Here is a 71,087-nt window from a genome sequence, read left to right on the forward strand (position 1 = left end):
GGCGGGTCCGGGCGGTGCCGCCGGGCACGCGCCTTTCTCTGTTGGGGGTGCTCGCGGCCGCCTCCCCTGGCGTGTAGCGCCGGAACCGAGCCGCGCTGCGCACCCAAGCCGGGCCCCACGACAGCCTCCGCGCGGGGCCGGCGGTCTGGGCTTGCGGGTCTAGTTCTACCCTCGGGAGCCGGGAGCTCTGCCTTGCGCGTCCGAGTGCGCCCCCTAACCCGGAGGTCCCAGCTCCTGCCTTGGGGCCTGGAATCTGACCCGAGGGTTACCCTGAACCGTGTTTCGGGCTCCGCACCCGCTCCACGGCTCTGAAGTGTACGCTGGTGGCTCGACTGTGTTCCTGGGGGGTCCACATAGGTCGCCCCCGGACCCTGAACTCTGCCCTGGGGATGTGTGGGGCTCAGTTCAATTCAGTTCAGTCGTGTCCGACTCTGCGACCCCACGAACCGCAGCACGCCAGGCCTCCCTGTCCATCACCAACTCCCGGAGTCCACCCAAACCCATGTCCATTGAGTCGGTGATGCCATCCAACCATCTCATCCTCTGTCGTCCCCCTTCTCCTCCTGCCTTCAATCCTTCCCAGCATCAGGGTCTTTTCAAATGAGTCAGCTCTTCGCATCAGGTGGCCAAAATATTGGAGTTTCAGCTTCAGCATCAGTCCTTCCAATGAATAGTAAGGACTGATTTCCTTTAGGATGGACTGGTTGGATCTCCCTGCAGTCCAAGGGACTCTCAAGAGTCTTCTCCAACACCACAATCCAAAAGCATCAATTCTTCGGCGCTCAGCTTTCTTTATAGTCTAACTCACATCCATACATGACCACTGGGAAAACCATAGCCTTGACTAGACGGACCTTTGTTGACAAAGTAATGTCTCTGCTTTTTAATATGCTGTCTAGGTTGGTCATAACTTTCCTTCCAAGGAGTAAGCGTCTTTTAATTTCATGGCTGCAATCACTATCTGCAGTGATTTTGGAGCTCGGAAAAATAAAGTCAGCCACTGTTTTCCCATCTATTTGCCATGAAGCGATGGGACCGGATGCCATGATCTTAGTTTTCTGAATGTTGAGCTTTAAGCCAACTTTTTCACTCTACTCTTTCACCTTCATCAAGAGGCTCTTTAGTTCTTCACTTTCTGCCATAAGGGTGGTGTCATCTGCATATCTGAGGTCATTGGTATTTCTCCTGGCAATCTTGATTCCAGCCTGTGCTTCCTCCAGCCCAGCGTTTCTCATGATGTACTCTGCATATAAGTTAAATAAGCAGGGTGACAATATACAGCCTTGACGTACTCCTTTTCCTATTTGGAACCAGTCTGTTGTTCCATGTCCAGTTCTAACTGTTGCTTCCTGACCTGCATACAGGCTTCTCAAGAGGCAGGTCATGTGTCCTGGTATTCCCATCTCTTTCAGAGTTTTCCACAGTTTATGGTGATCCACACAGTCAAAGGCTTTGGCATAGTCAATAAAGCAAAATGAGATGTTTTTTCTGGAACTCTCTTACTTTTTCAATGATCCAGCGGATGTTGGCAGTTTGATCTCTGGTTCCTCTGCCTTTTCTAAAACCAGCTTGAACATCTGGAAGTTCACAGTTCACATATTGCTGAAACCTGGCTTGGAGAATTTTGAGCGTTACTTTACCAGCATGTGAGATGAGTGCAATTGTGCGGTAGTTTGAGCATTCTTTGGCACTGCCTTTGGGATTGGAATGAAAACTGACATTTTCCAGTCCTGTGGCCACTGCTGAGTTTTCCAAACTTGCTAGCATATTGAGTGTAGCACTTTCACAGTATCATCTTTCAGGACTTGAAATAGCTCAACTGGAATTCTATCACCTCTACTAGCTTTGTTCGTAGTGATGCTTCCTAAGGCCCACTTGACTTCACACTCCAGGATATCTGGCTCTAGGTGAGTGATCACACCAAATCGTGATTATCTGGGTTGTGAAGATCTTTTTTTTTACAGTTCTGTGTATTCTTGCCACCTCTTCTTAATATCTTCTGCTTCTGTTAGGTCCATACCATTTCTGTCCTTTATTGAGCCCATCTTTGCATGAAATGTTCCCTTGGAATCTCTAATTTTTTTGAAGAGATCTCTAGTCTTTCCCATTCTATTGTTTTCCTCTATTTCTTTGCATTGTTCGCTGAAGAAGGCTTTCTTATCTCTCCTTGCTCTTCTTTGGAACTCTGCATTCAAATGAGTATATCTTTCCTTTTCTCCTTTGCTTTTCGCTTCCCTTCTTTTCACAGCTATTTGTAAGGCCTCCTCAGACAGCCATTTTTCATTTCTTTTTCTTGGGAATGGTCTTGATTCCTGTCTCCTGTACAATGTCACGAACCTCCGTCCACAGTTCATCAGGCACTCTATCAGATCTAGTCCCTTAAATCTATTTCTCACTTCCACTGTATAGTCATAAGGGATTTGATTTAGGTCATACTTAAATGGTTTAGTGGTTTTCTCCACTTACTTCAATTTCAGTCTGAATTTGGCAATAAGGAGTTCATGATTTGAGCCACAGTCAGCTCCTGGTCTTGTTTTTGCTGACTATATAGAGCTTCTCCATCTTAGGCTGCAAAGAATATAATCAATCTGATTTCGGTGTTGACCATCTGGTGATGTCCAAGTGTGGCTCACAGGCCCCAAATTTGGCCTTGAAGTGTCCTGACTCGGGGGAGTATGATGTCTGCCTGGGTAGCCCGAGTCTAGGACTGCACCCCCAGAGCCCAAGACTGCCTTGTGTGGGAAGTGTTACTGGGGTTCCCAGACGTCCTGAACCCTGCTTTGGGGTCCCATTCTACCCCTGGAGTGCCTCAAACCCTGCAGCCAGGGCTCCATTCTCTTCTTGGGGACCCAAGAGCCTGCCTTGGTGGGGGGGCCCTGAGTGCAGCCCTGGGGTTCCCAAATCCGGCCTGGCCCTGAACTTTGCCATGGGTGTCCGAAGCTGAACCCCCCACCCACCCTCGGAGGTCCCAGATGCCGCGTGGGCCTTCCCAATAGGGTCCCAGGGTTTCTGTTGGATGCAGGGGATGGAGAAACGGATAAACTGCAGGCTGGGTGGGATGGACAGCTACATGGAGGCGTGGGCCACTGTACAGGTAAATGGACAGAAAGGTACGCACAGGAATGGGTGCACAGGTGGGCAGACAGAAGAAAGGATGGATGGATGGACACAGGTAGAAGGGGAGGCATGGACGGGCAGATGGATAGATACGGATGGCTGACCGCACAGATGTACGGATGGACGCATGGACCAATGGGTGGCCAGTGGGGGCAGGCGTCTGGATGAGCAGACGGGAGGGTGGAAGGAGGGAAGGAGGGGAGGAGGAAGGCTGGATGTGCAGGTAGAAGGCGGGCGGGGGACTCTGCTGGTCACTGTCACCCGCCCCCACCCCCCCACAAAAGGAAGAAGCCTGGTCAGGAGACCGCTGTGCGCACCTCCTGACACGATGGAAACTTTGCTGTCCTTGGTCACAGGCGTTTTCCCCGATGGCCTTTTCAGTCTTACTTTTGCAATGGGTGGATGGGTTCTCATCTCTTCAATCTCTAACCCCCGGGGTCCACACGTTCTCACCAGGTTTCCTTTCTCCACGTTCTCTGAGCCTCCTCTCCTCTCCGCTGACCTCCCACGTCCGCCTCTCGGCGGGATGAGTCCGGAGACAAGTGGGTTCCTCTGGGAACTCGGCGGCCAAGGGGAACGCCCGGCCTGTCTGAGCTCTGAGGAGATGGTGGCCACGCCCGTCTCCCAGGGACGCCCAGAGCCTTTCCCAGGAAGACATGGCTGTGGAGTCCGCCCTCTGGACGGCGGGACGGCCAGGACAACAGGCCCGCGTGGCCCCGTGGGGTCCGGTGTGAGGGACCCCTGCTCCAGCTCTCACCGCCCCACCCACTCTTGGAGCGCCTGTGTCCGTCAGGGGGGGCTCAGCTGCGGGAGGGAGGGACCCTCCGCGAGGTCTGCTCGGTGCCAGGACCTGAGACGACCTGCGCAAGGCCTAGTGGGGGGATGCTCCTCGGCCACCTCCACTGGACACATGGGAGCCCACCCTCCCCTGGAATCTCGGGCTGATGCCGAAGCACGGAGCGGTGCTGGACCCGAGATGGGCGGAGTGGAGCCCGGGCGTCTGGTCTCACGGTGTGGTGTCTGCAGGGCAGGCTCGCACCCTGTCGTGCACAGAAGTGACCGCGGGAGAGGTGGCCGCCCGGGGCCGTGCAGGGACCGCCGTGGCCAGAGTGCAGGCTGCACGGGCCTGGGGCCCCAGCCTGTGACCTGCACCCAGCGGCTCCGCGTCCGGGGGGCCTGCATGCCCTGCCGTCTCCCTGCGGGGACCCCCACGTCCGTGTGGAGTCCATCTGTGACCCACGTTCAGGATCCCCAGCTACTGTGCCTCGTTTTGTCTCAAGGTTAGCCTCGGGCTGAAAATCCTTAAATTCTTTATTTCAAAATACAAACGTGATCTCATAAAACTCTTTAAACCGCTCTGCACAGCAAATAGAAGGTAACTTTACACATTTTGTACACATACACAGAAACGCGGGGCCGCACTGACCTGGGTGCTCCTTGGCCCTGGCCAGGGCGGCCTCCCCACAGGGGCCCCGCGGGACAGCGGGCGCTAGGGCTCCTGGAATGTTCCTGCCGACACAGCCGGCCCAGGGTCAGCGCAGGGACGGCCCAGGCAGACTCGCCACAGCGCCGCCGGGTTCCCACCGGGGTGAACCGTCCGCGGACAGGGGCCTCCACGCGCCTGGACGGGGCAGCAGGCCTAGGCCGCCTGCCCGCTGGGGAGGCACTGCGGGGCCGTCTGCAGCCGCTTCTGTGCTGAACAAAGACGCACGCACCACAGACAAACGCACTGCACTTGGTGAGGCCGAAGGCAGCTCGGCCGTGTTTCCCACCCACAGGCCGCGGGGACCCGAGGGGCCGCGGGTCACGAGGGCGGCAGGTCGTCGTCCCCACACTCGTACTCGTACAGCTCGACGGCGCCCAGGCTGCCCGGCGCCTCCAGGAAGGGCCTCTGGGCCAGCGGTGACCTCAGGGCGCTCAGCTTCTGCTCCATCGGGCTGAGCTCGGCCTCGTACCTGCGGGGAGGGGCCCATGAGGACAGCGCCCGCCCTCCGCGCCCATGGAACAGCTGTGTGCACCCCAACACCCTGACAAGTCAGGGCAGGACAGCGGGCCCACTGAGCAGCTTTCCCCCCCAAACCCCCAATACCCCAACACGTGGGGGAGGACAGGCGGGCCCACTGAGCAGCTGTGCCCCCTGAGCAGCTGTGGCCCCCCCACCGACACCCCGACAGGTGGGGGCAGGACAGGCAGGCCCACTGAGCAGCTGTGCACTCAGCAGCTTAGCTGCCCAGCTGGCTCCCCACCCCGTCCCCCTACGTGGGGTCTGCGGCCCTTGGTGGCCTGTGGGTGCCACCCCCGGAGGATAGATGGAACCCTGGTAGGTGCCCCACAGGGGCCCTGGCAGGACCCTCCGCAGGCTGGGGGAGGGCCTGACTCAGCAGGAAGAGCTCCCAGAGTCAGAGCGCTGAGGCTGGGCACCTGGGGCAGGACCAGGAGCGGTTCAGAGTCAGAGCGTGCCTGCCCTCGGCGGTAGGGCCGCAGTCCCTTGGAAACCCTCCCCAAGAAGTGGCAGCCAGAGGTGGCGTCCTCACTGCTCCCGCTGGCAGCCTGTTTCCCTGCCCCCGTCCCTGGCCTTCCCTCGACTGGGACCCGGTTCTCCCCCCTCCCATTCTTCCCGCACTCACCCGTCCTCCCAGGGGTCCCCTGCGGCCTCCTCAGCCACCAGGATGTCGTACTCCTCGGCGGCGAAGCGCTCCCAGTCGGACAGCTCGGGGCCCTCACTGTCACTCTCCTGTGGACGACAGGCAGAGCACGGTGCGGTGTCGCCCAGGAGCCGCTCGGTGCCCCCACCCCCGCACATCCCCCACCGGCCTCCCCCGTCACCTCCCCTCACCCTGAGCAGGGATGCCTGCTCTTTCTGCTCGTGGTCCAGGTACTTCTCGATGTTGAAGAAGGTGTCGAAAAACACATTGGCCAGCTTGCAGCGCTTCAGGTCTTGCAGCGTGATCCTCCCTGTGGGAGGGGCGCAGCCGTGAGCACACGGGTGGGGGTGCACGGAGGGGACTTCAGGGGACAGCTGGGAGCGCGGGTGGGCAGCGTGGGGCGTGAGCGCTCAGGACAGCTGCGGGGTAAGCGCGGAGGAGTCTCATGGGCCTGTGAGGTGGCTCATTGGCACGCGGTGGGGAGCTCCTGGGTGCAGGGCGGCTCATGGATGCACGGGCACGTCGTGAGCACACGTGGGTGGCTCTGAGCACACGCGGCTCCCAGGCACCCCGAGGAACCCAGGCCCCTCGCGTGTGCAAAGCCACACGCCTTACAGCACAGCACCGTGCGCTCTGCCGCCAGCCCGGCCATGGGAGTGCTCCCGGTGTGGAGGAAGCCTGGCGGGTGGCTGGAGGACCAGAGCCCTGTGTGTCCCTAAGGGTTTGTCGGGGTATACAGGGGGTCCGCACCGGGGCTCCCTACCCACTGGGGTGTCCCCCTCCCCAGGAGCACCCCAGTTCCCAAGGGCATCCCCCCGGGCTGTCCCCCTCCCCTGGGGTGTCTCCCACTGCCGGGTGCCCCACTTCCCTGGGGCACCACACCCCCCCAGGCTGAGCCCCTTCTCCCCCGAAACTCCCCACCCCGGGGGCAACCCTATTCCCCAGAGCATCTCCACCCCCTGGGTGTCCCCCTACCCTCTGGGGCCCCACTTCCCTGGGCGCCCCCCCAGGCCATCCCCCTTCCAGGGCCTCGCCCCCACACAGCACCTTCAGTCTGGGGCTTCACCAGGTCCAGCATTTGGCACAGGCAGTCCTCGAAGGGCAGGGCCTCGATGGCCATGCTGTCCAGCCGCCGGCACTGCTCCTCGTAGAAGTACTCCAGCTCGAACATGGACAGCGCCCCGTCCCCGTCCAAGTCCATGCAGCGGAACCAGTACTCGATGCTGCGGCCGGGAGGGTTAGACATATGCTGGGACAGCCGTCCACCCAGACCCGCTCTGACCAGGGTGACCCCACCCCCCAGGTCCAGTACTTGATGCTGCTGCCAGGAGGGTCACACGTCCGCCAGGACAGCCGTCCACCCAGACCCGCTCTGACCAGGGTGATCTGCACATGGACAGACCCCACTCCCAGGACCACACCCTTGTGTGACCCCCTCCGAGACGACCTCACGGGGATGGGCCGCGGGGAGTGCCCTCACCGATGGGTGACCACTGGGCTCCTCTTGAGAGGGCCCTAACAGCCTGAACAGAGCGCGGGCCCCAACACCCACCTGGTGGGGGTCTTCTTGTCCTCCTCGGAGATCAGAAACCAGACAAAGTCCGCGTAGCTGATTTTTCCTTCCTTCTGGACCTTTTTCCCTCTGGATTCAAGAGATAAGGGCGGTGTCAGGGAGAAGCAGCCTGAGGCGGGGGTCCCTGCCCACGCCCAGGGATGACGGGAGCCCTGCAAGGACCCAGTCCCAGATTTGTTCCCACCCGGAGGTGCCTGACAGGCTGTGTGGCTGCAGGGGAGGGTCTCGCAGGGCTGGAGGGGGCGGGGGGACGAGGATTGGGGCAGAAGAACCTGCCCAGCTCAGAGCCCCCTCAAAGCCTTGCATGCCCAGGGCCTGTGTCCCCCTCATGCATGGCATCATACGCCAAGAGCGTGCTTTGTGTGCCCGTAACTTATGATGTCACAAGTATGATCATGCGTGTCCTTTACATATGCCTGCACATGGCAAAGGCGTGTATGTCCTTTACATATGACCTTTTGAATAGCACATGTGTCTCTCTTACTCATGACTTCCTGTGACAATGGCGTGTATCCCCGTTGCCTGTGGCCTCATATGCCAAAACCCTATACACATGCTCCCAAGGCACCACTTCAGGTGCCTCAGAATACGCCCCCACCCCGGTCAGGAGTGACAGGCAGGGCCGGATGCTTCCGGGAAAGCCAGCCCAGCCCTGCTGGGAGCCTGCTGGCACGCACCGCGTCACAGCGCCGGAGAAGATCCGGTCAATCATCTTGGTGGAAATAGCTGCAAAAGAGGAGTCAGGCTGTGAGTCCCGCTCGGGGGTCCTGGTGCCCTACGCGGCGGCTGTGGACGTGGCCAGGCGGGCTCCAGGCCGAACCTGGAGACCCAGGTCTGGCTGGGCGGGACCCTGGGGGCCTGAATTTCCTGCACACGCCTCCTCGGACACTGCCCACTGCTTCCCAGTCCTGGGTGTGTGTGTGTCGGTGTGTGTGTATATGTGTGCTGTAAGGGCTGCAAGGAGATCCAACCAGCCCATCCTCAAGGAAATCAACCCGGAATATTCACTGGAGGGACTGATGCTGAAGCTGAAACTCCAATACTTTGGCCACCTGAGGCGAAGAGCTGACTCACTTTCCCTGATGCTGGGAAAGATTGAAGGCAGGAGGAGAAGGGGGCGACAGAGGATGAGATGGCTGGTGCCATCACCGAGTCAATGGACATGAGTTTGGATAAACTCCAGGAAATGGTGATGGACAGGAAGGCCTGGCGTGCTGCAGTCCATGGGGTCGCAAAGAGTCAGACACGACCGAGCAGCTGAACAAAGGTGTGTCCCAAGTTGTGTCAGTCGTGTCCGACTCTCTGCGACCCCGTGGACTGTAGCCCACCAGGCTCCTCTGTCCATGAGATTCTCCAGGCAAGAATACTGCAGTGAGTCGCCATTCCCTTCTCCAGGCGATGTTCCTAACCCAGGAATTGAACCTGAGTCTCTTGCATCTCCTGCACTGGCAGACAGGTTCTTAAACCAGCTGAGCCTCTGGGGAAACCCACCCAGTCCAGGGACCTGAGCCAGAGTCCAAGTTTCAGAGGGAGGCGCTGGCCCCAGAGCTCCAGGAACAAGTGGAATGTGGACAGCAGGACGCACATTCACTCCTGCACAGGCTCTGCCTCCAAAAACACAACGCGCTTGTGGTCAGAACCCAGATGCATGTCAACCACGTTCACGGAAGAAAGAGTGGAAGGCCGGGGCTGTCAGATGGATCACCACACACGGGGTGGCTTAAACAGCACATGGTGACCCTCCCCTCGTCCTGGAGGCTGGAGTCGGAGCCCCAGGTGTGGGCAGGGTTGGTCCCTCCTGTGTGTGTGGACGGCGTCTCCTCCCCGAGTCCTCACATGCTCGCCCCTGTGTGCATCTGTGTCCCGACCTCCCCTTCTCATCACGACCCCAGTCCTGTGGGATCAGAACCAGCCTAGTGACCTCATTTCACCTTCAGCCCCTGTTTAAAGACCATGTCCAAACACAGCACCTCCTGAAATCTCAGGGATCACAACTCAAGTATATTAATCTTGGGGACACTTTTCAGCCCCTACTTAGGCAAGTAACCACAAAAAAATGGGGAAATACAGACAAAACGTCCTTTCCTCCCCATTCATCCTGGCTCAATGAAAGTCTACTCTGAGAGGAACAACTGGATGGTGTCAGCTGCTGAACGGGGTTTTCCAAAGAGATACATCCACATCCTGCCTCCTGGCGTGGGAACTGGATCTTATGTGAAAACAGGGTCTCTGCAGAGGTGATAGTGAAGGTCTGAGATGGGGCCCTCCTGGATGGGGATGGCCCTAAACCCAGGGACAGGGTCCTTATAAGACACAGAAGGGAGACACGGACACAGGAGAAGGCACGTGGAGACGGAGGCAGAGACGGGAGGGAGGCGGCCACCAGCCCAGGGACGGACGCCCGGAGCCCCCAGAAGCCGGAAGAGACGGGAAGGACCCTCCTCTGGAGCCTCTGCAGGGAGCCCAGCCCTGGGAACCCCTGACCTCAGATGTGTGGTCCCCAGGGCTGGGGGAGGACGGGTGTTGAGCCCCCATCTGTGGTCATCTGTTACAGTTGCCTCAGGTAACCCTCAAGGCCCTCGTGGGTCTCGGGCCTTCATAAACAAGTTCATTTAGAATCTCCGGTGTCACAACTGGGAGGATAACTTCCTGTTTGAGGGCCCCCCCACGCACATGAGAACAGCCCCAGGGAACCAGGACAGCTGACTCAGATGCACTCCCACACCTGGCAAGATGACGGCAGAAAAACCACTCGGGACGGTCAGCTCCACCCCGGCCCGCTCCTCTCCACACAGGAGGGCGAGCCCATGCAAAACCCACACTGATACAGCCTATGGGCACGCCGGGGACTGTACTTGAAACCACCCCATGTCCTGTCCCAGCCAGCAAGACCCCCGTGTCCCAGGGTCACTAGTGTCCCCAGGACAAACGAGGCCATGAAGACCCCAGCAAGCGGCCCTGTTTGGTGACAGACCCCCAAAAGCGGCTGACGAGAGCCACCGGACGTGAGAACCACACAGGTGGACAGAAGGCCTTGGGGACGTGGCAACCAGCCCTGGACCACAAGGTGGGTGCCTCAGGGCCTGATGAGTGCATCCTGGCCACCAAGGCCTGTGCTGATCTCACAGCGGGGGTCAGAGTCGAGACCAACAGTGGAACTGAGAGGAACCCACGCACACTCAGGCGTCCATACACCAGGATCGCGGGGCCCTTGGGGGACCAGCCTGAGGGATTCAGGGAGTAGACGGCTGGCCTGGGGGACTGACCTCGGAGGCCCATCCAGGCCACACTGACCACAAACAAATGAATGCCCAGAGAATTCAGAAACACGCTCACGGCTGCAATTACCTGACAACCCATCACATCAAAACCTACAGTTTTAAAGAAATAGTTGACAAAACTAAAAATCCACCACACAGGTAAATTTTAGCCCATTTTGCGTACCCTGAAGGTTTGGTTTCTTGTAAAGGGAGGTGCAGGGAACTCAAACCAGGGTTCTGTGAGAACCTAGAGGGGTGGGAGGGGACATGTGTGTACCTATGGCTGACTCACCTTGAGGTTTGGGAGAAACCAACACAATTTTGTAAAGCAATTATCCTTCAATTAAAAAAGTAATAAATTTTTAAAAAGCATTTATACAGGCTTCCTCACTGCTGCTCCTAAAATTCAGGGAGGCTGGGTTTTAGCTTTTCCAGCCTCTATGTCGTGAGGACAGACAAAGGCTCTGGGGTCAAACCCAGAGGATGGAATCTAAACCTCCCTAGGAAACGTGTCTCTGCTGTTCTCAACAGGCCGAATCCAGGCCTGACGCCGCCAGCCCACCCGTCACGGCCACAGGGCCCTGGGCTGGGACTTGGTGTCCAGATGGCACCGTGCCCCCACAGGCAGGCGCTAGAGGGCCTGGCAGCAGGCAGCACCAGCAACACGGCAGGAAGGGCGACACAGAGCCCTGTGGGAACAGGCGTCTCCCCTGCGGGGACAGGTGCTGTGAGCCCAGTGCTGACCCGTGGACTGGCCCCCACCGAGCCCATCAGGGGACCCAGCCTGAGATGGTGGCAGGCGTGACCCCCCCTTCTGAGGGACACAGAGGAGACCGGGGGTGGGAAGAGTTGGGGAATGAAAAGGGCTCCGAGGGGGAGCCACCAAGTGCTGGACATCTCCCCGTCCACGCCAGCCTGAGGGCGCCCCCAACGCCATGCCGTGAGTGTATACCTGTCTCCTGTGTCCCGCAGCAGGTCCGGCGGGAGTCCAGGTCAGGCCCCGAGGGTGAGGGGTCGGGTGGCATGGGGGCAGCCGCGGCCTCTCTCCGGAGACCAGGAGCCCCCATGTAGCACCCGCTCCGGCGGAGTCCCGGCCCTGCCCCACCCCCGGCAGGGGGAGCGCTCACCATGATCGTTGTGTCGGGCCAGGTCCTGCGCATCAATGAGCAGGTCGTGGTCCGTGTCCAGCTCCCAGAACTTGCAGTAGATGACGTAGAAGTGCTCGTAGGAGAAGAACTCCGTCAGCTGGTTGATGTCTGCCTCCTCCTCCAGGAGAGCCACGTTCTGCAGGACACAACACAGAACTGCCAGTGGGGACTCCAGGGCACGGAGTGCAAACAGGCCGTCCAGTGAGGATGGGCCCAGATCCCGTGTCGGGGAGGCAGGGTCAGAGCAGGGCAAGGCCGTGTGAGGGCCGGGAGGGGCAACCGGGTCAGGGGTGCACCGGGGTCAGGCCAGGGTCACAGACACGGAGGGGAGAAGGTGGGGGATGGGGGAGGAGAGGAGGATGGAGGGTCGGTTCCGTGCGGATAGACTACAGGGTGGGAGGTAACTGATGAACAGAGGGATGGACGGGTGGGCGGGTGGGGGGACGTGTGGGAGGGGGGACGGATGGACGGGGAGGGGCGGGGGCGTGCCTGGGTGGGGGGGGGGGGGGGACGACGGGCGGGTGGAGGAGGGGTCACTGTCCCCATCCTGAGACCATAGCGCGCACCTGCAGGAACGTGCTCCTCCGCAGCTCGGCGCACGTGATCCTGCCCGACCAGGACCGGTTGACGGTGTAGAAGATCCTCTGGATAACCTGCGGGGCACAGACGGGGCACGTCAGCCCTGCACAGTGATGTGGGCGCTGCAGGGCTCCACGGGAGGCCCACGTGTGAGCGTGCCAGGCTGCCCGGTGACCCCCTGGGTGGCCTCCCCAGGGACTTGGGACGGTGTGCTGCAGGACCACGAGCCGCCAGCAGAGGGCGGCCGCCCCGCACACGGCAGAGGGTCGGGAAGGAGGCCCGCTGGATCCCAGGGTGACCCAGTACAGCGGGAGCTGCCCTCGGCCGCCTTCGAGCTGGATGGGGCGGGGACAGCAGCACAGGGGCCGGCAGCCCACACAGCGCGGCCTAAAGCTCGGCTCCGGCCCTTCCGCGAGCACCTGACCAACCGCCGGGAGAAGAGCATGAGCTCGAAGCCGAGAGAGTGCCCCCCGCCCCTGCAAACGGAGGCCCGGCAGGGCACAGGGCCCCCTGGTCCGGACGGCAGTGCCTTGGGACAGGACGCCCCCTCCCCTGTCCCCCTCCCCCTCCCGTCCCCACCCAGGGCGCCCTCTCTCTGTCCCCATCCACGATGTCCCCTCCCCTGCTCCTGTGAGACGGCCCCTACCCACCCCGCTGTAGGCTGTCCCGTCCCCTAGGACAGCCGCCACCCCGTCCCCTGTGTGTTTAGGAGCCCTCGGCATGCAGCAGTGTCTCCGGCCCGCGGTCAGTGTGGCTGGAAGCAGCCTCAGCTTGGACGGTCACTGCTAGTCAGGGAGCAGAGTGGCACGGTGTATGCGTGAGGCGGGCCTGGGAACCACGGGCACAGGAGCTGCACAGGTGCCCACACCCCCACCCCGCCCCGCCCGCGTCCCCTCCCACTGCGTGTCCGCCCCACCCACACGTGTGCACTCTGTGCTGCAGGACAAGAGTGCTCCCAGCCCGTGTTTCCAGGGGCTGCCCACCACCCACCTGCACCGAGAGCCAGGCCATGTGTGTGGGCAAGAGCCCTTCCCCCCAGGTGACCCCGGCCCAGGGCAGGGGCGGGGCCTGGGCTGCAGGTCCGTGTCCCCAGGCGGGGCCCACGCCCCACGCAGAGCACCCGGGCCTGATGCTCAGAACCTGAAACCCTGCTGCCCGGGAGGTAGAGGGTAGGGTCTCTGGACATGCCCTCACCTGCCAGGACCTGCGCCCCATCCGACCCTGGGGCTCGGCGACATGCCCTGCGTGGGGCCCATGTGGGCCACACTGCTCACCTCTCCCGAGCCCCAGAGAAAAGGACCACAGACACCTGAGCCTGGTGACAGAGTGGGGAGTGAGGGCCACGGACACTGCACTCACCGTGGTGATGTAGCGGGAATGGAACTCGGCCGCCTCCTTCAGGAACGCCAGGCCGGGATGCGTGTTCACCACGTCCTGCAGGGGGACAGCACCCAGCCCTGGGACACGCCACGGGACCGCCCACAGTCCCCAGGGCCGAGAACCCATGTGTCCACCAGAACCCCAGGGTCGCACAGGCAGGCCCGGAGCCGCCCCCGTGGAGTCCCCTCGAACACACAGGTATATGAAATCACGTCAGAGCAAGACTGTACTGTCGGGCCGTGTCTGAGGAAGGACGGAGCTCTGAGCGGAGGTGGCTGTCACGGCCTCTCACGACCAAGGGTGACCTGACACATATGAACACGCACACACCAGCGTGTAAGGGCACCCCACACTCTGAGAAGGAGCATGTGACACGTCCTTGTGTGATGAAGGACTAGAGTCCCGGGAGCCCTTTAAACGGCTCTCACTCACGCCCTCTGCCTAACTTTGCCTGTTCCATGTTTTAAGTGGAACGTACAGGTAGCCAACCATCACTTTAAATTCTCCTCCAGAAAATGGAGCATGAAGTCCTGAACAAACTGTGCTAAAGGAAGCAGAAAGGCATTTGGAATGAGCATCCTGCAAACCCTGACCCGGTCTGTGACAGCCTGGCACTGAACGGCCCGGTGCCCGTCTGAGTCCAGGCGCCCAGGCTCAGGGGTGGAGCTGTCCACTCCATCCCACTGCTCATACGGCCCCTGAGGGGCTGCACGGGGCCAGCCCGTGGAGGCGGCCCCCCGAGGGCACAGAGCCAGGCTCCCAGACAGCAGAGGCGGCCCCCAGGGGCAGAGAGCCAGGCTCCCACACGCAGGTGTAGAATAGGGATGCGCCTGTGAAGCGGGGGGGGGGGTGTGCAGCAGAGACAGGACATGCGTGTGGTGGGCAGGTGCAGATGGGGGTGTGCACTGCGCAAGGCAGTGACACATGGACGGCGGCATGTGCAGTGCACAGCAGGACACACGGGAGAGGGGCACGGAGTGGGCGGCGGGCACGCACCTGCAGGAAGGGCACGAAGTCCTCCTGCACCAGGTAGCTGCAGCCGGGGCTCACGAGCAGGTGCACGAATTTGGCGGCGTCATCATGACAGTTCTGCAGGACCCTGAGCGACAGAGCACACCCCCACTGACCCCCTGCGCGTCCACAGGCCCCTGCCCAGACTCGGGCCCCAGGAGGTACATGGCAGCTGTGCCGGGAGCCCCAGGCACAGTCTCCCCTAGACGTGACCGTCCCGGCCGCCGGGAACCCCCAGATGTGACTGTCCTAGCTGCCGGGACCCGCAGGCAGGTCTCCCCCAGAGTGACGGTCCCGGCCACAGGAGTACCAGCCAGGGTGGGGGACAGCTGGGGACACCCCCCTCTCGGGACTCACTTTCTCCACATGGCGACGAACTTGTGGACAGACACAGAGCCGGTGCGCTCACCGCCAGCACTGCAGAAGAGCGGTCCTTTCCAGTAGAGCGGGCAGCCACAGGCCTGCGGGAGGGGCAGGGACATGGGTGAGCTCGTCCTGGCCCCCACGGCGGCCCGACCCCAACGAGGCAGGGAGAGCCGCTGTGTGCAGACGGCGCGCCCCACACAGCCCAGCGTGTCTCTAAGGACACGGCAGCCCCTCGCCCTCAGTCACACGGGTGATGGGGACACAGACACTGCTCCTGAGGATGCGCTGTGCACCTCGTCCCCCGACCAGAGCCTGACAGTCAGCAACCGGGACAGGGGAGGTGAACACACCCCTAACGCCAGAGTCTCAGCATCTCATGACCCATGAGGAGAGCATAAATGACAGAGGAGACCGTGAAATACTCGGGACACAAGGACGCTTCTGCAACACCGCACATCTCAGGGGTCACAGTGACCACATCGCTCAGAGTCACAGCTTTCAAGACCCTGATGCTGGCAAAGACTGAAGGCGGGAGGAGAAGGGGACGACAGAGGATGAGATGGTTGGATGGCATCACCGACTCGATGGACGTGGGTTTGAGCAAACTCTGGGGTTGGGGATGGACAGGGAAGACATACTGCAGTCCATGGGGTCACAAACAGTCGGACGTGACTGAACGACTGAACAACAACAGAAGGCATTGAAGAGGAATGGAAACAACGGAGACGCTCTGACTGCTTTATTTCCTGGTGGCAAGACTGCAGATGGGCTTAAGTTTCGCCCTCAACACTTTGGTCAAATCCTGGGACAGACACCAGCAGACGTGAACACCTTTACCAACAGTCCTGCAGACACCCAACTCATGCGGGCAAAACCAGCAGAGTCCAAAATAGATGGGAACACTCCCCCCAGACCCAGGTTCGACTCCTGGAGTAAGATCCCATGGAGAGAGAAACGGGAATCCACTCTACCATCCCTGCCTGGAGAATCCCACGGACAGAGGAACCTGGCGGGCTATATTCCATGGGGTTGCAAAGTCAGACAGCCCTGACCGACTGAACAAGAACAACAGAAAAAAGGCAAACAGCTCAGTGAACGGCTCAGGGTGACCCCACTCAGGCCCACGAGCTGTGCACTGATGGGCCCCGCAAGCAAAGAGCATGAACGGGGTCAGGACTGCAGAGGGAGACGTGGAGGAAACACGTAAGCAGATCCCAGCAGACACGACCGCGTGACGATCTTGAGAGCAGACCCAGACACTGGCCACAAGAGGACTTGTGGCTCCCACCGGCGACCAGGGAGGGGGTGCCCTGCACCAAGGCTGTTCCCGCAGCACCAGTGCGCATCCCAGCCAGCATCTCACAAACCCAATCAGCACACGAGGCAGGGCAGCCTGACGCTGTTCCCGCAGCCCCAGTCTGCATCCACAGAGACCCGGCCACAGCCATGGGGAGAGTGTGAGAGCAGGGAAGACATGCAGTGAGGACAGGAAGGGTCAGCACTGAGGAGGGAGCACCACAGTGAGGACGGGGAGGGTCAGCACTGAGGAGGGAGCACCACAGTGAGCATGGGGAGGGGTCAGCGCTGAAGAGGGAGCACCACAGTGAGGACGAGGAGGGGTCAGTGCTGAGGAGGGAGCACCACAGTAAGCATGGAGAGGGGTCAGCACTGAGGAGGGAGCACCACAGTGAAGATGGGAAGGGTAAGCACTGAGGACGGAGCACCACAGTGAGGACGGAGAGGGGTCAGCACTGAGCAGGGAGCTCCACAGTGAGCACGGGGAGGGGTCAGCACAGATGAGGGGAGAGCACCACAGTGAGCACGGGGAGGGGTCAGCACAGATGAGGGGAGAGCACCACAGTGAGCACGGGGAGGGGTCAGCGCTGAGTAGGGAGCACCACAGTGAGCATGGGGAGGGGTCAGCACTGAGGAGGGAGCACCACAGTGAGCACAAGGAGGGGTCAGCACTGAGGAGTGAGCACCATAGTGAGCACGGGGAGGGGTCAGCACTGAGGAGAGAACAGAGCACCACAGTGAGGATGGTGGTGGGGTAGGCAGGGGCCAGGAGTGTCCGGATCCTGGGGTAGGATCGCCCTGCCCGGCTCTAGAGATGACCCGTTGCCCACATGCAAGAGCGTCCAGGGCGCGACTCCTACATGGCTGCAGAAGGTGCCAAGGCAAGTGGGTGTTGGAGGAGGGGGCTGCTGAACGGGTGAGAAGCCGCTCGGCACCATGTGCAGAAGTGCCCCTTCTTCCTGCCCCATGCAGGCAATCACCCCGCTACGAGCACAGTTCGTACCTGAACAGAAGAGTTTACCACCCCAACTTACAGAGGAAAACACAAGAGAAAATGCTCATGGCCTACACTTTCTATCAAGGACAGAAATACGTAAACCACAAAATAAAGAATCTGAGGACCAGGCAGGATGTAAACTAAAACCATCTGTAATTCCAGAGGCTGACAGAAGAGTGGAAAGGCAAGGGAAGACTGGAAAAACCGCTGGGACAAGGACCTCTGACCAGTGCTCGCATCTGGAGAACACACAAGACACGTGGACCTCAACACTAAGGAACACTGGGTGCTTGACGGGCAAACGATCTGAACACACATGGCGTCAAACAAGGTATAAATGACACAAATGGTACGCACACAGATGCTCAGTGCTGTGCGTCATTAGAACTGTGCAGCCAGAACAAGTGCCCGCTGTGATTCTACACAGGTGAGGTGCTACTGAACTAACCAATCCAGTGACAGAAAGTGCCCAGGGGGGCCTGGCTGGACTGGGCTGGACCAATAGTGAGTTGGGGGTTTGCCAGCAACGCTTCTGATCTGACGGGTGGACAGTTTCACGGAGACACGCACACCCCCAAAGGGGATGAAGCTGTCCACAGTAAATACCTACTGCTCAGCTCACGTCATTGTCCCCAAGACAGCGCCCAAAAAAGGGAAAGATGCCGACAAGAAACACATACACCATCAGAGACTGAACCTAGCCGTTACAGAAACGAGACGAGAAGCTAGAGTAAGCGACTTCAGCACCCAGACACACACACACAGACACACACACACATCCCAGTGTGACCTCAGCGTGCACACACACATCCCCCCAGTGTGACCTCAGCGTGCACACACACCCCCCCAATGTGACCTCAGCATGCGCACACACACACCCCAGTGTGATCTCAGCGTGCACACACACACACCCCAGTCTGACCTCAGCACACAGACACGCCAGTGTGACCTCAGCACGCACACACACACACACAGCACTCACACATCCCAGTGTGACCTCAGCATACAAAGACACACACACACACCCCAGTGTGACCTCAGCACACAAAGACACACACCCCAGTGTGACCTCAGCACACAAAGACACACACACACACACACCAGTGTGACCTCAGCACACAGACACACACACACAGACACGCCAGTATGACCTCAGCACACACACAAACAGACACCCACACATCCCAGTGTGACCTCATCATGCACACACGCACACACACACACCCCAGTGAGGCTGAAAACCGCAGACACCAAGAGCCGGCGTCTCATTGCTCGCTATACGTGCCCAAGACAGGCACACCGGAAGATGGCCTTGTACTTCATGTTAAATTAAACATACTGCCAGCAGATGACCCACCAATTCAACAGGCATTCCTTACCTCAGGTAGATGCAGAGCCTTCGCTGGAATCCTGGGAACACAAACGTAAACAGCGGTTCTATGCACGAGACGGCACTGGGAAGGCCCAAACATTCACGCACCGGTAAACACACACCGAGGGACACGCGCGCACAGGAGGCCACTCGGCAGTAAACGCTGGGGACAAATACCACAGGTGTGCCCAGAAACCAGAGACAGCCCCCACGGGTCCCCCGTGACATTCTTGACCAAGCGAAACAACGGCAGCAGAAGGCCCGGGAGTAGGGTGCGTGGGGCCCGGGACAAAGGCCGTCTGGAGGAGCAGACACAGAGAGACCATACGGGGCTACAAAGAACTGCACGCAGCAGAGGGGCGGAGCACTGCTGCCAAGACACAAAGGCCAGCCCAGCGGCCCTTCTGGGGAGCTGGGAGCAGAGGCCCATCCTGCCCCACTGACCCCTGCACACAGCCCTGCCAAGGTGGGGGCACACGCCCCAGCCAGGCCCTCGGGCCCGACCACCGATCAAGGAGTCCAGGAAGCCTGGTCAGCAACACGGGGAGGGGACCTGGAGCAAGAGGGGGCGCGTGAGACATCCTGGTGTCCCCTCTGTTATTCAGTCACTAACTCATGTCTGACTCTGCGCAACCCCATGGACTGTAGCCTGCTGGACTCCTCTGTCCATGGAAGCCTCCGGGCAAGAATACTGAGGAGGGCTGCCGTTGCCTGCTTCAGGGCATCCTGCCAACCCAGGGATCTAACCCACGTCTCCTGCACTGGCAGGCGGGTTCTTTACCACGGAGCCACCTGGGAAGCCTATAGCGCTCCCTATATAAATCCAAAAATTGAATCACCGTGTTATCCAACAGCCCCACTCCTGACCATGTTATCTGGAAAAGATGAAAACTGAAATTCAAAGATTCATGCCCCCAGCGTTCACAGCAGCACTATCTATAACAGTGAAGAGATGGATCCCAGGGGCAGACACTGACACTGTGGAAAACTGTGTACTTACGGTGGGGAAATTTTACTCTGTGCCCATTATATCTCAATAAATCTGACTGAAAAACAAAATTAATTGTTTGATTCAAGAATCTAAGAAAAACTGACAATAGACAAATGTGTAAGAAAACAATAAAGATGTGAGCAGAGACTGATGAAACAGGTAAGCAAAAAACTGAAGTACTCTACGAAGCTGACGGACGCTTATCTGAAAAAAGAGAAGTGAATCTCTAGACTAGTCAAAATGAATCAGAAATAAATAACCCTACAAATAAAAATGGCCACACATACAGATCTGACATTCTTGTATTAGAAGAATATTGTCAAAATGACTCTACAGCCCAAGGTAATCTACAGATTCGGTGCAACTGCTATCAAATTAACTGGTGACATTTTTCACAGAACTAGAACAAAAACTTTAAAAATCTGTATGGAGACATAAAAGACCCCAAATAGCCAAAGCAATCTTGAGAAAAAACTGAGCTGGAGGAGTCATGGCTTTAGACTAGAAAGCTACAGTACTCAAAATTGTATTTGTTGTTGTTCAGTCGCTCAGTCCTGCCCGACTCTTTGCGACCTCGTGGCCTGCAGCACGCCAGGCCTCCCTGTCCTTCACCATCCCCCGGAGCTTACGCAATCTCGTGTCCACTGAGTCAGTGATGTCAAAAAGTGCGGTACTATGACGTGAAAACAGTGTGGGACTGGCATAAAACAGACGAAGACACGATGGAGCAAGACAGAGAGCCCAGAGAGAGACCCACGCGCCAGACAGAAAGCCCAGACAGACAGGATGGGACAAGACAGAGAGCCGAGAGAGAGACCCACGCACCTAGGATCAATAATCTATGACACGGGGGCAAGAACGCAGGATGCAGAAGGCAGCCTTTTCAATACGTGGTGCCGGGAAAACTGGAGAGTTACAGGCCAAAGAAGGAAAGCAGAACACACCCTAACAGCATACACAAAAGAAAACTCCAAATGGATGAAAGAGCTAAACATGAGACCCGACACTACAAAACTCCTAGAGGAAAACACAGGCAGAACACTCTCTGACATCAATCACAAAATACCTTTCTGGACCTAACTCTCAGAGTAATAGAAACAAAAACAAAAAATAAACAAACGGGATCTGATGAAACATACAAGCGTTTGCACAGCAAAGGAAACCATAAACAAAATGAAAAGACAGAATGGGAGAAAATGTTTGCAAACGATGCAACCAACAAGCAATTGATCTACAAAATATACTAATAGCTTGTGCTTGTACAAAGAGCTCCTGTTTGTATATACAAACAGTTCAATATGAAAAAACAACCCAAGGGACTTCCCCGCTGAGCCAGTGGCTAAGACTCCATGTTCCCAAAGGCGGCCTGGGATTACTCCCTGATCAGGAAACTGGATCCCACGTGCTGACACTAGCGCCTCAGTCCACCAGTATCAAAGATCCTGATGCTTCAACCAAGACCCAGTATGACCGAGGAAATAACAAACGTGCGCTCAGTCACTTCAGTCGTGTACAGCCAAATAAACAAACACATCGCTTCAGTTGTGTCCAACTCTTTGCGACCCCATGGACCACAGCCCACCAGACTCCTCTGTCCGTGGGATTTCCCAGGCAAGAATACTGGAGTGGGCTGCCAAACCCTACTCCATGGGATCTTCCCGACTCGCTGATCAAACCCAGTCTCCTGCACTGAAGGCGGATTCTTTACCACTAGCGCCATCCTGGAAGCCCCAAATAAATAAATACATATATTTTTTAAATCCAATCAAAATATGGTCAGAAGAGCTCTGGAGAATGAAATGGAAACCCACTGCAGTATTCTTGCCTGGAAACTTCCATGGACAGAGGAGCCTGGCTGGCTACAGTCCATGGGATTGCGTGGGGCTGGACACGAATGAACGAGTGGCTTTACTACCACCAGAGAGCTTCACCCACATGGCACAACATGGCCCAGTCAAATAAAGAAGAAACATGAAATAAGATGGTCAGCAGAGCTGAACAGGCATTTCTCCAAAGAAGACAGTACAGATGGCCAAAAGCACGTGAAAAGACATTCAACATAACTGACTGCTGCTGCGGCTGCTGCTAATTCGCTTCAGTCGTGTCCGACTCCGTGCGACCCCATAGGCGGCAGCCCACCAGGCTCCGCCGTCCCTGGGATTCTCCAGGCAAGACCACTGGAGTGGGCTGCCCTTTCCTCCTCCATACACACACTGCTGATATATACAATAGAGAATCAACAAGGACCCAAAGGGGAAGGGATAAAACAGGGGCTTGGGAGTAACACATACACACTGCTGATATATAAAACAGACAATCGACAAGGACCTACTGTACGTAGCACACGGACTCTACTCAGTACTGTGTGATAATCAAATGGGAAAAGAATCTGAAAAAGAGTGGATGCCTGTCTAAGGATGCCTGACTCCCTCTGCTCACACACACTGTAAATCAACTCTTTGTTGTTCAGTTGCCCAGTCACGTCCAACTCTGCGATCCCATGAACTGCAGGCTTTCCTGTCCTTCACTATCTCCCAGAGTTTGCCCAAGTTCATGTCCAGTGAGTCTGTGATGCCATCCAACCATCTCATCCTCTGTCGTCCCCTTCTCCTCCCGCCCTCAATCACTCCCAGCATCAAGATCTTTTCTAATGAGTCGGCTATTCGCATCAGGTAGCCAAAGGATTGGAGTTTCACCTTCAGCATCAGTCCTTCCAGTGAGTATTCAGGACTGATTTCCTTTAGTATTCACTGCTTTGATCCCCTTGCTGTTCAAGGGACTCTCAAGAGTCTTCTCCAACACCACAGTTCAAAAGCATCAATTCTTCGGTGCTCAGCCTTCTTTATGGTCCAACTCACATCCATACAGGACTACCAGGAAAACCAAAGCTTTGTCTAGACGGACTTTTGTCGGCAAAGTAGCGTGTCTGTGTTTTAATTCGCTGTCTAGGTTTGTCTTTGTTTTTCTTCCAAGGAGCAGGCGTCTTTTAATTTCAAGGCTGCACTCACTGTCCACAGTGATTTTGGAGTCCAAGAAAATAAAATCTGTTACTATTACCATTGACAGAAAATAAATAAATAAGATAGAGATAAAAAAAATACAATAGACCAAGAACTGATTCTCTGAAAGAGTACACAAAATTGACCAACCTTTGACCAGGCTCACCAAGAAGAGAGAGCAAATCCAAAGAAAATAAGAAATGAAAAAGGAAAAATATCAACAAATATCACAGAAATACAAGAAATCTGTAAGAGAACAGTGTGAAGACTTATGTGCCAAGCAATCCAACAACCGAGAAGAAAAGGACAGCTTTCCAGGAACACACAGCCCCCAAAACGGAATCTCAAAGAAACAGTAACTCGAACAAAGAGACCATTGGAAGTGAAATAGAATCTGCCATCAGAAAGCTCTGTACAAACAAAAACCCACTACCAGATGGTTTCACCAGCTAAATCTAGAAACACACAAAGAAGAACTCTTACTGATCCTTCTCAAACTGCTTCGAAGATTGAAGAGGAGGGAATACTCTCAAAGACAAGCAAACATCACCCAAATACCAAAACCAACACTACCGAAAAAGAAAATTACAGGCCAACATCTTTGATAAATACAGATGCAAAAATTATCAACAAAATACTGGCAAACCGAATCCAACAACACATAAAAAAGATCATACACCATGACCAAGCGGGATTCACCCCAAGTGCACAAGGATGGTTTGACATACGCCAATCAATCAATGAGACACACCGTGTCAACCAAGTCCAAAAGTGCTGTTCAACATCCATTCATGACAGACACTCTCACGAAAGTGAGTGCAGAGTCAACACATCTCAACATAACAAAAGCTATCTATGACCAGGCCACAGCCAGTACTGTCCTCAACGTGAAAAGTCGAAAGCCTTCCCTTTTGGGAACAAGACAAGGATGTCCAATCTCACCATTTCTATTCAGCACAGGACTGCAAGTCCCAGCCAGAGCAATCAGACAAGGAAAAGATATAAAAGGTGTTCAAACTGGACCCGGAGCGGTGGGATGGGGTGGGAGATGAGACGGAGGCTCAAGCACATATGTATACCTATGGCTGATCCACGTTGATGGATGGCAAAAACCAACACAATACTGCCATTATCCTTCAATTAAAAATACATAAATTAGAAAATAAATGGTATCCAAATTGGAAGGCAAGTGGTAAACTATCACTATAGGCAAATGATATGATACCATAAATAGGAAACCCTAGAGACTCCACACACAACAACTCTGGAACTGATAAATGAATTCAGCAAGACAGCAAGATATAGGACTAACATATAGAAATCAGTTGCATTTCTTCACACTAATAATGAAATAGCAGAAAGGGAAAGTAAAAAAGAAATTCTTTTTAAAACTGTATCCAAAAAATAAAGCCAACCAAGGAGGTGAGAGAGTTACATGCTGAGAAACTAAAAAAATCATTAATCAATAAATTAAAGATGATTCAAAGAAACAGAGAAATAGTCCATGTTCCTGGATTGGAAAAATTAGTATGCTTAAAACAACCATTCTATCCAAGCAATCTACAGATTTAATGTGATCCCTATCAAATTAGCCATGGCATTTTTCACAGAACTGGAACAAGCAATCCTAAACTTGATATGGAATCACAAAAGACCCAGAATTGCCACAGCCATCCTAAAGAGAAAGAACGAGGCAGCAGGCGTAAAGGCCCCAGGCCTCAGACAGTGCTGCAGAGCCAGAGGCAGCAAAGCGGTGTGTGTCGCTGTTATCGCTGCTAAGCAGCTCAGTCGTGTCCGACTCTGCGGCCTCACGGACCGCAGCACGCCACGGTTCCCTGTCGTCCACCATCTCCCAGAGTTTGCTCAGATTCCTGTTCATGGAGTCGGTGATGCCATGCAGCCATCTCATCCTCTGTCAGCCCCTTCTCCTCCCGCCTTGAAAACACTGTGGTGCTGACACAGGAACAGACACCCAGATCAGGGGCTGCAACAGAGACTCCAGAAATAAACCCACAACTATCGTCAGTCATGCTCTGACCAGGAGGCAGGAATATACAATGGAGAAAAGAAGACAAACGCTTCAGCAAGTGGTGCTGGGAGAGGTGGAGAGATGCATACAAATCCGTGAAGTTAGAACACACCCTCACGCCACACACAAAAAAACTCAAAGTGGCTTAAGGACGTAAACGTAAGACACGCGGCCACACAACCCCTAGGAGAGAACACAGCACAACACGTTTTCTTAGGTCTGTCTCCCAAGGCAACGGGAATAAAAGCAAAAATAAACAAACAGGACCTAATCAAGCTTACAAGCTTTTGCTCAGCAAAGGAACAAAAGACAACCCACAGAACAGGACAAAATATTTGCAAACGATGTGACTCACAAAGGATTGATTTGCAAAATGTACGCATAGCTCATACAACTCAACAACAACACAACAATCGAAAAACGGGCCAAACGTCTAAACAGACATTTCTCCAAAGAAGACACACAGATGGCCAACGGACACAGAAAAATATGCTCAACACCGGTAATTATTAGAGAAATGCAAATCAAAACTACGATGAGGTACCACCTCACACTGCTCAGAATGGACATCACTGAAAAGGTCTACAAATAACAAATGCTGGAGAGGGTGTGCAGAGACAGGAACCCTCCTACAGTGTTGGGAAGAACGTAAATCGGTGCAGTCACTGTGAAAAAGTTTGGAGTTTCCTCAAAAAACTAAGAACAGAACTGCCATATAATCCAGCAATCCCACTCCTGGGCATATACCCAGAAAAAATTCTAATTCAAAAAGATACACGCACCCGTGTTCAGGGCAGCATTATTTACAACAGCCAAGACACGGAAGCAACCTAAATGTTCATCCACAGATGAACAGATAAAGAAGTGGTACAGATACGATGGAACACTACTAGGCCACAAAAAGAGTAACACGATGCCATTTGCAGCAACATGGATGGACCTAGAGGTGATCGTACTGAGTGAAGTCAGTCAGACAGAGAAAGACAACACCTAATGATATCATTTGTATAAGGGTGTGAAATACGGCACAAACGAACTTATCTGAGAAACAGAAAGACTCACAGCACAGAGATCAGACTTGGGGCTGCTGGGACGGGGCAGGGGGTGTGGCTGGAGAGGGATGGACAGGGAGTTTGCGATCAACAGATGCAAACTGTTATATATACATGATGGATACACAACAACGTCCTACTACACAGCAGAGGGAAGTGCGTCCGATATCCTGTGATAAACCATAGTGGAAAAGGATGTGCGTATCTGTACAGCGCACGTTGTTGTACAGCAGAGTTACCACAACATTGTGCTGCTGCTGCTAAGTCGCTTCAGTCGTGTCCGACTCTGTGCGACCCCACAGACGGCAGCCCACCAGGCTCCCCCGTCCCTGGGACTCTCCAGGCAAGAACACTGGAGTGGGTTGCCATTTCCTTCTCCAATGCATGAAAGTGAAAAGTGAACGTGAAGTCGCTTAGTCGTGTCCGACCCTCAGCGACCCCATGGACTGCAGCCTACCAGGCTCCTCCATCCATGGGATTTTCCAGGCAGGAGTACTGGCGTGGGGTGCCATTGCCTTCTCCAACAACACTGTAAATCAACTCTAATTCAATTTTTAAAAAGGTGAAAAAAAACACCCAGAAAGTGGGACAAAATATTTACATAGCATATATATCCGATAAGGGATTGTATCTGGACTACAAAGAATGCTTATGAGTCAACAATAAAATGACAAACACCTCAACTGAAAAACAGTCAAAGGATCTGAAGACACACTGTCGGAAAGAATACATAGAAACGGCTCACAAGCACACGAACAGTCTCAACATCAGGCAGAGAGGAAAGCGGTAGTCGCTTCAGCCGTATCTGAGTCTTTGTGATCACAGGGACTGTAGCCCGCCAGGCTCCTCTGTCCAGGGGATTCTCCAAGCCAGAATACTGGAATGGGTTGCCATTCCTTTCTGCAGGGGATCTGCCTGACCCAGGTCTTCTGGGCTCTTTACCATCTGAGCTACCGGGGAAGCCTGTAGTCAGGAAGGAAATGCAGTTCAAAACCACAGGGAGGCAGTGCTGCCCTCACACCGGGAGGGCCGGTCCTCAACCAGAGAGACAGGGAGTGCTGGAAGAAACGTGAACACGCTGGAGCCCTCGCACGGCGCAGGTGGGAACTGTGGCAAAGAGTCCTGAGGTTCCTCAGAAAGGCAAACAGCGCCACTGTCTGAGGCCACCATTCCACTCCCTGGGCCTCGACCCAAGAGAAATGCAAACGCATCCACCTGCACAGACCTGCAGCACAGGAGAGCCCACAGCACCATCGCTCACAAGAGCCAAAGGCCAGAGCCGCCCGAGTGCTCCTGAAGGGCACAGCCGCCCAAGTGTTCCTGAAGGGCACAGCAGCCCGAGTGCCCGTGAAGGGCAGAGCCACCCGTGTGTTCCTGAAGGGGAAGCACGGAAAGGAACAGTAAAAGGAGGGCAGCTCTGACACAGGCCACAGTGTGGATGGACCCTGAACACACGACGCTCAGTGAGAAGTGCAAGCACAGAAGGACACACAGAGTGTGATTTCATTGATAGGAAACGTCCAAAACAGGCAAATCCATGGAGACAGGAAGTGGATTCATGGTTGCCAGGGACTGGGGGAGGGGAGTGGGTGGGTACATGGATGGATGGGCAGGGGGGTGGATGGATGGACAGATGGATAAATGGACAAGTGTGTGTGTGGGTGGGTGGATGCATGGATGACTGAATAGATGCGTGGTTGGGTAATGAATGGATGGATGATGCAGAGATGGTTAGATGGACAGATGGATGGATAAGTGGGTGTATGGATGGATGGATGATGGATGCATGGTTGGGTGGGTAGACAGGTGGGTGGATGGACTGACAGGTGGATAGATGGGTGGATGGATAGGTAGATTGATAGATGGATGGATGATGGATGGATGGATGGGTGAGTGGGTGGATGGATGGATGGGTGGAAGGATGGATGGATAGATGATGGATGGATGAATGGATGGATGCATGGATGGATGGGTGGATGGATGGATCATGGATAGATGGGTGGATGGATGGGTGGGTGGACGGATGGATGGATAGATGACAGATGGATAAATGGATGGATGGACAGATGGATGGGTGGGTGGGTGGGTGGATGGATGGATGGATGATGGATGATGGATGGATGGATGATGGATGGATGGATGGATGGATGATGGATGGATGATGAATGGATGGGTAGGTGGGTGGGTGGATGGATGGATGGATGGATAGACAATGGGTGGATGGATGGATGGATGGATGGGTGATGGATAGATAATGGATGGATGGATGGATGGATGGATGGGTGATGGATGGATGGACGGATGAATGGATAAACAGCATGTGGCCCGTGCACACACTGGAAGACAACTCAGTGACTGAAGAGAGGGGAAGCTCTGACATAGGCTACAGCGTGGATGGACCCTGAACACAGGGTGCTCAGTGAGAGAAGCGGGCACAGAAGGACAGACAGTGGGTGCTTCCGTTTATACAAAGAGTCAGAAAGAGGCAAATCCACAGACACTGGAGGCAGACTCGTGGTTTCCTAGGGATGCAGGGGAAGAGGAGGCGCGATGGCAACCACGGGGTACAAGGTTTCTTTCTCGGGTGGTAAGAGCTCACTGTAGAGAAGGCTGCACAACCCTGTGAATACACTGACGGCTGAGCTGTACACTTTAAATGGTGAATTGTGGTGCACATGGATTCCATCTCAAGAAAGGTTTTAGAAAAAGAGAAAAAGGCAACCCCTAAAAGCTGAAGGCAGAAAGGAGCACGTGGAGTCACTCAGCACACAGTCCAGCAGAGCTTTTCAGGACGTGCACAGCAGACAGAGAGTTAGCAGCCGGGGCCAAGAGGAAGAGATCTTACAGGAGCGGCAGGGGTGATGGGGGAGAGAAGGGAGGCAGAGAGGAGGGGAGGGGGAGAGGAGAGGAGGGGAGGAGGGCAGGCGGAGGGGCAGGGGAGAGGAGGGGACACAGAGAAAAGAGAAGGCGCCCGCAGCACTGGAGACAAAGGAGAGAGGCTGGGCACTGCCCTGAAGAACCAACGTGTAACTCACAAGCAGCCTGCGCGGCAGGCAGCGTGACCCCTGGGAGATCAAACACGTGGGAGGTGCCCACCCACAGCTGTCGATGACAGCGAGAGTTGGGCTGCTGGGAGCATGCGGACCCCACATGTGGGCACAACACCGGCAGGCAACCTGGGGCCTCTGACTGACGTGAAGCAGGGGCCTGTCCTCTGTCCAGCAAGCCTCCCAATGCAGGAGACACGGGTTCGATCCCTGACACAGGGTGATGCCCTGGAGAAGGAAATGGCAACCAGCTCCAGTATTCTTGCCTGGAGAATCCCACGGACGGAGGAGCCTGGAGGGCTGCGGTCCACGGGGTCATAAACAGTCGGACACGACTGAGTGACGGACACACACACAGAGTGAGACAGCAAGGGACCACAGGGAGCCCGGGCCCCTTACAACAGCCACCCAGCCACTAGGGACGGCCGAGGACACCGTGTCGCGTTCCTGTAGGAGACGGTGCAGACACCAAAACGACTGGGCGTCCACACGGAGGAGCCAGAACCGCACTCTCTGCGATGAGCACTTTGGTCACACTCAGGGTCAGTCTATAGTCACACACGCGGTGTGTGGACTGTGGACACGCATCCCTTGGACGGGAGACACACGGGAAGGCCTGAGCTGAGCCCGTGGGGACGGTCCCTCCAAGATCACGAGGCCCTGGGGAACAGCACGCAGGCCGTCCGTGTCCTCCAACAGCGAGGACAGAGCTCAGCACGTCCTCTGTGCCTCAGGCTCCAAGGACGGCAGACAGCGGACGCAGAAGCCGAGCCCTGGGCCCGCCCATGCCTGAAGAAGGACCCCCCACGTGCCCGCGGGGACACCCACCTTGGCCACGCGGCCCATGTCCTCTATGGTGGCCCTTTCATGCGGGAACTGGGCGAAGGTCCTCTCGATCTTGGTGATGACGGCGTCTATGTTTACCGTGTCCTGCGGGCGGCCGCGGGGGAAGTAGAAGGTGGGGATGCTCCGGCTCGCGGCGGGCGGCAGGGGCTCCTCCTTCCTCGTCTGGACCTGAGGAAGACAAGAGTGAGGGCCTGGGCACGTGGGCACCTCCTGGGGATGCAACTCAGTGAGGGCCTGGGCACGTGGGCACCTCCTCGGGACCCACATTCAGTGAGGGCCTGGGCATGTGGGCACCTCCTCCCTCTATTTTCATCATCGGAGGCAGGTCTGATTCATGTCTCCCCCCACCGCCCCAAGCCCAGTTCACCCACTGTGGACGGGGCACCCAGACCATCACTACGGGCTGACTGCAGACACAGGAGGGCACGCAGCCCACAGGCAACGGCACATGTGACCACTGGCCTGGTCCACAGTGCCCTGCCTCCCTCATCCTGCTTCAGCTGTGAGCCCCTGGAGAAGCCAGCTTACCGCCCAGGCTACTGAGAGAACCTGCCCCGTGTCTTGCGGGAGGTCAAGGGAGGCGTGGCGGCCTGTCCCCTTGGTGGCAGGTTGCACCTGTGACCGCTTGTGCCCACACCTGCCCTGCCCCGTGGAGGTTTCAGCCCCAGCCAGCACAGCCCTCAGGAAACACACGGCCCCAGGGCTCTGCCTCCCAGGACGGGCAGCAGCGAGCACCACACAGGAGCCAACAGCACGCTTTCAGCCACAGCTGACGTCAGCCAAGCATCTCCCAACACACCTACCACTTGGTGGTGTGGGGTGTCCACCCGGTGCCTCATCAGGTGGCCTGTGGGCGGGCGCAGTGGCCCACCAGCCCTTCCAGGGCCGGGGGGCTGGGAGGGGTTGCATCCAGGGAGGGACACAGCAACAGGGCCTCTGTCACCCCAGGACAGCCTCCCATCAGACCCCACTCCCTTCAGAGGCCCTGTCACCCCAAGTCATGGGATCATCAGGACCCAGGACAGCCTCCCCTCAGACCCCACCCCCTTCAGAGGCCCTGTCACCCCAGGTCACGGGGTCATCAGGACTCATGACACACCCTTCTGTCAGAGAGCTCTGGAGCCCGTGAGCCCCCAACAGGATCACAGAAAGAAACCCACACCTGGACACAGGAGGACAAAACCCGAAGACCCAAAGGCAGCCAGCAGGTGCTTAAACGCAGCCCAGGCATGGGAAGCAAGACAGATGAGGGGAAATCTTCAAAGAAGCAAACAACTGGGGCTCCATCCAACTCTCAACAGAAACAACAGATTCTAGAAGCCAGAGGAAGACAGTGCACACCTTGTCCCCTTCTACCTGTGAGGAGGTGGCTGTCACGTGACGTGAACACTGAGATGTTTTAACGACCCAAAGAGAACAGAAAGCCAAAGTGAGCGTGCAACAGACAGCTGGCCCAGGCGACGCTGAGGCGTGCACGTCAGTGGGGAGCAAAGCGCCCCCAGATGGAAAATCTGAACTACAAGACAGGGTGCGGGGGGAGAGCAGTGCCTACCTGGCTAACTCCACACGCATCCACCAGAGAAATCAGTCATAAGAACACCATTTTACTTCTTTCTGAAAACTCCCAAGAAGATGACAGCATAAAACGCAAGGGAGATAGAATGGAAGTGTGTGAGAGTTTTGAGTTGGATGATAAAGATATGGATTAACTCAGTTCCTACAAAAATGACCCTGTCAGCTGAGCAGTGACCTGGTGGGAAGCACTCCAAAGGGAAACAGGCAAAGGAGAGCACGCAGAGAAACACAAAACAAACCAGAATAGACTCAACGTCATGTAAGTGAACTAAACGTTCCAGTTAAAAATACAAAGGTCGGAGGCCCTGCCTGGTGGCTCAGTGGTCAAGAACCCACCTGCCAACGCAGGAGAGGTGGGTTCAATGCCTGGCCGGGGAAGATCGCACATGCTGAAGAACAACTGAGCCCGTGCGCCACCACTACTGAGCCTGCGCTCCAGAGCCCGGGAGCCACAGCTACTGAGCCCGACTCCCCAGCTGCCCCGAGAGCCCATGCCCTGCAACAGGAGAATCCACCGCCACGAGAAGGCTGCACATCTCAGGCAGAGAGCAGCCCCCGGTCACCAAAACTAGAGAAAAGTTCGCGCAGCAACCCAGCACAGCCAAAAGTAAACTCACATCAAGTTAACTTTAAAAAACAGGAAGATCAAACAACAACAACAACAAAGGTTTATTTATAAGACATACGCATAAGGTCTCAGGACACAACAGCTGAAACTTAAGTGGAAAGAGATACAGCAGCCAACAGCGATGGGAAGAAGGCAGGCACCGCTGTGTTCACGCCCAGAGTGGGCTGGGGGCCTGGACTTCCAGAGAGAGGTCGGGACACCGCGCTGGGGCCCACCACGGGCGGCGCCGCCGACCCTGAGCTGACCGCTGCCCCGGCGTGGCCTCAGCGCCCACCAAGCCCCGGAGCAGGGAAGTGCGGCGCAGGCAGGCAGGGCCAGGCGACGGGAAAACAGAAGCGCCGGGTGCGGACACGGGAGATTTACAGAGTTATCTCTGGGCCATAAATAGCGCGGCCGGCACAGCTGCGGGACAGGCGCCCTTCGCCAGCACACAGGGCGCCGCAGGGGCCGCGTCCGGCCGAGCGGGGCTCCCCAGGGCCGGAGAGAAGCGGCGGAGGACGGCGCCCTGAGCTCGGTGCGGCCGGCTGGACGTCCGCGACGAAGGCGGAAGGGGCACAGCCGTGCATCTGTGTGGGTGAGAAAGAGACACGCACACACACAGAGGACTCCCAAGTGGGGCTGGGCCCCCTAAGCAGCCCACAGAGCAGGGGCGCCGGCCTCGCCCCGCCCCCGCCCCAGGCCTCCCTGTCGGCCGTCAGCACGGCACCTGCTGCCGGAGGCAACTTCTGTCGCGGTGCGGACACCCGCGCTCCCTGATGGCGACTGCGGAGACCAGAGACGCCAGCGGCCCTCGGGACACGCGCAGCCGCGAACAGGACAAGACACGGCCTCGTGGAGAGCGAGGCGCCCCTGTGCGGCGGGAGCGGCCACACGGGGACAGTGCCCGCCTTCGGGAGCAGCCCGGCGCCCCCTCCCGGCACGGCTTCTAGCGCGTCCTCAGCCGGTCGGCGTCTCCGCGGACAGAGGGCGCGCGCTGGGCCGGCGGGGATGACCATGGGTCTAAGCACCCAGGAGGGGCGCAGGGCGAGCGGAGCAGGGCCGGGGGCGGGGCAGCACGCGGGGCGCAGCCGGCAAGGGCCCCATTGGAGCAGAGACCCGGGTGTGGGGACACAGGCGGCAGAGGCACCCAGCGGAGGGCAGCACCAGACTGGGAGGCCCTGCAGGCCGGAGCCTCTCCTCCTCCAAGCCTAGGAACCCTCCGCACAGGCTGGAGAGGCTGGGGAGGGCCAACTAGGACTTCAAAGGGCCCACTGATGGACACACAAACAGATGAGAACATGTGCGCCCCTGGGGAGAGGACTGTGCGGCCCACGGAGCCAGGAAGCAGGGCTGGGGTGTGGAGCTGGGGAGCAGCCCAAGGGCCCAAGTCCATGGGCTCCAGGACCGTGGGGACCACGTCTGACCCCCGGGTCCCAGGAGTGCAGACCAAGGGGGCACACTCAGGGGCACCCTGCACAATGATGTGACCCCCCGGGGCCTGACACGGGCAGAGTCTGCAGGTTAGGCTGTCAGCACAGGGAGGGGAGGGGAGCCTGGACTGTCACGGCACCAGGGTCTCCCCTCCGTGGGGAGCCTGGACTGTCACGGCACCAGGGTCTCCCCTCCGTGGGGCCCCTGCATCCACCTGAAGGGCCCACAGGGAAGCTGGATGGGTGAGAGCGGGACCAGGACCAGGGATGGAGGAGGGGGGCGGGGGAGCCCATCCCAGGGCCTGCTGCGCCCCAGATTCAGTCCCGGGGATGGAGGCCAGCACCCAGCTTGGACGGGGCGGCGGCACAGCCGGGCGGGGTTCTCGTGGGCTTGGGACACGCGCTGAGGGCCGCCACGGAGGACAAGCTGGGGGCCTGAGGGCTGCTCAGCGTGCGCTTGGCCCGGACGTCCACAAGTAAGGGCTGGATAGGAAGAGGGCTCTGCAGGAAGAGGAGAGCCTCACCCCTAAAACACGACAGCCACACTGCATACGTTCCTGTGGCCCTGAACCCAGCACGGCTGCACCAAGCTGCAAGTGCACGTGTGTGAAGCACCGAGTCCATCTCCACATGCCCTCCAGGCCCACACACCCTCACCACCCCCGCCACAGCCCTCATACCCCCAACCATCACGTCTCTCCTCACCCCATCCCCTCCTCACCCCATCCCCTCCTCACCCATCTCCACACACACCCCACCATCTCCCTCCAGACCCCATCTCCACATGCACGGCCCCCACCATCCCCTCCTCACCCCATCTCCGCACACCCTGAGGTTTGCAGCTCCCCCAAGGATATGTCTGGAGTCCACACTCAAACACCGAGAGGTGAAACCAGAAGCCAGCCAGGGGAGCTCCCCTCCCCAACACTGTCCCCAGGACACTCCCCTCTCAAGAGCTGAATTCTGCACCTGAAGAGCACTCACTGCCCAGGGCAGGCGCCCTCATTCCCAGGAAAGATCGCCGGGATGTGTTTTCTGTAACCTGAAACTGCTTCCTCTGAAAGGCCTGAGTGACTGGATAAGACGCACAGCTGTCCTGGGAAAATCAGGCTTTCCTGCAGCTCCTGCCTGTAGCCAGGGCTCCCCTCCCCTCCCCCTTGACGAACATCAAGGCCTGGCCACCACCGGCGGAGGGCTCCCCGATCCGGGGACACCCCAGCACTACTGTGTACCACATAAACAGCAACCAGCAGACGTGCCCCTCCGTCTGTAAAACGAGATCAGCCTCATCTGATCGCACACTCCGAGTCTGAACAGACTTTCCTGCCCAAACGGGGCACCGATTTACAAGCGTCACCCACTCGCAGACCAAAGCTCACACGTTAGAAAGACAGCTGTCAGACAGAAAAAAGAAGGCCCGATAGCTCTCTAAAAGTTCAGACATGGTTCCAGGATGGGGAAAAACTCGATTTAAAGTACCAACAGGAAGCAAGCTTTTCCCACCCCAGACAGGCCGGTATGTAATTCGGCGACTTTTTGCTTTCTTAAGGCCACCAGATGACCTTAACTCCTCGCCTGGGAGAAAATACAAGCGATTCACAGTGCCAAACATCCCTGACAGCAGAACCTGCCGTTACCAGAAGACCCCAGGGTGGCCGCGGGTTCTACATGCCCCGGTCCCTTTACTCGACTTTATAAACCACAGACGAGGCCCAGGCAGAGAGAGACAGGCTTTGCTCTTGTGCCCGCGGGGGAGAAGCACCGAGAAGTTTAAAAGCCGAGTGCCTGCTGAAACCAACGAGCGATGCGCTTCCTCTAAAGCGCTCAAACTCCACACGCGCTCGCAGCGAACCGCGCTCGGTCCTGAGAGCACTGCGTTACTGCGACGGGCGCTGTGCTCCGACCACGCGGGGAGGCTGCCTGTGCGCCTGCGGAGCCAGGGCTAAAGCCTCCCCAGCCCGTTCAGTCCGCTCCGCAGGCGTTTTCCAGGCACCGCGGTCCTTGCGGCTGAATCTCCCAGAAAGGAGCTGTGGGCGCCTCGCTTCAGAGCGGCTGTCCCAACAAACTTCACGGGCCACACATCTGCTCTCCGCGCGCAGGGGCGCTGTTCCCGGGCAGAGGTGAAGCCCCCAGCCCCCCAGCACGGGCAGCCCCCCGCCCCGACCTCTCCGGGGCTGAGCGGACGCAGCAGCCCCGCGGCCCGCACCTGCTGGAAGGCCTTGAGCCGCTTCTTGAAGCGCGAGGGCAGCACGAAGTCGCAGCCGCGGGCCAGCGAGGCCAGCTCCTGCCGCAGGTCGGGGTCCTGGCGCAGGGAGAGGTCACGGAGCCGCATGTCGGCTCGCGTGGGCCGCCGCGGCCCGGGCCGGGTGCGCTCGCGGGGCTGCGGCTGGCCGGGGCCGGCGGGGTCGGGGCGGTCCAGGCGGCCGGGCTCAGCGCGCTCCATGCGTCGCCGGCCGGCGCTCTGGGGGCCGGACCCCGGGCGCGCGCATTCCTCCGGCGGGGCGGGCGCGCACAGCGCGGGCAGGGGAGGCGCGGCTAGCAGGCGGCGGGCGGCCCCTCCCCGGGCCCCGCTGCGCTCCGCGGGGCAGGCCGGAGGCAGGGCGCCCGCCCCGGGCCAGACCGAGCGCTGGACGAAGCGCAGGACGCCCGCCCCGGGCCAGCCCGCTGCGCGTGGAGGGAGGCGGCCGCCCCCCCGTCCCCCACCCCCGACCCTTGCTCTGCTCAGCCCGCAGACAGGCCGCCGAGGCCCGCCGCCCGCGGGCTCCCCGGGAGGGACCCGGCCTTCTCTCCGTACGCCGTCAGCCAGCCCAGGGCTAAGCTGGAACCTAGCGGCCCAGACGCGCGGGCCCACAGCCTGCCTGCGGCCCAAGAGCTGTTCCCTGGGAAACTGGCGGCAAAAGAAGGGCTTTGGAGGTCACCACCCACGCGCACTTAGGAGTGTAGGGGAAAAAAAAACAAAACAGTGAAAGTGTTGCTCAGTCCTGTCTGAGCGACCCCATGGACTGTAGCCCGCCAGGCTCCTCGATCCGTGGGATTCTCCAGGCAAGAATACCGGGGTGAGCGGCCAATTCCTTCTCCGAGGACATCTTCCCCATCCAGGGATCAAACCCAGGCCTCCTACACTGGCGGCGCGTTCTCTACCCTCTGAACCACCAGTTGGGAAGATGTTCACTCAACCTGTACACTATCTCCTGTGAAAACTCGGGGTGCGGGTGCAAGCGAGGGTTCTACCGCATTCCGGCGTGTACACAGGTGCACAGCGTGATGAGAACCAGAACACGGGGAGGAACAGAATCCGACTCAGACCGTCATGTACTGGGAACCCTGAAAAGGGAACCCGGGCCCTGACGTGGGGGTGGACTCCCCGCAGAGCCAGGCCCGCTCTGGGCGGGTCTCCCCGCCCTCGCCCCCCGGACACGGACACACATGCAGTCTACCCCTGGCCTGAGGGTCCCACCCCTGACATCGCAGGACCCCAGGGACGCATGTCCCTTCACCCTTCCCTGCCCCGGGACAGAGCTGTCTGGGGAAATGGCCTTGGGGGTCAGGAGCCTCTTCACTCACCCACCCTCTTCCTGTCTCTCTAACGGACTTCAGGTTTGGGGCTCGTTTTTTTCCAGCCGTGTTTGTCTCACAGAAACAGAGGGCAGAAGTCCAGAACCGCCTGCAGGGCCCAGGTTCCCCTGTCAGGAACAGCCTGAGCGGGGCACTGCGTCTGTTAGAAATAGGAGCCCACATCACTGCGGTGAGGAACCCACGTAGATAAGGCTGCCCTGAAGACGCGCAGTCTCCCCAGGGTGCGTCTGGTCCTGCACACCCTGAGGGTCCGTTCAGACAAAGGCACAGCGCTGTGTTGCCACCACTGCGGTGTCACTCAGCAGGCTTGCTGCCCTGGGGGCTGTACGTTTTTTAAGATTTTAAAATAGTATTTTTTATGTGGCCCACTTTTTAAAGTTTTCAATGAATCTGTTACAACATTCCTTCTGCTTCGTGTTTTCAGTTTTTGGCCCCGGGGCATGTGGGACCTTAGCTCGAAGATCAGCAATCGAACCCGCAGATCAGCAATCAAACCCGCAGATCAGCAATCGAACCTGTACTCGCTGCCTTGGAGACGAAGGTGTCAGCACGGGACAGCCAGGGAGGTCCCTCCCCCAGCCCCTGCCCTGGAGTCCGTGGGCTCAGCCGGTTCACGCCCGCTCCCCAGCACCATCCATCCACCCTGTATCCGTGCTCCGCCCTTCCTGAGTGTCCCCAGCGGGAATCACAGGGATGCAGCCTCTTCCGGCTGCAGCGTCACCTGCCCCAAACTCCTGCTCAGGACCCCTGTCGTGTGCCTATCCTCTGCCTCTGCCCCTCTCTCGGCCCCGCTCCGTCCTCCTGTTCCCAGAATATCCTCAGGGGCTCAGGGCTCGGCGGCCGACCCCCACATCCCCCATTCTGCAGACACGGGGACAGTCTGGGGCAGAGTGTGTACCACTCAGTGGCCACGGCGCCATCACATGTGGTGTGAGGTCACGGTGCCCGAGGCCTGCCCTGTCAGACCCGCTCACAACACGCAGGAAGGCCCCCAACAGCATGCTGGGGGGGCCCGTGCTCGGGACAGACTTCTCATTTCAGGATGTCAGCAGGGGCACCGGGGGCTCGGAGACTGCCGATGCAGGCACGGCCCTGCCAGTCTGCCTTGGGGGCCAAAAACCAAAACATAAAACAGAAGGAATATTGTGACAAACTCATTAAAACTTTAAAAGGCGGTCCACATCAAGATAAAAAAAAAAGCTTAAAAATATAGTGTCGGGAACATGGTCACTTATTACAGTCATGTCTTTGTACAGTGAGGAATCACAGACTTGTTGAAATGTACAGAAGTATCAAATCACTGTGTTCTGTGCTAGGCTTCCCAGATGGTTCAGTGGCAAAGAATCCACCTGCCAATGTAGGAAACTCAGGTTCGATCCCTGGGTTGGGAAGATCCCCTGGAAAAGGAAATGGCACCCTACTCCAGTATTCTTGCCTGGAGAATCCAACAGACAGGAGCCTGGCGGGCTACAGTCCATGGGGTCACAGAGAGTCAGACACGACTGAAGCAACTTAGCACACATGTGAAACTGGTGGAAGAAATGCAACCTACGACAAGTCACTTGCTACAGAGACAGCTTGCAAATCCCATAGTGATAAATAGAGCAGTTGTGCCCAGAACAGACACAGAACTTGCCAACTGAACGAGAAAAAGCAACCAACCCATGTGTAAACCAGAAGCGCATCCGAAAACACACCCCAGCAGAGAAGATGCTTGAGGACAAGAAGGTCACCTGGGAAATGGTGACGAAGCCCCAGAGGTGCCGCCAGAGAGCCGTGTTATGGACAGGGGCCGGTCAGGTGCCCGCCAGGGATGGGTCGCTGGAACCCTGGGCTGCTTTCGGGCAGGGAACACCCACGGTGCAGACCCTCTGGAACACCACTTGACGGGGTCTTGAAAAGAGAAATGGGTCTGTGACAACCTAGAGGGGTGGAATGGGGAGGGAGGTGGAAGGGAGGTTCAAGAGGGAGGGGACACGTGTATGCCTATGGCTGATTCACAGTGATGTACGGCAGAAACCAACACAATATTGTAAAGCAATTGTCCTCCAATTAAAAATAAACAAATTTTCAAAGCAGTCAGAGATGCTGCTGAGCCTTAAAACGCAGCCGTTACTCCACAGGCGTCTCCTGGGACCGCAGTGGCCTCCCAGGTGGCTCAGGGTAAAGAACCCGCCTGCTAAGGCGGGAGACCTGGGTTCGATCCCTGGGTCAGGAAGATGCCCTGGAGGAGGAAACAGGAAAGCACTCCAGTATTCCTGCCTGGAATTCCATGCACAGAGGAGCCTGGAGGGCTGCAGTCTGTGGGGTCGCACAGAGTCGGACACGAGTAAGAGACTGACCCTTTGCTGAGATGAGAAGAGACGAGGTGCTCGTGAGGACTGAGCTTGGACGTCCTCGGCGCAAGGATCCGAGAGCTGGGGGCCAGAGCCAGGGCCAGGGTCCAGCTGACACAGCACGAGGCCCCACGGTCCGGGAGCAGCGCTCAGCGAGGACCCGGGAGGAGGGCCGGGCGCTTGACCGTGGGGAGCGTCCTGGGAGAGCTGGCGGGTGCTTGGACCCCTGCAGCTGTAGAAGAGACCTCAGATGGTGTGCCCTGGCCCAGAGCCCTGGATGCCTCAGGGCCCGGGGTAAGACGAGACGAGTTGTGTGAACAGCTTTCCTAGTCCTGTGAAAGCTGACGGGAAAGCGCCTCATCTTCCTAAACTAAGCCAGCTCCTCTCCACCAGCAGGGACGCCACAGAAGTGCCCTGCACGGCCCTGGCGCGCTCTGCCCGTGCCAGGGACTGGGAGGATGCGGGCCACCTGACGCTATCGACCAGGGCGCCGCTTCAAAGCTCGCCACAGCGCACACACAGGAACGGGGATCCCAGCCACAGGGTGGGGGTGCAGACGGCCCAGGTCTCGGTCAGACAGGGCCTCCGCCCAGGGGAGCACTGGGGCCCTGCAGCCGCAGGGAACCCCTCAGCCACAGGCACCCCCACCTCTAGGGAGCAGCAGCGGCCACCACCTCCTGATGGACACCAGCCGCTGCCACATCCTCGAGCAGACTCTGAAAGCCTCCTTCAGAGATCCCACACACGAGACCCGGCATCACCCTCCTAGGGGGCCCCATGCCCCCCTTCCATACAGGGACCCCGCTTCCCCTCTTCAGAGACCCCACACCAAGCTCCTAGGGGACCCCGTGCCCCCATCCTCTTCACGGGGACCCCGCTTCCCCTCTTCTCTTCAGAGACCCCACACCAAGCTCCTAGGGGACCCCGTGTGCCTCCTCCTCCTCACGGGGACCCCACTTCCCCTCTTCTCTTCAGAGACCCCACACCAAGCTCCTAGGGAACCCCGTGTGCCTCCTCCTCCTCACAGGACTCTGCACCCCTCCTCCTCACGGGGACCCCGCTTCCCCTCTTCTCTTCAGAGACCCCACACCTAGCTCCTAGGGGACCCCGTGCGCCTCCTCCTCCTCACGGGACTCTGCACCCCTCCTCCTCCTCACGGGGACCCTGCATCCCCTCTTCTCTTCAGAGACCCCACACCAAGCTCCTAGGGGACCCCGTGCGCCTCCTCCTCCTCACAGGACTCTGCATCCCTCCTCCTCACGGGGACCCTGCATGCCCTGTTCTCATGAGACCCTGCATCACCCTATGGGGCCCTGTGCCCCTCCTCCGTCTCATGGGGACCCCGCACCTTCCCCCAGGGCAGAAGGCAGTCCCAGGAGGTGAGGAAGCTTAATCTGGACTGAACGTGGACTGAACATGGACTGGACCTGGACTGAACCAGAGCCCTAAACCAGGGCTAAACCATGACCCTACACCGGGACTAAACCAGTACTGAGTCAGGTCAAGTCAAATCACCAGGTAACTAGACACCCCATATCTACAAACAGAAGCAAAGCACTAAATGTCTAAACAAGTAGATAACAAATTTCACCAAGGGGCAAAGCACTGGAACGCATGCACCGTCGCTGACGGAAAATGATGAGATGCAAGAAGACAGAAAGATATCCGGAGCCGTGGGCTGGGAAACTGGACCTTTTTAAGGTATTAGTGGTGCCAGATTGATCTACAGACTCAACGCAGCCCCAGTCAAAACTCCAACAGGCTTTCCTGTGGAGGTTGACAAGCTGATTCTCAGGGTTACACGAAGATGAGAACATTAGGACAGCCTGAGGTCAGAGAACATCTGAGAATCTCAGACCGTTTTAAAAGAACTGGGTTGGCCGTACACCACTTGCTTTCCACAGGTTCACCCCCAAAGAGCTGCAGAGTGAGACTTCAAACACAGATCACGGGATCAGAGATCGGGAAACAGACCCATATGCACAAGGCTGACTGATTTTCAACAATGTGACTCACAGTGCAGCTCTGCAAGAAAAGAGAGACTTCAAAGACGGCTGGTTACCTGGATATCTTACACCACACACAGAAACTGAAGAGAAATGGATCAGAACTCTAAACGCAAAAGGGAAAACCAGGAATGTTTTAGGAGGAAAACAAAAGGCAACCATGACAGCCTGGGAGACTCACACGTTTCATAGATTGGATGCAATACATAAGAACCATGAAAGAATGAAATTGATATAATTTAAAAAAAAACAGCTTTTTGTGTTCAAAAGACATGTTAAACCAACAACAAAATGGGACAAAGACTGAAGAGAAATATGTGAAAATATAAGTCTCACAAAAGAGCTGCATGCAGATTCTACACAGAGCCCTTATGTTGCTGTTGACTGGCTCAGTCGTGTCCGACTCTTTGTGACCCCACGGACTGCAGCCCACCAGACTCCTCTGTCCATGGGATTCTCCAGGCAGGAATACTGGAGTGGGTTGCCGTGCCCTCCTCCAGAGGATCTTCCCAACTCGGGGATCGAACCTGTGTCTCCTGCATCGGCAGGTGGATTCTTTACCACTGAGCCACCAGGAAAGCTCCACATGAGGTTTCTTCACTTCCTACTAGCTCTTAGAGAACACAAACTCAGAACTTTTCTTATAGCATTATATGTAGGAACATTTTCCTAACACTAATTATCCATTTCTTGGGGTCAAAGAAGTCTTATCATTTTATCCCAATGACAACAGTCCTTTTTGGGTTACTGGCCTCTCAAAATTCAACTGAAGCCAAAAACTCCACATTCACCGAGACATGTTTAAAGCCACCTTCAGGCCCCAGACAAGGTCCATCAACAGTTCTTTTTGGCCGCAGCAGAATGTTGGCTGTTAGCTCCCTGACCACGGGTGGAGCCTGTGCCCTCTGCACTGGCAGTGTGGAGCCAACCACTGGACCACCAGGCAGGTCCCTGTCATTCCTTTTTGAAACCTCTTGGGACAGTTAGGAGAGAGTCATTCTGCTTTCCCTCAAAACCGGGTCCTCAGGGGACTTCCTTGGTAGCCCAGTGGCTAAGACTCTGGGCCCCCAAATCAGGGGGCCTGGGTTCGATTACCGGTCAGGGAACTAGATTTCACAGGCCACAAGTAAGACCCTGGTGCAGTCAAATAAATAAATAAAAATAAGCAAATATTTAAAACAAAAAACCAATATCCGGGTCCTCATGGTGACTTACTCTATCTGGTCATGGAAACTGCAGACCAGAGAAGGGGTCTTCAGTCTTACCCGCCCCCGTCAGCACTTCTTTCATTTAACAGACGCCCCCCCCCCACCCCCCGACTATTCCAGCCCCACCGCCGAGCCCCGTCGCATCCTTCCAGGCAGAAGCTGGTGTCTCCACGGCCCCAGGCAGCACAGTGCATGAACCTGTTCTTGGGGAAACACCACTCTGGCCTGAGGATTCACGCCCACACTCTGTGGCTTTCTGCCTGCCATGCATAAATGAGGTCTTTCTCAGGCGTCAAAGCTGCCCCCCTCAAGTTTTCTGTAAACAGTTCCAGTCCCAGGGGGACTCACACAATTTATGGGGTCACGAAACACAGGAATTCATCTTCCAGTGATGTCTGTTGGGCTGTGTCACAAAACACACCTAGTGACAACGTGGACGGCTCACCACGGGAGGTTCCGGGGATCCCAGTAAGAGCACCAGGCAGTTGGCGGGAGGACGGGGGACTGTCACTACTGCAGGCAGCTCTCCAAGCCCTGGCTCTCCTCACACAGCCACCTCCTCATTTTAGCGGGGGGGGGGGGGGGGCGGGGGGGGGGAGGCTGAGGCAAGACGTCAAGAGCAGGGGTCCCCAACACCTGAGCCGTGGACTGGTACCAGTCTGCAGCCAAGCTGCACAGCAGGAGGTGAGCAACACAGCTTCCTGTCTATTTACAGCCACCCTCAGTGCATCTGGACTTCCCAGGCAGCACTAACGGTAAAGAACCCGCCTGCTAATGCAGGAGAGGAAGGAGACTAGGGTTCAATCCCTGGATCAGGAAGCTCCCCTGCAGAAGGGCATGGTAACCCACTCCAGTATTCTTACCTGGAAAATCCCATGGACAGAGTCTGGCGGGCTACAGTCCCCCGGGTCTTGAAGAGTGCGACACGACTAAACATCAAAACGACAACAAGGGGAGCGATATGCACCCACCACTCTTTTTCTTCTTCTTTTGATTCCCCCTATGTGTTTTCCATAAGCACCTGGAGACGCTTTATTATATTTAACCAGCACAGAAGCACTTTACTCGTATAGGCACTGCTGTCCAACTGTCCTTATTGTAGAAAAACTGTTAGTCCCTCAGTTATGTCAGATTCTCTGTGACCCCTTGGACTGTAGCCTACCAGGCTCCTCTGTCCATGCGATTCTCCAGACAAAAATACTGGAATGGGTAACAATTTCCTTTTCCAGGGATCTTCCCCACCCAGGGAATGAACCTAGGTCTCCTGCACTGTGGGCAGATCTTTACCATCTGAGCCACCAGGGAAGCCCTGTTGTCAAAACTCAGGGACAAAAGCAGACGAATCTGGGATAAAATGTCAACGTTCACAAACTAAGCAGAGCAGGAAAAAAAGCAGCCATGCATGCATAACTAAAACCAACTGTAAACAAACTCCAAAAACATGATCAATGTGGAAGATGTCGAAGACAGTACTTTTCAGCGGGCAGGACTTTTTGGGGGGCGAAGGGAGGAGATGAGATGGTTGGATGGCATCACCGACTGGATGGACATGAGTTTGAGCAAGCTCCCGGAGTTGGTGATGGACAGGGAAACCTGGCCTGCAGAAGTCCATGGGGTTGCAAAGAGTCGGTCACGACTGGGCGACTGAACTGATCACTGGTCACTGGTCACTGAAGGAGACAGCCTACACACTCAAGCGGTTAGCACGCTTGACATTCCTCCACCTGCCTCGGCCACCCCCAGCCATATGTCGGTGGGAACCCCCCAGTTACCTTCGCAGGCGTCAGCAGAAGCAAGAGGAACTTACTACTCTCGTCCCTCCGGATCGTCGAGGCCCTCGAACCGGCGGCCCACTCCTGGCACTGGAAGCGGCTCCCACTGGAAGCGCGGTGGACGCTGGGGTCGGGCCGGGCGCCCCGGGACCTTCGCACTCGCGCGGCCTCCAGGCGGGGTCGGGGGCAGCGGCTGCGAGCCGGGGCCCCGGCTGCTCCGCGTCTCCCGCACCCCTCTCGGGCATCTGGATCCTCCGCAAGCAGTCCCGGAGCATCGCCTGCGTGCTGGACTCGCTGAGCCAGCACAGGAAGAGCTCGTCCACCTTCATCTTCAGGACCGGCTGCAGGACCTTGCCGGGCGGCATCTCCGGGGCTCGGGCCCTCCTTCCCGAGGGACGCCCCCACCCCTCTTTCCTCGCGCACAGGTGCCTGAAGCCGGGACCCACGTCCGGCCTGAATGGACCACACACGGGGCCGGCGACCAGCCCCTGAGGGCACGAGCCAGTGGGGGTCAAGGGCCCCGGGGCAAAAGACGGGAACCTGGCCGGGGGGCTCCTGGGGTTTGGTGAGGAGGCAGCGACCTGGCGGGGGGCCCGGGCCCGGGGTTCGGGAAAGAGGAGGCCCGGCCCGGTGGGGGTCGCGGGCCTGGAGTCCTGGGGTCCGGGGTGAGGCGGCGCCCGGCCCGGAGGGGGTCCCGGGGTCTGATGAGGAGACAGCCTGGCCCGGCGAGTGTCGCGAGCCCAAGGTTCGGGGAAGAGGAGGTCCGGCCCGGTGGGGGTCCTGGGGTCTGGTGAGGAGGCAGGGACCCGGCGGGGACCGCGAGCCCCGGGTTCGGGGAGGAACTGGTCCGGCCCGGTGGGTTTCGCAGGCCCGGGCTTCAGGAGGTCAGGGGTGAGGCGGCGCCCGGCCCGGTGAGGGTCGAGGGCCTAGGGTTCGCGGAATACGACGCCCGGCCTGGTGGGGGTCGCGGGCCCGGAGTTCAGGAGGTCAGGGGTGAGGCGAAGCCCCGCCGCGGGGTGCTGCGCGGACTCGAGGTCCCGGCTGAGGCGGACGGTCCGACCGCGGGGGAACCCGCCCAACTCAGGGCAGCTTCAAAACGGGCGCGCCGGGACGAGCGCCCAAAGAAGGTCTCCTCAGCCGTGCGTCAACGCGACGCGTGGCGTCATCACACGGCGCCGCCCGTCAACGCCCCGAGGCAGTGCGGGGCGCCTTGGTGAGCCGGACGCTGTGCAGGGCGCGTGGGCGCACCGGAGGGCACTCAGGAGCTGGACTGTGGACGGGGGCGAGGGGTGGCGGGCACCGGACTCGAGGCCTTTTACTTCTTAGGCTTTTGGTGGGTGTGGCCCCGCGCCAGCTAGACGCCCTGGCTTCCCCCAGCCGCTCGCAGAACTGCGCGCATGCGCGGTGAGAGCTCGTCGGGAGGGGCACGCGCGGGTAGTTGGCTGGGGGCGGGTGGTGGCGGGGGGGTTGGTCGAGCAGGCGCAGTGCGTGTCTGTAGTGGCGGCGTTCGGGAGGCCTGTCGGTCGAGCATGCGCAGTGCGTGCCCGCTGGGAGCGACCCGGGGGCAGGGCGGTGTGCCTGGAGGCGAAGGGCTACAGGGGGAGCGTGCTCTGCGTGCCCGCCGAGCGCGGGAGCGGGCACGCGCGCCGCGGGAGCGAGCGCAAGGCGGGGTCGGAGGCCAGTGCAATTTCTTTTAGATAAACGGGCCCCTTCGAACCGCAAGGGTCGCGATTACGTTAAGTGTGTTAAATCTTAATGATGCATTGGAGGCGTGTAACTGCTTTCAAGCTGGCCTTTCAGGGGTGGTTTACTTCTGAGCCATCGGCTAAATAACTCTTGTTAAATTGTGATTTTGTTTGTAATGATCGCATACTTTGTCTACTGAAAAAAATAATTCTTTTTCTTTTGTCACTCAGTCGTGTCCGACTCTTTGCGACCCCATGGACTGTAGCCTACCAGGCTCCTCTGTCCATGGGATTTTCCAGGCAATAGTACTGGAGTGGATTGCCATTTTCTTCTCCAACGGATCTTCCCGACCCAGGGATCAAAAAAATAATAATAATAATACACCATCTCAAAGCTGAGAATTGTGTTTTAATTTGAGGACTTGCTGAAGACAAGCTCAGGAGGTATCCTCTCAGATCTTTCTGAGGGACTTTTCAGAAGACATAAAGGAAGGGCCGTGATATATAGGGTTTTTTGCAACAAAAAAGAAGATTAGAACATCAAAAGATGACAGTAATTTAAAGAAAACCAGACATTACAAGTTAATGAATTTAGCGCTTTTCTATGTGTGGGAAAATCTAAAAGTCTGAGTTCTATCCCTGGGTCGGGAAGATTGCCTGGAGGAGGAAATGGCAACCCACTCCAGAATTCTTGCCTGGAGAATTCCATGGACAGAGGAGGCTGGAGGGCTACGGTCCATGGGGTCATAAAGACTCAGACACGACTGAGGAAATACCATTCCATTGCATTCTGTAGGAATTAATGACAGGATGAGCCTGTGTGTCCTGAGAAAGGGAAAATATTTATATCCAAGTTGATGCTGTTGTAGACCCACAGCCCTCGTCCTTGACGAAGCCCACCTTGGGCTCTCAGTGTTCCCCCCCGTGGCTGGAACCTCACACTTGCTGGGGACGCTGTTTAGAATATGTGAGACACAACAGAGCGCACTGTCCGGTGCACAGAATTCTGTTTTTCTTCATCCTAAAACCCTCAGGGAGCACCGTTGGGGTGTCTGCAGCGGCCAAGGGCTTGGCGGCCTCGACATCCTTTGGTTACCGATACGGCAGACGATGTTCTGTTCACATTGTGTGGCCGATACCGCAGACGGTGTTCTGTCCACATTGTGTGGCTAAAGATAAAAACGGGAGTATCCTGGGTCACGAGAGGGCCACCACACGGGAATCCTGTGCAGTTGGGAAGCTGATGCTTGTGTGTGCACGTTGTCAGTTCTGTGAAAGTGTTAGTCACTCAGTCATCTCTGACTCTTTGCAATTCCATGAACTTTAGTCCCCCAGGCTCCTCTGTCCATGGGATTCTCCAGGCAAGAATACTGGAGTGGGTTGCCATTCCTTCTTCAGGGGATCTTCCTGACCCAGGGATCGAACCCGGGTCTCCTGCCTTACAGGCAGATTCTTTACCATCTGAGCCACCAGGGAAGCCCATGTCAGTTCTGGAGGGAAGCAAATATTAATACGTGTTTCTGTTTGCATTTATCACACATAGACATCTTCTCAGAGCACAAACAGGCTTTTCACTCTGGGTCTGTAAATGAGCTGCCACTCATCCGTGTGGTTTTGTGTGTGTTTGGGGGGGGATGGGATTTTTCAGTCCCTGCACAAGACGGCTTTATACCCTGGGGTCTGCAAGGCCTGTGCGTCTGCCAGCAGAACATTAACAAACTCCAGGAGGGAAACAGAACCTCCTTCAGTCTGTGCGGTGGGGCGGGAGCCTGCCCCAGGGGACAGAGAGGTGCTGTGAGCTGGAGGCTGCTGGGGTCTGGGATGGGCACAGCCACAGCTAAGCGGGGGCAGGACCCTGCTGATAATAGAAGTGTAAGCTCTGCTGGCTGCATCTGCCTCCCAGGGGTGGCCGGCGGTCTCAGGGCAGAGGGTGGGGGTGAAGAGGAAGATTCTAGAAGCCAAGGACAAATTGGCACTTGCCATCTCATCTGAAAAAGCAGAGACATCACTTTGCCGACAAAGGTCCATCTAGTCAAAGCTATGGCTTTCCCAGTAGTCTAGTACGGATGTGAGACTTGGACCATAAAGAAGGCTGAGCTCTGAAGAACTGATGCTTTTGAACCGTGATGTTGGAGAAGACTCTTGAGTGTCCTTTGGACTACAAGGAGATCAAACCAGTCAATCCCAAAGGAAATCAGTCCTGAATATTCATTGGAAGTAGTGACTAATGCTGAAGCTGAAACTCAGATACTTTGGCCACCTGTTGTGTGAAAACACGCTGATGCTGGGAAAGATTGAAGGCAGGAGAAGGGGATGGCAGATGATGAGATGGTTGGATGGCATCACTGACTCAATGGATATAAGTTTGAACAATCCCTGGGAGATTGTGAAGCACAGGGAACCCTGGCGTTCTGCAGTTCATGGGGTGAAAAAGAGTTGGACACGACTTTAGTGACTGAACAACAGCAACTGGCAGTAAGGACTTGGTGCCTTCACCCCTGTGGTTTCAGTCCCCAGTTGGGGCACTAAGATTCCACAAGCAGTATGGTGTGGAAATTAAAAAAATTAAAAAAACTAATCTTTTTTGGTTAGTGTGCATTTTGATAAGCATCCAAAGAATAAGAATGTTGAATGAAATAGAAAAAATGACATGAACTCACCCCTGTTCCAGCCAAATTTTAGCATAAAATTTGAAAAATCCCAAATTTCAGCATAAAATTAAAAATAAAAAACAATTTCTAAAATAAAATTTGAAAATTGCAAAATTTTAGTATAAGATAAAAATTCTAAAAAAAGATTGGGGAGCGTGCAAATAACCTGCCCTTTTATCCACATGAATGAGTTTTACAGAAGTTACATGTGTTCCTGGTTTTGTAGTGTTTCTAATGAAACTGTCCACACAGCCAATGATGGTCTCCATTCAGTATACCCATTGTAAGCGTGGACCCAGGACCCTGACCTATTAAGGGACTTTGACCCTGCCCTGTTCTGTTCTTTTTGTTTGTCCAGGGGCGGTCACGGTTGTGATCAGTTGTAACTTCTCACCCTCAGCTTACCGACTCTCTCGGTCCCTCGTCTTTTAATTTACTGACAGTTTGTTATGCTGGGACGTGGCATAACTAAATGGGCTAACATTGGGTCATCTGAGTGTGTGCTACATGCCCAAGAATGTGGATAAATAACACGGTCCATGATCTCGGAGATCTGGTAGTGTAATGGCATGGGAGAGGGGAATCATTTACTTAGATACTTCAGCGTTCAATTACATGGTATGATGCAGAAAGACGACAGAGAAACATAGGGAGAGAGGACAGGCTTGGGAATGGGGCAGTGCTGTTGAAGCAGAGTCTTTAAGGATGACTAATAGCCTTAAGGGGTTTCCCGCGAGGTGCTGGTGGTCAGGAACCCGCCTGCCAGTGCAGCAGACATGAGACCCGGGTTCCATCCCTGGGGCGGGAAGATCCCCTGGATCGGGGCATGGCAACCCGCTCCAGTATTCTTGCCTAGAGAATCCCATGGACACAGGAGCCTGGTGGGCTACAGTCCGTGGAGTCGCAGAGTCAGACACGACTGAGTGAGCAGGCACTCCAGAGGACAGGAAGAGGACAGGCCTGCGGGCAGCGGCCTCAGACGGCGCCGGGCTCCTTCCATCACTGCTCACCTGGGTCACACGTCGAAGGGGACCCCAGACAGATGCCCCTCTGTGCTGGTTCCCCCACCCTCACTGCCACCTGTTTGTCAACAAAAAGTCCGTCAGTAAATGCTCTTGTTAGGGTTTCATGTGTGCTCTGAATTACCTCCCTGACAAGCCCCGCCGGTTCACCCTCCCCTCCCTGCCCCCAGCTCCATTTCAAGGTTTTTTGATGATACAGAAAAGACTTTGGTATTTGGATAATAAAATTTTCTGACTTGCCTTCCGCCACCTTCAACTCAATTTCCTGTCCCAAGAGACTGTCCGTCTCTGTCTGTGTGTGTGTGATAGAATCGAATCCAATTCCTTATTCATGGGGAAACAGCTGCGGTTTAATCTGAATATTCAGCACTGTGAACAGATCAGGGTAATGGATGGAGTATGGAAATGTGTCCGGGGCAGGTAATGAAACCGCAGGACGCGTGGCTGGAGTGCAGGAAATAATGAAGTGGATTGCACGTCCCCACAAAGTGCGGAATTGCGCATTACAGCGCACGGCCCCGCGTCCTCCTGTCATCGGACCCATGAGAGCTCCGTCTTGGGGTGGGGAAAACGGTTGGTCACAGATTACGACTTGATATACAAGAGGGTGTGGAAATGCAGGGGCCGCCTGCCCCAGCATCCACGGACAAGACGGATGTCCCCGTGGGAAATGAGTGTGAGCTGTGGGTCACGTAAGCTCAGACAGTAAAGAGTCCGCCTGCAGTGCAGGAGGTCCAGGTTCCATCCCTGGGTGGGGACAGTCCCCTGGAGGAGGGGGGCTTACGCCCTGGAGGAGGGCGTAACAACCCACTCCAGTATTCTTGCCTGGAGAATCCCGTGGACACAGGAGCCTGGCAGGTACAGTCCATGGGGTCCCAGAGAGTTGGACGTGACTGAGCGAATTTCACTGTGGGTCATGCAAGATATCGACGCATCTCCTAAGGACTCCAAGGGCCCTGGAGGAGACACAGAACTGCAGACACATTAGAGTGTGTGCGTAGCTGCTCAGTCATGTATCCCACTATTTGCGAACCCATGGACTGCAGCCTGCCTGGCTCCTCTATCTGTGGGATTTCCCAGGCCAGAATACCGGAGTAGGTTGCCATTTCTTCCTGCAGGGGATCTTCCCAACCCAGGGATTGAACCAGTGTCTCCCACACTGCAGGTGGATTATTTACCATCTGAGCCACTTGGGAAGCCCCACTTGATACAGACAAGGGTGGACTTTCACAGGATGGACAGCCTGAACCATCAGACGCTGGCCCATCCCAACACGGGAGGCAGGACAGGGATTCCTGGGCACAGGAGAGTGTTGGGGTAGACAATTTGTGCTAAAAATGAAGAGATTCGCAGCCTGCGAGGGACCTGGGCTGTGCGCTATGGTTACCTGTCCTAGGAAAGCACACGCGTTGGGACTGTCTTATTTATGCTGCAAAAGCCGGTGTTTAGTGTGTTTCTTCCTTGGTCACCATGCTGGACACACTGCTGGGAGAGATTTGGGGTGCACAGAGGGGGGACTGGAGGGGCTTCGGGAGGGGACGTGCCTTCCTGGGAGGCGTTTAGAGCAGTAAGACTTAACTTTTCCCCAAAGTCTCGCTGAGACATGTGTGATGCCCACAGGGCCCCTGATACAAAAGGGGGTCAGCACCGTCCTTGTGCAGACCGATGGGGAAGCAAGGTCTTCAGAGAAGTCCAGGAACTGGGCTGGACCCACAGGGCCCAGGGGCCCAGACGCACTCCGTGGTGCCCTTTCCTCCCCTTCCTTCCTCATCAGCCTCTCAGAACCTCAGCACAGGGCCTTATGAAGAAGCAGGGTCTCTGCAGCTGTGATGGAGTGAAGGGTCTGAGATGAGGTCCTCCTGGATGGGGGTGGCCCTAAACCCAGGAACAGGGTCCTTATAAGACACAGAAGAGGAGAGACACGGACACAGAGGAGAAGCCACGTGGAGACAGAGGCAGAGACGGGAGGGAGGCAGCCACCAGCCCAGGAATGGATGCCTGGAGCCCCCAGAAGCCGAAAGAGGCGGGAAGGACCCTCCCCTGGAGCCTCTGGACAGGGCTCAGCCCTGGGACCCCTTGAGCTCAGATGTCTGGTCTCCAGGGCTGGGGGAGGATGGATACCTTGCTTTTAAGGTGTCCACTTAGCAGGTGTCTGCTGGCCCCGGGGAGCCCACACAGTAGGGGACAGCGGGGATTGAACACAGCTCGTCAGCCTGGAGCCTGGCTGCGAGCAGACATCACAACGACTGTACTCAACAGCACACTCGGTGTCTCGTGACAGACGGTTCAGGCGAGTCTGCCCGGACACCGTGGTCCTTCTCTGGCCACCACCCCCAAGGCTGAGGAGGTGGCTGTCTGGGCTACCATGTCCCCCACCCACCAGGAGCCTTGGGGAGGGGACAGCTGGCAACAGGCTGGTGTTTGGCAGCACATAAGTTGCGCTATTTTAAGGGCTCGCGTGCGTGCCCCAGAGGTTACATCCCAGCACATTTCAGGAAGTGACAACCACACGTGAACTGCAGCTACCGCGCTGAGCGGCTGTGGCAGTGAGGCTCTCAGAGGACAGAGGCGCCCCGGGCGCTGGGTGGGCTTTTGCCAGGAGCAGGGGGATGCGGAGCCCGCGTGGGTTCCGCTGACAATGTGGAGTTTGGTGTTGGGTGTGCGGGGCCATGCTCGGGAGGAGACTAGATAGTTCCGTGGTGTCGGCAAGTGTCTTCCTCCGTCTCCCCAAGGGCTGTCCTGGCAGTATGGGAAGCAAACTCTTCCTTGCAGGAGCTCAAAGAGCCAGTGGCACCACTGATGGTCACACAGAGCGGATGCCGTCAGTGGGAGCTGAAGACCACCAGCCCCCCCACTGCCTGTCCCATCACCATCGTCAGGGTGACCAGGGGTCAACACGGGTCTTGTTTTTGGCTGTCTCAACTTCTCTGCCGAACTGTCCTGCCACCAGGACTAGGGCAGAATTAGATCTGTGCGTCAGGAGAAGTGTTCGTTGCTTGGTCGTGTCCAACTCTTTGTGACCCCATGGATTACAGCCCGCCAGGCTCCTCCGTCCATGGGATTCTCCGGACAAGAATGCTGGAGTAGGTTGCCATTCCCTTCTCCAAGGGATCTTCCTGACCCAGGGATGGAATCCACATTTCCTGCATTGCAGGTGGATTCTTTACTGTCTGAGCCAACAGGGAAGCCTGGGTTTCAGAGAGGAATTGGTTTACTCACTGGGGCTGTGTTTTTGACTCTCTGTAAACCCAAGCCAGACCACGTTGCCCAAATCAGTCAAATGCTTTCTATGCGGACGCACTGGCGTGGTGGATGTTGGAATCCTTGAAAACTAACTCACGTATTGAGCTTGAGTTTCCTTCCAGACACCAGATGAAAGGGAAATAGGTGGTAGACAGACAGACGGTAGACAGATAAGCAGATAGATAGATCATAGATACACACATGCAGTGGGTGAATGTATAGACTAGAGATACACGGATAAATAAGCAGATAGATAGATCATAGAGACACACATGCAGTGGGTGGATATATAGACTAGAGATACACGGATAAATGATAGATTAGATGGAAATGTAGGTGATACATAGATGATAGATTTATGATACATACATACATAGATGCTGTGTGCTCTGTCACTCAGCTGTGTCCAGTTTTATGTGACCCCATGGACTGTAGCTGACCAGACTCCTCTGTCCAGGGGATGCTCCAGGCAAGAATACTGAAGTGGGCTGCCCTTTCCTCCTCCAGAGGATCTTCCTGACCCAGGGATGGACCTCGAGTCTTTTGCATCTCCTGCATCGGCAGCTGGGTTCTTTACTGCTGAGCCATCTGGGAAGCCCTGATTAGCAATTAGGTTTTCTCATTAAAAACTAGAGTCCGCCCATCACAGGCAGGGGGTCTTCATCACTGCATGTGTTCAGCAGGCTGCACCCACCAGCCCTTGAAGGTCCCCCACCTGGAGGGTCTGAGTCCACAGGGAAGACTGTGTCCCACCCGTGCTCTCGAGGGGGAGGCGGAGCCCTGGCCCCTTGAACGTGATAACCGCCCCCAAGGAGGCCTCAACCAAGTGCCTTCTGCAGCTCCGAGCTGCTTGTCTGGCAAGGGCTGCAGGTCAGTAGCATATGCTTATGGTGCCAATGAGGGTGCAGTCAGGTGGACTGTGCTGTCAGAGTTCAGAGGACGGAGCCCCACGTGGACGCTGAGTGCCAGGAGAATGGCTGGGCTGGTCCTTCGGCTCATGAAAAAGAGTGCGCTGGAGGCCTTCCGGGGGCCTCCCAGGTGGCTGGAGTGGTCAAGAACCCACCTGTCAAGGCAGGAGATCTGAGAGACATGAGTTCAAGTCCTGGGTTGGGAAGATCCCCTGGAGGAGGGCATGGCAACCCACTCCAGTATTCTTGCCTGGAGAAGCCCATGGATGGAGGAGCCTGGTGGGCCACAGCCCATGGGGTCGCAGAGAGTCAGACACGACTGAGCTACTAAGCATAGCACAACTAGAGAAAGCCCATGCCCGGCGATGAAGACCCAGCACTGTCCGAAATGAATGAAGGCATTTTTAATAAGTATGGTAGACACACACAGGAAAAGACCACGATGCTTGGAAAGAGTCAGGGCAGGAGGAGAAGAGGGTGACACAGGATGAGATGACTGGATGGCACCACTGCGTCAATGCACGTGACTCTGAGTTAACACCGGGAGATGGTGATGGACAGGGAGCCCTGGCGCACTGCAGTCCACGGGGTCGCCAAGAGTCGGACACGACCGAGCAACTGAAGAACAGGACAACCGCAAGCACTTCAGTTCATTTAAGGAACTGTTGTGTATTTTTATAATTTCCCTCCAGCTGAATGCCATTCATTTCACGACGATGATGTTAACTTGAAGCAAGCTGGACACGACTTGACGACCGAGCAGCAAAAACAGACGCACAGACACACGACGCCAGTGAGGGCCTGCGGAGGGCGGCCAGTGAGGGTCCAGGCGTGGACAGGGTGCCATGCCGGGCTGTGTCCAGCGTCTCTACAGCGCGGGGGGCGGGGGGACCACATGTCGCCTGGCCCACGTCTCCCGGACGCCTCGCCCGTCTGAGTGGGAGAGTTTATTTCTGGCCGCAGGACAAGTGGACCAGATTCCGACGGTCTAAAAACATCCCCCGGGAGCGTGCAGGGGACATGTGTCCACACGCCTCCCTGCCCGACACCTGATATTGGGCGGCCTGGGCAGGGCTATTTCGGGATGGCAGCTGGAGGAAGGCTGGAGCCGGGGGGTTCTGCTGTTCGAGCGGCAGACGGCCGAGGGATTCCTAGCCTGGCTGACATGTTCACTCTCCAGGCTTCCTGCATTGAGCTGATGAAAGACGGGCTGACGTGTCCACATCCAGGGCTTGGGAGCCCCGAGGGGATGATAACCTCAAAAGGGCCCCCCTGGGACTTCCCTGGTGGCGCAGTGTCTAAGAACACGCCTGGCAGTGCAGGGTGGTACTCCGGTTCCCTCCCTGGTCTGGGAAGATCCAACATGCCGTGGCACAACCAAGCCCGAGTGCCACGACTACTGTGCTTGCATACCTGGGGCCCGCACTCCGCAACAGGAGACACCACCGCTCTCTCCCGCTGGACAAAGCTTGCTCGAAGCAGCAAACACCCAGCACAGTCAAAAAATACAATTGTTGATCAGTTGTTCAGTCGTGTCCGACTCTTTGTGACCCAATGGACTGCAGGATGCCAGGCCTCCCTGTCCATCAGCAACTCCTGGAGTTTACTCAAACTCATGCCCATCGAGTCAGAGATGCCATCCAACCACCTCATCCTCTGCCATCCCCTTCTCCTCCTGCCCTCAATCTTTCCCAGCATCAGGGTCTTTTCCAATGAGTTAGCTCTTCGCATCAGGTGGCCAAAGCATTGGAGTTTTAGCTTCAACATCAGTCCTTCCAATGAACACCCAGGATTGAGTTCCTTTAGGATGAACTGCTTGGATCTCCTTGCAGTCCAAGGGACTCTCAAGAGTCTTCTCCAATACCACAGTTCAAAAAGTATCAATTCTTCAGCACTCAGCTTTCTTTACAATCCAACTCTCACATCCATACATGACTACTGGAAAAACCATAGCCTTGACTAGACAGACCTTTGTTGGCAAAATAATGTCTCTGTTTTTAATATGCTGTGTAGGTTGGCCATAGCTTTTCTTCTGAGGAGCAAGCGTCTTTTAATTTCATGGCTGCAGTCACTGTCTGCAGTGATGGTGGAGCCCAAGAGAATAAAAAATAAAGTGATTAATTTTATAAAAAAGCAAGGTAAGCATCCTGTGGTCGGACCACTTGGCCCCAAGCCTCCCGGCTCAGTTATGGAATCCCTGTTACTGAAGTTCGTTTTTATTTTCCTCTGGGTCAGAGACAGAGAAACTGCCCTGTATCAGAACTGTGGAGCTTCATCCCAGCAAGGACGCACAATTCCGATTTCTGACCCCTGCACTGATGTCAGAAACCCATTTCCCCTCCCCTTGCCCTTCAAGCAGAGCAAACGCTGATGGGTTTAAGTCCAGTCTGCCATAACCCTGAGGCGGCAGTTTAAAGAGGCAGGCAGGACCGCGGTGCAGAGCGCTGACCGATCCCCGGAGGGAAACCGGTCCTAGATCCTCGGCAGCTGCTTCATTGCTTCCTAAAAGGGTGAGGGCTTATTTAATACACAAAGAATTTTTCAATCAGCTACTATGATGGGATGCATCAACTCTGTTACTGATGACAGGCTTGCAGGGCCAGACTGGCACCCTTCCCTCAGATTTCTATGGGGAAATTGACCCTAAACCCTTACTTTGTGCTGTGTTTTTTTTTTTTTTTCTTTTTAGCACTTCACAGGCCTGCACATGGTAAGAACCACAAATCGCATAGCGTAATTGTTTTGTCTTCCAGAGACAAAAAAAAGAGGGGGGGGCTTTTTGTTCAAGCAGGTAATAAACCTGGACAAAACATAACCGTTATTTTTTTAATGCATATGTATGGAATCTAGAGCTTCCCTGGTGGCTCAGTGGTAAAGAATCTACCTGCCAATGCAGGAGACACAGGAGACTTGGGTTCCATCCCTGGGCCAGAAAGATCTCCTGGAGGAGGAAATGGCAACCCATGCCAGTATTCTTGCCTGGAGAATCCCATGGACAGAGGAGCCTGGCGGGCTACAGTCCATGGGGTCGCACAGAGTCAGGCTTGGCTGAGAACACTCCCGTGGGTATGGACTCTAGAAGGATGGTACTGAGGAGGCTGTTTGCAGAGCAGCACAGAGAACAGACTCACGGACAAGGGTGGGAACAAGAGGGAGAGGGGAGATGAATGGAGAGCAGCGTGGATGCACGTGCACCAGCATTTGTAAACAGACAGCAGTGGGAATTTGCTGTGTGACTCAGGGAACTCAAACTGGGGCTCTGTAACAACCTAGAGGGGTGGGAGGCAGATTCAAGAGGGAGGGGACATATTGCACCCATGGTTAATTCATGTTGATGTATGACAGAAATCAAACCAATATTGTAGGCATCAATCAACTAAAAATAAATATTAAACACATATATATTGTTGTGTTAAAGTGAAAAAGTTCTACCAAAAAATAAGAAGGATGTCCCTGGGGACTCAGTGGCTAGCGTTCTGTGCTTCACTGCACCGGGCAGAGGTTCTGATCCCTGGTTAGGGGACTAAGATCCCACATGTTGCATGGAACAGCCAAAAGAGGCAGAAAAAAAGAAGAAAAAACCCAAACGGTTCACTGACGTTTACGCATTCCCATGTACCTTTGATCTCCAATGACGAGGCTGTGTTTCTGTGATCTGTTTTCCAAAGGAACAAAAGACTACTTGTCTGTTTGGTGCATCTGCTTTGATATCTATTTGAAATAAAACCTGAATTTGTGTTGGAGATCCAGCAAGTCACTCCTAAAGGAAATCAGCCCTGAATATTCATTGGAAGAACTGATGCTAAGGCTGAAACTGCAATCCTTTGGCCACCTGATGCGAAGAACCGACCCATTGACAAAGACCCTGATGCTGGGAAAGACTGAAGGTGGGAGGAGAAGGGGGCAACAGAGGATGAGGTGGTCGGATGGCATCACCCACTCAATGGACGTGAGTTGGAGCAAGCTCCAGGAGACAGGGAAGGACAGGGAAGCCTATGTGCTGCAGTCCGTGGGGTCGCAGAGTGGGACATGACTGAGCGACTGAACAACAGCAGCGGCAGGTCTGTGTCGCTGCCCATGGGGTTCCTCTGTGCACTGTGCTGTGTCCAGGGGTGAAGGATGCTCCCAAGGCTGGGTGCCCCGGGACCCTCAAGGACCCCACAGTTCCCTCATTCCTCTGGGCCATGCCAGGCTGGAGACAGGGCCAGTTCAGGGTCCACTGAGCGGCCAGCGGCTCTCTCGCCTTGCGGTAGCCACTGCTCACGCCCTCCCCTTTCTGTCGTGTTTGTTTAAACTCAGACATTCAAAGTCTGTGCTTCCTTTAGCCACGACAGGTGGGCAGGAGGGTGACCACTTAGCTTTTATTTTTTTTCTAATTGAGTTGTTTCCCTTCAAATTCACGTAAGTATTCAGGATGATGGTAACTGTGGGTTTTTTGTAGACGCCCTTCGTCAGGTTGATGGAGAGCTTTCTGTTCTTTGTGTATTGATTTTTTATCATCAAAGGTGTTGGCCTTTTTTTCCAAATGCTTTTTCTGTGTAAATCACAATAATCATGTTTTTTTTTTTCTTTATGCTATTCGTAAGGTGGGTGAAACAGATTGATCTTGTTTAAAAACAGGGCTTTACTGAGATATGAAAGCTTCCCTGATGGTTCAAGCAGTAACCTTGTCTCTCCACCTACAATGCAGGAGACATGGGTTTGATCCCTGGGTCAGGAAGATCCCATAAAGAAGGGAATGGCTACCTACTCCAGTGTTCTTGCCTGGGAAATCCCACGGACAGAGGAGCCTGGTGGTCTATAGTACATGGGGTCGCAGAGAGTTGGACACACCTGAAGCCACTGAGCACACAGCAGGCTGAGATATAGCTCACATGAGACAATTTACCCATAGAAGGGCCTGATTCACCGGAGAACTCTGCTCAGTGTCACGTGGCAGCCTGCATGGGAGGGGGTTTGGGGGGAGAACGCATCCATGTATTTGAGTAGCTGAGTCCCTTCACACTCCACCTGAAACCACCACAGCGTTGTTATTTCACGATCAGATCAGATCAGATCAGTCGCTCAGTCGTGTCCGACTCCTCTCGACCCCATGAATCGCAGCACGCCAGGCCTCCCTGTCCATCACCAACTCCCGGGTTTGGGGGGAGAACGCATCCATGTATTTGAGTAGCTGAGTCCCTTCACGCTCCACCTGAAACTACCACAGCGTTGTTAATTCACTAACCCCAGTACAAAATAGAAAGTTAACTAATCGAGTGTTCAGTTCATGGATGTTTTAACGTGTTTACCGCGGAACAGCCATCAGCTCGGTCACTTTCAGACCATGTTCACCAGCTTAGAACGAAAGTCCACGTCCCTTTGCCATGACCCTGAAGCCCTCCAAGCAGCTTCTGGCACCATGGATTCATTTTCTGTATCCATGGATTTTCGTGTTTGGGACATTTCCTGTAAGTGGAATCCTTTTCCATAGACGGGTGTCCCTCCGTGTCTGCTTCCCTCACTGAGAATTGTGTGTTCAAGGCCCATCCATGCCGTAGCCTGTGTCAGAGCTTCACTCCTTTTCATGGCCACATAATATTCCACCGTGCTGACAGACCACATGCTGTTTATCCATCTATCCATCCACCTGTCATCTATCCATTCACCCATCCAACCACCCATCCATCCACACACTCATCCATCCACCCATCCATAAACCCTCCACCCATCCATCAATCCATCCTGCACCCCCTCATCCATCCGTGCACACTGTATCACTTCTCAGATGTGCCTCTGAATAATGCCACTGTGGGCATGGTTGTGCAAGAATGTCCTTCAGACCTTCCTTCCAATTCTTCAGGGTAAACACCCAGAACGGAGGCTGCTGGGTCACATATGCAGTTCAGTTCAGTTCAGGCGCTCAGTCGTGTCCGACTCTTTGCAACCCCATGAATCGCAGCATGCCAGGCCTCCCTGTCCATCACCAACTCCCAAAATTCACTCAAACTCACATCCATCGAGTCGGTGATACCATCCAGCCATCTCATCCTCTGTCGTCCCCTTTTCCTCCCGCCCCCAATCCCTCCCAGCATCAGAGTCTTTTCCAATGAGTCAAATCTTCACATGAGGTGGCCAAAGTATTGGAGTTTCAGCTTTAGCATCATTCCTTCCAAAGAACACCCAGAACGGAGGCTGCTGGGTCACATATTACATCTATGTAATTTTTTTTTCCCCACAGCAGCTGCACAATTTTGCCACCGACATGGATAAACCTTCCCTGTAAAAAGTCCTGTTAACAACTGTGGTCCTGTGAGCTTCTCTTTCTGTTGTTGTCAAGTGCTTAGGGATGTTGGATATGCCGGGTTGAAAATATGGCCCCAACCTATACCTGTGCTGGGTTCTTGTTCAGTTGCTAAGGCGTGTCTGACTCTGCGACCCTATGGACTGTAGCCCACCAGGCTTCTCTGTCTATCCTCCGTCCATGGGATTCTCCAGGCCAGAACACTGGAGTGGGTTGCCATTTCCTCCTCCAGAGGATCTTCCCAAGCCAGGGATCGAACCCGTGTCTACTGCATTGAGAGCGGATTCTCTACCACCGAGCCACTGGGGAAACCTCCCTCCTGTAGGGAATTAATGCCTTTAGGGGCTCACAGCGAGCTGCGGCTGGTGGCAGTTGGCGACACCTGGTGGACAAGACGGAAATGACCATCGCAGGCGAATCCTTCCAACCAGCCCGCTCTCCCAGCAGCTTCAAGGGTTCTCAGCCGGAACCCAGAAACCTGGCTGAGCACAGGCGCCCAGACTTCACCTGACCGCACAGATCTGCTGGTCTCCGTGACCGGACAGCTCTGCAAACCCTGTGAGCACGGCAGTTAACCCAGCTCATGGCCCGGGACCTGGCCACGCTCCGGAGGTGTGTCTGTCTCACCGGTCACCCAGACCTTCTTCCTGACGGCGGGCGTGGGGTAGCAGCTGCCACCATGGCTGGGGTTGTGGGGGGGACAGCTGGGCTTGACCTCTCCACCGGCGAGGTGGCTTCCTTCCGCCCTTCCTTCCGGGCAGGCTGGGTCTGTTTACAGGTCTCTGTGGGCGTCGCCACAGCCATTTCCCATCTTGTCCCCAGGAGGGTGACCCTTCCATCCTGACACCCACCCCCTCTCTCCCAGCAGACCTGCCCACTCTGGACCTGCTAGAAGAACGGCATTCCAGGGGCTCCGATGCGGCTTAAGAGGCTTGGTGACGGTCCTTGGGGTGAAAGCCAAGGCAGTATACAGTCCAGGAGGAGGGGGACAGACCGGCGGGGTCAGCAAGGTCGCACGGGCCTGGATCTACACGCGCATGTGCCTGGCACAGCATTTTAAAAAATTTATAACTTAATGTGTAGTTTATTTTGATTCTCTTTTTAAAACTGATGTACGCTTGATTTACAAGAGTATACTAGTTCCTTGGAAGAAAAGCTATGACCAATCTAGACAGTACATTAAAAAGCAGAGACATCACTTTACCAACAAGGGTCTGTCTACTCAGAGCTACAGTTTTTCCAGTAGTCACGTATGGATGTGAGAGTTGAACCATAGAGACAGCTGAGCTCAGAAGAATTGATGCTTTTGAACTGTGGTGTTGGACAAGACTCTTGACAGTCCCTCGGACAGCAAGGACACCAAACCTGTCACTCCTAGAGGAAATCAGTCCTGAATGTTCATTGGAAGGACTGATGCTGAACATGAAACTCCAATCCTTTGGCCACCTGATGCAAAGAACCGACTCTTTGGAAAAGACCCTGATGCTGGGCAAGATTGAAAGCAGGAGAAGGGGATGACAGAGGATGAGATGGTTGGATGGCATCACCGACTCGATGGACATGAGTTTGAGTAAACTCCAGGAGTTGGTGATGGACAGGGAGGCCTGGCGTGCTGCAGTCCATGGGGTCGCAATGAGTCAGACATGACTGAGCGACTGAAGTGACTGCTTCCAGGTGTACAATGTAGGGGTTGACCACTTTTAAGTGGGGGCAGGGGAGACACCAACCTAACCCTCCCAGGCTGTGGGCTGTTGGGTCCAGACTTCTACCCACCTGTGAGTAATCTCTCTCAATAGTTCTGTCTTTTATCTCTCCATCCGCCCATCATCCACCCATCCACCCATCCATCCACCAGCCACCCATCTATCCATCCACCATCCATAATCCATCCATCCATTCATCCACCCATCTATCTATCCATCCATGTATCCACGCACCCATCAATCCATCATCCACCCATCCATCCATGGACAACTTGGATGGTTTCCCCCACTTGGCTCTCACCCTCAAGGAGGGTTCTGAAGCTGCATTGGCTGGACCTGCCTCTGGCTCCAGCTGAGAACTGACCATCATGGAGAGTGTGGGGCCAGAGAACCCAAAGCCTGGGCCCAGACCAGAGACCATGGCGGCTCACGCCGTGGGGTACGGGAGGCAAGACCCGGCTGGAGATGGAGCCCCAGGAACCTGCCAGCTGCCTGGAGGTGGGAGTGCAGAGGAGGACGAGCCCAGGGCTGGCCCAGCCAGCGGGGCCCTGGGGGTCTGCCATTTACCATCTGAGAAGGAGCCAGGAGCTCATTCATTCGTGTTGACTATTGTTTAGTCACTCAGTCCTGGCCGCTGTCTGTGACCCTATGGACTGTAGCCCTGCCAGGCTCCTCTGTCCATGGGATTCTCCAGGCAAGAACACTGGAGGGGGTTGCCATGCCCTCCTCCAGGGGATTTTCCCAGCCTGAGAATCGAACTTGTATCTCTTGCATTGCAGGCGGATTCTCTGCCACGGAGCCTCCAGGGAAGCCCCGAGCTCAGCATTAGCTGCCGCTGTCCCTGAGATGTGAACAGGCTTTGTTTGTGTGGAAAGAAGCGGAAAAGGCTTATAAAGAACACACAGGTTCAGGGTCTCTAGGCGTCCAGCCAGTGCGGTTGAAGTCAAGATGGAAAACGCAGCGGCCGGGAACAGCTGTGGCTGCCGGCTCACATCCCAGGCCAGCCCCGGGCCCCGCCCGGAATTCCAAAGTGCTTGCTTTCATGAGGCCAGGGCACATGCTGAAAGCCACTGGCTATTAATAGGGGCCAAGCAGTGAGCCGAGATGCCCACCTGGTGAAAACCTCCCGCCCGGCGTTGCCAAGAGCCAGGACAGTAGCGGGAGGATGGGGCCAGAGTGACTGAGCCTGGACGTCCAGCAGGACTGAGAATCCCCGCTTTCCATGCCTCTGTGGGTGGCAGGGCACACTGCATTTTAAAAAATTGATTAATTTGTGTATATTTTGATTCTTTTTTATTGAAGTACGGTTGATTTGGGCTTCCCAGTTGGCACCAGAGGTAAAGAACCCGCCTGTTAGTGCAGGAAGACGTAAGAGATGCTTGTTCGATCCCTGGGTTGGGAAGATCCCCTGGAGGAGGGCATGGCAACCCACTCCAGTATTCTTGGGCTTCCCTGGTGGATCAGTTGGTGAAGAATCCACCTGCAATATGGGAGACCTGGGTTCGATCCCTGGGTTGGGAAGATCCCCTGGAGGAAGGATAGGCTATCGACTCCAGTATTCTTGCCTGGAGAATCCTATGGACAGAGGAGCCTGGTGGGCTACAGTCCATGGGGTCACAAAGAGTCGGACACGACTGAAGCAACTGGCCACGGCACATGGCACATGGTTGAGTAACAAGATTATACTGGGTTCAGGTGTACAACTAGGGATTCACCTTTTTACAGACTGTACCCCATGTATTGGAGAAGGGATAGGCTACTCACTCCAGTCTTCTTGGGCTTCCCTGGTATCTTAGTTGGTAAAGAATCCGCCTGCAATATGGGATACCTGGGTCCAGTCCCTGGGTTGGGAAGATTCCCTGGAGAAGGGGACAGCTACCCACTCCAGGACTCTGGCCTGGAGAATTTCCTGGACTGTGTAGTCCACAGGATCGCAAAGAGTTGGACACGACCGAGTGACTTCCACGTTTTCACCCCTCGTGTAAAATGCTGCCTCTATTCTCTGTGCTGTTCCGTCTACCTCTATTGCTGATTTGCTTTATACACAGTCGTTGTATCTGTTGGCCCCTGTTCCCTAAACTGACCCCTGTCCAGTCTCCTCTCCCCACTGGGAACCACCAGTGTGTCCCTTATATCCGTGAGTCTCCTGTTTTGTTGTATTTGTTTGTTGCCTCTCCTTCTGCTTTGCTATATTTGTTCCTTTCTTTAATTTTCTCAATTCCACACCTAAGTGGTAACGCACAGGAAGTGTCTGACTTATTTCACTTGGCGTCGCGGCCCATCCATGTGGTCACTCGCCTTTTAAAGGGACGCACAGCGGCTGAGCGCGGCCTCGTAAACCGCCGTGACCCCGCACACCGCACACCCTCCGGCCCCGAGCCTGGGGGGCGGCCGGCCAGCGCTGACCTCACCCTCGGGGATCGCGGAGCCCTCCGCGGGTCGGAGGAAATGACCCACACCCGGGGAAGCGGGGGCGGGTAACACAGCCTCCCTCGTCCTCCGGGCCTGGCTCACTCGGAACATCCAGACACCCCTGGGCCGGGCACGGGGCAGGGGCCGAGCTTGACCCCGGAGCGGGCACCGCGGGCGCCCTGGGCCCGGCTCTCTTTCCAAGTGCATGTAAGGAAACAGGATCTCTGCATCTGAGACCTCGGGGCCGCGCCCCCGGCCCGCAGCTGTCGCGGGAGCTGTGTTTGTGCGGTTGCTGGGAGACACGGGCTAGAAATAGGTCAGCAGGGCTGGAGCTGGGCGTGGAGCGGCCAGGGCCGGCGCTGTAAACAGTGACAGCCGGGGCTGGCATCTCGGTGGGCACGGGCGGTTATGGCCGAGACGCGCCTCAAAATAGCCTTCCCGGGGATTTGCGATGTGCCCACAGGCAGTGCAGGCAACCCTTGAAGACCCCAGAGGAGGAGGGGCCAAGTCAGAAAACGAAAAGGGCTCTCCCGAGAAGGGTTAACTGTCTGGGCACTTTTGTAACTGCTTAGGGGTTTCCCACAGCTTCTTAAAGCTTCCATTAGCAGATGTTAGGTAATTAACTGCAGCTGCACGAGGGTATCAATCGACACATCATTCAAACAGAAAACTATTTTTTGCTGGTCTTATGTTCTGTTTTCCCCATATGTGTTGTGAGATGTGATCAGATATGATTCTTTTGTAACATGTGTGCCTAATTTTGTACAAGGCTGCCAGTTTTGAGGTTTTGTTTACTCTTTTGATGCAGAAGACCAGGGGTTCGATCCATGGGCGGGGAAGATTCCCTGGAGAAGGAAACGGCAACCCACTCCAGTATTCTTGCTTGGAGAATCCCATGGACAGAGAAGCCTGGTGGGCTACAGTCCATGGGGCTGCAGAGTCGGACAGGACTGAACCACTAATATTTACTTATCGACACTTACTTTTTAGAGCTTATTACAGGTAGAAATAGCATTGGACTTCCCTGGTGGCTCAGATGGTAAAGATTCTGCCTGCAATGCAGGAGACCCAGGTTTGATCCCTGGGTCAGGAAGATCCCCGGAGGAGGGAATGGCAACCCACTCCAGTATTCTTGCCAGGAGAATCCCATGCACAGAGGAGGCTTTCGGGCTACAGTCCATGGGGTCGCAAAGAGTCAGACACGACTGAGTGACTAAGCAACAACAAGAAATAACATTGGTACTTATTTTCCTATAACCTTGCCCATTAGTGAAAAAGATGAACTTTTAAAAGCCTCTAATTGAAAGAAATTAAACTTCCCTTACTAAAGTAAAAAAAAAAAAACCAATGTCACAAAGCAACCCACCTGCTTTATTTACTGAGCCTTGACAGCCTTAGCGAACAGCCGAGCATCTTTGAATTTGACCCAGAGTCCGTGGATGTGAACTTTGAGCCTGAGAGCGACAGGCCTTTCAGTAAGCTGAGACAGACGGGAGGGGAGTTTAGGGGAGAATGGATACGTGTATATGTCTGGCTGAGCCCCTTTGCTGTCCACCAGAAACTATCACAGCAGTGTTAATCAGCTATACCCCAATATGAAAAAAAGGTGGGGGGAGGAAGATGAGATAGAGATTAAAAGAAGACAGCAATTATCTCTTAATTACTTCGCAGTTCAGGACCTGGGCACCCCAGGTAGCTCTGCTTAGTCACTCAGTCGTGTCTGACTCTTTGCGACCCCGTGGACTGTAGCCCTCCAGGCCCCTCTGTCCATGGCATTATCCAGGCAAGAACACTAAAGTGGGTTGCCATGCCCTCCTGCAGGGGATCTTCCCGACCCAGGGATCAAACCCAGGTCTCCTGCACTGCGGGCAGATTCTTTACCATCTGAGCCCCCAGGGAAGCCCCCAGGTAGCACTAACTCATGCAAATTGAACACCACTTAGTTTTTTCGGCCTCGTAAGCATTTGACGGGAATGCTTACACAAAGGAACTGAGGTCTGCGACACGGGCCAGGTCTTGACACGTGGCTGCTTAACCAGCGCTGTTTATCCTGTTGGTAACGGAACATAACACTTTGTTTTCACTGTTTTAAGCGCACAGCCCAGCAGCATCGATATTGTTCACACTGATGTACGACCCTCCCCACCATCGTCTCCGGGACTTCCTCACCTTCCCAGACCCAGACTCCGTGCCCCTGAAACGTGGACTCCCAGCCCCCGGGCTCACCATCTACCCTCTGTCTCTGTGAATCTGATGACTCCAGGGACCTCCACGAGTGGGATCTCGGTGTCAATTGTTTGCGGTCTTTTTTTTCACTTAGTGGAGAATCCCATGGACAGAGGAGCGTGGCAGGCTATAGCCCATGGGGTCGCAAAGAGTCAGACACAAGTGAGGAAATCCACCCACTGCAAGAAGTACTTGGTCAGACTTGGAGAAGAACCTTCCTCCCCACAACCCAGAGTGGGTTCAGTGAGGTTTGAATACACTCTGTTTCCAGGGGAACATTCATGAATCTGATCCCAGAGCCCAGTGCCTGCTTTAATCAGGAAAGCCGTGAGGCCTTGTGGTTGTTGAGTCGCTGAGTCGTGTCGGACTCTCCGACCCCATGGGCTGCAGCACAGCAGGCCTCCCTGTCCTTCACCATCTCCTGGGGCTTGCTCAGATTTATGTCCATGGGTGAGTTCCAAGACTGAATTCAAAACCACTTCCTGCCACATCTGAGCATCCTATGGCCGGCAGGGAGGAGACGCACAGGATGAAGACGCAGAAGGCCCCCGAACACCCACCCAGCAGGGGATCCAGGGCTCCTCGTGGCCCCCGTGGCTGACGGGCCCCCCAGGGACACCCCCCCACCCCCGCTCTGAGACCAGGGACACCCCATGGCCTAGGACCAGGCAGAGGTGGGGCCCGCAGTTGGTTCCCGTGACGCCCGCGCCCGGAGTGGAGCTGAGCAAACACGAGCAATGCTGCTCGTGGCCGCGTTCCCGACGGCCGGATTCCGTGGTCTCTCTTTAGTGGCCTCGGAGCGCCGGGCGGACGGGGTGCTCTCGCTGGTAGACAAACATCGCCGCCACCCGGCACAGAGGCCGTGTTTACAGACCCCGCCGTCTGCCCTGCCGGGTCCGGCGCCCTGGGCGCGCATCCGCCCGCGTCTGCCGGCGGTAATCCCACGGCCGCCTCCCGGCTACCTCCACACCCAGGAGGGGCGCCCAGGGCTTCCCAGAAGCCAGGAAGGCGTCTGCGGCCGCTGGGCTGGGCTAGGGCCCTGCCCGGGGGAGACAAAGTGCAGGGGGGCCGGGGGGCCCCGCCTGGGACTCACGTGTGCGGAACCGGGGGCGGGCAGGTGGGCGGCCTGGGGTTCCGACGTCGGACCCAAACCCTTGCTGGGTCTGCTGTGTGGGCAGCAGAATACAGGTCCTTGGGTCTTCTGAGCGCTCTCAGGCTGGGCCCAAAGTCTCCCTGACCCGGGGAGAGGGGGGCGCTCGGTGCTTATGGAAGACAAGCAGCGGGGGGGGGGGGGTCCCTTCTTCCTTCAGAGGCTCGGGATGGGGTGCGAGCCCTACCATCCTCCAGACCAAGACGGAAGGAAGGTTTCTCTTGGCTTTTGCACGCCACGAGATGCTTTTCCCTGATGACAAGAGCAGTCCGCACAGGCTCCCGGCAGAAAATTCCAGAGAATAAGAAGAGAATTGAGAAAGCGAAAAAGAAAGGGCTTCCCTGGTGGCTCGAACAGTAGAGTCTGCCTACAGTATAGGAGACCTGGGCTCAGTCGCAGGGCCAGGAAGATGCCCTGGAGAAGGGAATAGCAACTCACTCCAGTATATATAGGGCTTCCCTGGTGGCTCAGCTAGTAGAGAATCTGCCTCTAATGTGGGAGACCTGGGTTCGATTCCTGGGTGGGGACGATCCCCTGGAGAAGGGAATGGCTACCCACTCCAGTATTCTTGCCTGCAGAATCCCATGGACAGAGGAGCCTGGAGGGTTACAGTCCATGGGTTGCAAAAGAGTCTGACACGACTGAACAACAGCAGCAGCTCGTCTTATAAAGCTGGGATCTCACCAGGATAACAGCTGCTGCTGCTGCTGCTAAGTCGCTTCAGTCGTGTCCGACTCTGTGCGGCTCCAGAGAGGGCAGCCCACCAGGCTCCTCCATCCCTGGGATTCTCCAGGCAAGAACACTGGAGTGGGTTGCCATTTCCTTCTCCAAGGCATGAAAGTGAAAAGTGAAAGTGAAGTCGGTCAGTCGTGTCCGACTCCTAGCGACCCCATGGACTGCAGCCCACCAGGCTCCTCCGTCCATGGGATTCGCCAGGCAAGAGTACTGAAGTGGGTTGCCATTGCCTTCTCCAGGGTAACAGCAGATGCTTTTATATCCAGAATTTATTTTTCCAGTTAAATTGTGTGATGAGCAGTCTCTGTACCACAGAGACACACACACACACACAACCCTCAGAGAACGTTTTTTTCTTCTTCCAAGTGACGAAGCTGTTTCGCGGTGCGGCTCCTCCGCGGTTGATTCAGCCGTTTCCTTGCTGTGCAGGCGTTTCGCTTGTTTCCAGATTCAACAGGAGGAGCTGCTAGGTGAGGACCGCGCCCACGCACGGACCCTCGGGCGCGGCTCTGATTTATGGCTCTGGAGCGGAGCCCGGAAGGCAGGGAGGCAGGAGCTCCTTCCAGTCTTCGACACCGAGACGCTGAAGGCTGCACTGTCGGCTTTATTACAGCGTAGGCCTCCGCCGGGTTATCATCCCCTCGACGCCGTCCAGCCCCACTGAGGAAAACGGCTTTGTAGGGGTTTCCAGCGGCTGCTGTCACGAAGTACCAGACTAGGGATTTCAAACCACACACATCCGTCCTCCCCAAGCCCTGGACCAGACGTCTGAGGTCAAGGAGTCCCAGGGCTGAGCTCCCTGCAGAGGCTCCAGCGGAGGGTCCTCCCTGCCTCTTCCAGCTTCTGGGGGCTCCGGGCATCAGTCCCTGGGCTGGTGGCCGCCTCCCTCCCGTCTCTGCCTCCGTCTCCACGTGGCTTCTCCGCTGTGTCCCTGTCTCCCCTCTTCTGTGTCTTATAAAGACCCTGTTCCTGGGTTTAGGGCCACCCCTATCCAGGAGGATCTCATCTCAGACTCTTCACTCCGTCAGCTTTGCAGAGACCCTGTTTCTAAACAAACCCCATTTGTAGCTCTTGGGGTGTCAGCATGTGGAAGTGTCTTATGTTAAGGGCACAATTCAGTCTATAAGGGCTTCCCTGGTGGCTCAGTGTCTTATGTTAAGGGCACAATTCAGTCTATAAGGGCTTCCCTGGTGGCTCAGAGATAAAAAACCTGTTTGCAATGCAGGAGATATAACAGATACATGTTTGACCCCGGATTGGGAAGATCCCCTGGAGGAGGGCATGGCAACCCACTCCAGTATTCCTGCCTGGGAAATCCCATGGACAGAGGAGCCTGGTGGGCTACAGTCCAGGGGGTCACAAAGGGTCAGACGCAACTGAGCGACTAATGCTTTCGTTTTCCACAGAAGAAGCTCGGAGTTTGGAGGCACCTGAGATGGCGCTGGGGCCACAGGATGTAGATGGCTGCTGGCTCCGCAGGCCACGGCAACAACGGGATATTTATCCCGTGTGTGGCCTGGGAGCCACGGAAGCAAAGAGGCTGCAAGTGGCTCTGGCCCTGGAGCGGGCCCAGAGAATTCTTTTCTCCTCCGCACTACACCTCTCGGCCCCGCCCTGCGGAGTTTAGCTTAGGAGACGCCCTTTGACCATCCGCTGTGGCGACTGAAAGTGCACGCGTGCATGCTGAATCGCTTCATGCATGTCTGTTTGTGACCCCATGGCCTGTAGCCCGCCAGGCTCCTCTGTCCATGGGATTATCCAGGCCGGAATACTGGAGTGGGTTGCCATTTCCTCCTCCAGGGGGTCTTCCCGACCCAGGGATCGAAGCTGGGTCTCCTGAATTGGCAGGTGGGTTCTTTACTGCCTGAGCCACCAGGGAGGCCCTGGAAGTGCATAGACAAACAAAATAATATATAACTGCTGCTCGTGGGCGTTCCTGGGAGGAAGTGACCTTGTAGCCTGCAGAGAAGGGCAGAGTAGGGGTTTGTCCTTGGGCTGGTGGTGGAGCTGTCCACGAAGAGGGGAGGACATGCAGATGGACACCGAGAGCACCCAGGAGGAGCCAGCCGTGGACGAGGAACAGCAATCCAGGGGTCAGCCTGTGCAAAGACTCTGAGCTCCTGGGAAGGAGCTCGGCAAGTTCTCAGAGCTGAAGGCAGTCAGGGTGGGCCAGAGTCCAGGCAGAGTATCCCTGGGGGGTAGAAGGTGTTTAGAGGCTAAACCTGGGAAGACTCTTGAGAGTCCCTTGGACAACAAGGAGAGCCAACCAGTCCATGCTAAAGGAAATCAACCCTGAATGTTCAGTGGAAGGACTGATGCTGAAGCTCCAATACTTTGGCCAACTGATGCATAGAACTGACTCCTTGGAAAAGCCCCTGATGCTGGGAAAGACTGAAGGTGGGAGGGCAAGGGGACGACAGATGAGATGGTTGGATGGCAACACCGACTCAATGGACATGAAAGTGAAAGTCTGCAACCCCATGGACTATAAAGGCTGTTGAATTCTCCAGGCCAGAATACTGGAGTGGGTAAGCCTTTCCCTTCTCCAGGGGATCTTCCCAACCCAGCGACGGAATCCGGGTCTCCTGCAAGTGTGAGTAAGCTCCAGGAGTTGGTGATGGACAGGTAGGCCTGGCATGCTGCACTCCATGGGGTCGCAGAGAGTCAGACCCAGCGACTGAACAAGCAAATCCGGGATCTGGGCGCCCATTCCCCATGTAGCCACACGATGGCGGTGTCACCCACAGAAAAGCGGAGACGTCCCTAAGGGTCTGCACAGTTTTGGAACGCATACTTCTTTACCAAAGTACTTAAAATTTTTTCTCTGCTGGCCAAATGGAGCCTTCCCCAC

At 56.1% G+C, this 71,087-nt stretch overlaps 1 protein-coding gene across 1 annotated transcript; it reads right to left on the reverse strand.

Moving 5' to 3' along the window:
- Nucleotides 1-4,410: 4,410 nt before the first annotated feature.
- On the reverse strand, nt 4,411-45,359 carry PPP2R3B (protein phosphatase 2 regulatory subunit B''beta). The gene is made up of 13 exons (XM_027533943.1): nt 44,254-45,359; nt 29,691-29,876; nt 15,071-15,174; nt 14,699-14,801; nt 13,682-13,756; nt 12,310-12,396; nt 11,723-11,879; nt 8,013-8,061; nt 7,315-7,404; nt 6,810-6,985; nt 5,954-6,072; nt 5,745-5,851; nt 4,411-5,072 (listed from the first exon to the last, which is right to left on the reverse strand). Exons 1-13 carry the CDS (start codon nt 44,581-44,583, stop codon nt 4,922-4,924), a joined length of 1,734 nt encoding a protein of 577 aa, XP_027389744.1. The 5' UTR covers nt 44,584-45,359; the 3' UTR covers nt 4,411-4,921.
- Nucleotides 45,360-71,087: the final 25,728 nt, after the last annotated feature.

The sequence above is a fragment of the Bos indicus x Bos taurus genome, chromosome X, assembly GCF_003369695.1.
Source record: "Bos indicus x Bos taurus breed Angus x Brahman F1 hybrid chromosome X, Bos_hybrid_MaternalHap_v2.0, whole genome shotgun sequence".
NCBI lineage: Eukaryota > Metazoa > Chordata > Mammalia > Artiodactyla > Bovidae > Bos > Bos indicus x Bos taurus.

What these genes read in the sequence shown, in the direction of transcription:
- PPP2R3B (XM_027533943.1), bottom strand. Translation starts at nt 44,583, where the DNA reads ATGCCGCCCGGCAAGGTCCTGCAGCCGGTCCTGAAGATGAAGGTGGAC. An exon ending in GACAAGAAGACCCCCACCAG is followed by an intron (nt 6,986 to 7,314) that starts GTGGGTGTTGGG and finishes TCCCGGCCGCAG; the next exon opens with CATCGAGTACTGGTTCCGCT. An exon ending in AGCAGGCATCCCTGCTCAGG is followed by an intron (nt 5,852 to 5,953) that starts GTGAGGGGAGGT and finishes TGTCGTCCACAG; the next exon opens with GAGAGTGACAGTGAGGGCCC.